Here is a 72,089-nt window from a genome sequence, read left to right as displayed (position 1 = left end):
GGGTATTAATGATGTTAAGCATGTTTTTGTATGTTGGCATTTGTATGTCTTCTTTGGAAAACTTTATTTAGTTTCTCTGTCCATTTTTTTAAGTTGGGGTATTGGTGGTTTTTTTTGTATTGTATTTTGTTTGTTTTTCTTTTTCTTTCTTTCTTTCTTTCTTTCTTTCTTTCTTCTTCTTCTTCTTCTTCTTCTTCTTCTTCTTCTTCTTCTTCTTCTGCTATTGAGTTATATTTGTTCTTTATATATTTTCGATATGAATCCCTAATCAGATATATGATTTACAAATCTCTCATTGAGTAGATTGCCTTTTCATTTTGTTGATTGTTTCTTTGTTGGGTAGAAGCTTTTTAGCTTGATGTATTCCCACTTGTTTATCTTTGGTTTCAACCTCTGTTCTTGAAGACTATAGAATTCCAGATTGGCACTTATTTTCTTTCATATATTTCTTTCCTCTTAATATATTCCTCTCACCTTTGACTTTCTTTGTTGCTGTTAGAAATCAACTCTCAACTGGTCTTTTCTCTCTGGCTACTTCTAGAAGTGTTCTCTTTGTCTTTCTCAATTTCCTTCCTTCCTCCTTTATTTCTTTTGTTGTTTTTATGCTTTCTGTTGTCCTTCCCCCACCCCCTTCTTCTTTTTTTCTTGAACTTCCTTTCTTTCCTTAATTTTGGATGTACTTAAGCATGGATTTCTTCTTGTGTTTCCTACTTGAGATTTGTTAGACTTTTTGAATGTGCAGTTTCATTTCTTTCATTGGTCTTGAAAGATTCTCAGCCAGTACTTTGAAAATTATCGTTCCTTTTGCATGTTCTCTGTCTTACTTGGCTTTGGTTTTCCAAACAAATGTGTGTTAAAATGTTTTATTTCATTTTCTTTAGGATTACACCTAAAGTATGTTAGGCTTTTCATAGCATCCTCTCTCAACATTCTCTCTTCTGTATTATCCTTTCTTTTGACTTTCCATCCTTTCTTCTGGATAATAGCTTCTGATTGACCTTCCATTTCATCAATTCTCTCTTTAAGCTGTTTCTTACTTGTTGTAAAGCCCATTGGTTGAGTTATTTTCTATTTACGATTCTTTCCAAATTTGTCTATAGCACTTCAGTTTCTAGTTATATGTCAACATTTTCCATTTGAACTTTAATTGTATAATAAACGTGGTTGTTTTATGGTCTGTGCCTGATAATTTAGTGTCAGAAGTTGTTTTACGTCTCTTTCTGCTTATTATTTTACTGATTCTTGTTTGCATTCTTTTCTTTTCTCATGAGATTAGTTATTTTTGATTGTGCGATGAATGTTGTATTTGAAAACCAATTAGTAGAAATTATTTTGGACCAAGATGATCTTATCTTTCCCCAGAAAGGATTTTCATTCATTCCTATTAGTCACCGAGAGGCACCCGTCTGGGATCACCTTAATCCAGTTTAAGGATTTAGCATTTTCTCATCTCTTAAAACCTTGCTGTAGACAGTCAGAGAGCTACTTTGCTTCTGATTTATCCTTGTACTGGGAACGCTCAGCCTCTGAGGTCAAAGTGAGTGTGGTAAGTTCCCAACCTTGATGGGCCCTGGACTACAACCAGTTTTATGAGCCAAAAGTTCACCTTGGACTTTCTGTTGACTTTTCTTGACTGACAAATTCGCACAGGGAGAAAGCAGCCTCAAATGTCAGGTTTACTCTCTGAAGTAAGGTAGTAAGGTTCATCTTTTCTAAAATTTTAATCTAGCATGACTTGACTCTTGTTAGATCATGACGATTGATATAAGAAGTGGTATAGCTTGGGGGCACCTGGGTGGCTCAGTCAGTTTAAGCATCAGACTTCAGCTCAGGCCATGATCTCACAGTCCGTGAGTTCGAGCCCTGCGTCAGGCTCTGTGCTGACAGCTCAGAGCCTGGAGCCTGCTTTGGATTCGGTGTCTCCCTCTCTGCCCCTCCCCCACTCACTCTCTCTCTCTGTCAAAAATAAATAAACATCAAAAAAAAAAAAAAAAGACGTGGTGTGGCTTAAAATGAACTCAGTTCTACCTCAGGCTGTGCCCTTATCTATACTTTCATGCTTTCCTCCAAAATTTGAGCCTCATGTAAATTTTTCTATGCATATTTCTAAGACCAATTTCAGGTCATTTTGTCTTAATATCTATTAAAATACCATTAGAGGAGAGTATCTATTCATGGTGGATTTGAGATAAACAGTACTAACCAGAGGCACAATGATGGAGTGGTCGAGTGAGACTGGCATCAGAGAGACATGTATTTTACCTTAGCTTGACCATCTGACTGCTCGTGACCTTGGACAGTTTGCTTATTCTCTCTAAACCATAGTTCGTCTTTCATAAGGGCAAGTGAAGTCCAGTTTGCCAGACTCCTAGATGGTACTCGTGCTGCCGAAGTGCATTTCACTGACTTCAAGACTGGAAGGATGCGTTTGTGCTTCATAATCTTAAGAATATCTCAGAGTAAGAGCCTATTGGTTTAACTATTATTTTACATTCTAAATTTAAGTGACTATTGAATCCTTCACAAGACCCAGATATGGATCTTCTATTGTAGTTTGAAATAGCCTTATTGGTTGGGTGTATAGGTAATGAGTTCCTTAAAAAGAGGTATAAAGGGGCTACACGCAAACAGAAATACCTGGCACTTAAGATGGATTGAATGACTGGGACGCCTGGGTGGCTCAGTCGGTTAAGAATCCCACTTCAGCTCGGGTCACGATCTCACGGTTTGTGAGTTCGAGCCCTGCATTGGGAACTCCAGCTCACTGCTGTCAGCGCAGAGCCCTCTTCGGATCCACTGTTCCCCTCCCTCTGTCCCACCCCTGCTCCCACTCAAGCTCTCTCTCTCAAAAATAAATAAAACATCAAAAAGAGAGAGAGAGATGGATTAAAAGACTTAAAAATTTAACGGGTTTATATTTATTTCAAAAATCAGTCTTCGATTAAGGTCTTCTAGTGAATGTTAAGATGACTTAAGTTGCTCAAATTAACAGAAAATCTGATTCCTGTAATAGAGTAAGTCTTATGATTAAAGGGGGAAAAAAAGAAGAGTAAAAGGGCTACAGTTTCTTCCCTAAGTTTTTTGAGATAGTTAAGATGCAAACATTTATTTGTGCAGAGAAGCCGAAGTTACGAAGTTACGGATAGAGTTAAATGTAAGGGAGGAGTTCCATTTCAGAAGGAAGACTGTTTCTACTTTGTCATCTTTAGTTACAGTCTCTCTACAACAAAAGAACTGCCAAAAATTCTTGGGAACACCATTCCTGACTGAATAACGAGTAGGAAGCAGAGCTCCATCCAAGGGAAGTAGTATCATAGGCTGCTGAGTCAAAGCCTTTCCTTTTAATTTTGTACCTGGGGTATTTTCACACTTAAACCTCCATTCCCGTTATGGTCCCTGACTCCAAGAAGCTCAAAGAGGACGTTCTGCCACACAGGATTTTTAAGATCACTTATTTTCCCTCCCTTGCCCAACACTCGCATACGTTTACAAAGCCACGGAAGCCTTCAGCTAATACACAAATTCTACAAAATTCCCTAAAACACTTTATCAACACGTCCCCTCCCCCCCCCCTTCCTCTCTCTCACACGCACTTCTTTTCCATTTGGCTTGGAACCTCAACCAGGAAGCTAGGACAGTGACAGCATTAGATACCATTTTAGAGTAACTTTGATGGTGAAATTAGTACTGTTGTTTTGGGTGGGAAGAGGCACCACCATGGCTGCAGGTGTGGCTATGACCTGGGAAGTTGTTGTTTCCTCCTGATTATCTGCTCCCAAACACAAGACTCTCCTGGTCCTCTGGCCCTGCTGAGATGTAGACAAGAAGCCTAAGAATCGTGCCCTGTTCGAGGATTCCTTATGCTTAATAATGTTGGTGATAGCCCAGGACTAGGAACCTATGCTATCTATTCCTTAAGTCCTATTTCATGACTCACTTAACGAATTTGCTGAGCAGTTTCTTTGTTACGCGTGCTTTGTTAAGATCTGAAGACGTGGTGTTAAACAGGACAGATTCATATTCTCATGGAATTGAATGTTTAAATACAGGTTGGCAAGCTTTCTCCGTAGAGATCGAGAGGGCAGATATGTTCACCCATGGAGCCCTTACAGTCTCCGTCACAGCTACTCAGCTCCCCTCACGGGGCACAAAGGCGGTTGCAGACAACACAGAAGTGAGTGAGCGAGCTTGTGTTCTGACAACATCGCGTGGACGGGCTCTGAAATTCGAGTCTTACATAACTTCCATGTGTCACAAAGTATCATTCTTGTACAGGGTGGGAGAGCATACCAGGGGCCCACCTGGATTGAGGGGTAGTAGCTGATGTTTGGGCTGAGGTGGAAAGGATGAATGGGAGTCAGTTGACTCATCCACTGCTCTGTGGCTTAGAAGCACTTTCTAAGAAACTTCTGTGGCAGAATGTAGGTTTTCAGTTTCTTGGTCCACCTCTCTACAATCCACTCAGACCTGTTGCCCCCTTTCTGTGCCTCACGGAATCTGGCTTTCTTCTCTTGTGTTGTTTTCTTTGCCAGAAAACGGCATTAATGTGTAAGAATTTGAATCACAGTTGGGACTTGAATAAAACCAGTTATCACGGCCTTTTAGATTTACAACATATTCTGAGGGACCATGAAATAATAAAGCTAGATTAGGAGTTGCACCCTGTAGAATACCAAAGATGCTAAATCTGATAATTTTTCTGTATACTTAGAACACTGGTCTCATGTGTTGTTGTTGTTTTTAATTTTTTTTTTTTTGGTTTTGTTTTGTCAGCTGTTATTTGTCAGGTTATTAGTAGAAACTAATATGTGAAATGGGGAATTACTCTAACGCAGACCAAAGAGACAAAATCCACACTAGACTACCTTTAAACCAATATTCAGGGGGAAATATGCTCATTTATTTTAATTCCCCCAGTGTTAGTGCTATATGCCATAGGCTTTCTGCCCACCTTAAAAACTGAGCATAATTAATCCTGGGGCAGGGAAATGAATCGACTTCATGGTTAGCATGAGTCTCCTAAAGTGCCTCTTGTGTCTACTTTTCATGACAGGGCTAGCTGCTTTTTGGCAATCAGCAAACTGCAGAGACAATTCTATCCAAAGTGAGTCATCGCTCCGGTGACCAGAAACGGGACTCTCCCTTGGGAGTCTCCTTCAGTTGTTGTGTGTGTTTCTTGCTGTTGTTGTGTTGGATCCTTTGAAATCATGCTTTTATGCGAAAATGCCACTGATCATTTTAGTCTTTAGACGATGCAGACGGGGCATGTGTCCTGGAAAGCCTTAGCCACTGTCAGGCTAATCTGAAACTCGGCAACCTCACTGAGCTGATTCTACTCAACACAACCGCTGGGCAGACAGAGTCAGACACCGACCACAAATACCTATTTGCAAACAGTATGTCTTAACTTGTGGCACCTTAACCAGGCACCGTGATAGGCACTTAGGTATATTAGCTAATGAATCTTTACGACAAAATATCAAGGCAGAGGGTTATTGAAATGTAGTCACGAAGAGCAGAGACAGGGTTCGAGACCACCTAGTTGTGTCGGGCGGCAGTTGTGTGACCTTGGGCAGTAATTTAATGCTCTGTGCCTCAGTTTCTTCATCCGTACAGTAGGGGAGCTCAGGTGCGAAGTGTTCCCCTGACTTGCCCACACCCACAAAGGTAGTCAGAGAGCTGAGATTTGAACTCAGTCCGCCTCAAGAGTCCTTGTGCTTCACAGCTATGTTATTTTCTCCCTCACTATCCCCCACGCTATTATTATCTATAATTAATGGTCTCAGCACAAGCCAAAGGAAATCCTTGCCAGGCACACAATGTGGGGTGTGTGCACATGGCCACAGGGAATTATTTTTAGTCACAATCACAGACAGGAAGAAAAACCACTGTGAGGATGAGGAACTTTGGATACAAAGTTATCAAGATCTACAACCTACACATTGGTTACCAAAAATTACCCCTCTCTCCCCTCCACAACCCACACCACATACCAGGGGACTAGGTGATTAAAATAGATTTGTGCCGAATAATTTATTGTTCATGAGAGCTTTTCCCTGAAGTGGAACCACAACAACAAACGCTTCGGATTTTAAGTCAGAACTCTTAATCCGGACCCACTGACACCTAGAATGCATTTGATCGGGTGTAGCGTTCATGAAGTCCTAGAAGATGAGTACCGTGTTTGGAGGTGTATAATTTCGTGTGTTTTTCTCAGGACAGAGGCTATGACCACCATTAGTCCTTCTAGTCCAGCCGCAGCTGTGGTTCCTCAGGAAGCCCGGGTAGCAGCTGGTTCATACGAGGTCCCTCCTTACTTTCTCTGCTTCCTGACTCTACTCCTGTGCCTGCTCATTCAAGAGGGCAGAGACATTTCATTCAGGATAAAAGTATCCAATACATATGCTCCATGTGTTACAAGCAGTTAGGGAGTGTTGGTTAAATCTAGATTGAAATGATGTTAGGATGCAGTTCAGGAGTTGGTCAACTGTCGCTGTTTACAACCTGTTTTTGTAAATAAAGTTTTATTGGAACACAGCCATACTCATACTCACTAATTTACATATTGCTTGTGCCCACTTTCCTACTACAAGGGCACACTTGAGTAGTTTTGACAGAGCTCATGGGCCTCCAGGTCTAAAATATTTACTATCTGGCCCTTTCCAGAAAATGCTTGCCAACCTCTGATGTAGTTGAAAGAATCTTGGCATCATAATCAGGGTGAGCTTGAGGTCTGGCGCTTCTATTATGTGTATGACCTTGCACAAATCATTTAATTTTTAACCTCAGTTTTTCAGGTACAACAGGGGGATAACTCCCAGTCACTTCCTCTGCTTTCTACAGCTCTTATCATCAAGATCAAACACATTAATGAATGCAAGTGTTAAATGTGCATTATTTGTTTTATTAGAAGTAAGATCATCATCCGTAGGTTGTCCACACATGGTGACACATTATTTCTCAGAAAGGGGCAGAGAAAAATAATTTTGAAAAACCAAACACAACAGCAAACACATACGATGCCACACAATTGTTACTCTTTGTGGAATTTCTCCCCAAAGCAACGGATGACTTCGTGTTAAGGTTTAGGGAGGAAAAACAAATGTTTCCTGAATAAATTGCCAAAAACTGAAATACTAAATAGAAATAACAAGCCCTAAATACATTTTCTCATTCAAATGTCTGTTCAGTTGAGATTTTGTCCTTGATTTTAGGCCTTGCTGTTCATGGTCAGAGACAAGGAAAGGCTGAGATAGTGTGGCTTATAAAATACGAGGAGGGTGAAATAGTAGAACTTTTCAGCTTCTGAATTTTAAAAGGCATCTTATATTTGTGACTATCTTTAAAGAATGCTTGAAATTGAAAAAGAAAATGGTGTGGCCTCATGTACCAGTTTTTGTGAAAAAGGAATGAATGGTTTATTCATGATCTCATGTATCCACTCAATAGCTGCTTAAGTTAAAGGAAAGTTTTGAATTTTCCCGAAAAAAAAATTAAATAGTACCCTCTCTCCCCATAACTCAAGGATTACTAGAGAAATTTTAAAAAGTACTTTTTCTCTGTAGTGAATGATAGCAAGATATAGTCTTTTAGTTTCACTGAAACAAATGAGTGGTTGTTATTTCTCAATTATTTAGTTTTATTAATGATATGATATAGTTTTGAACCAAATAATGCTTTAAGTTATCTGCTACTTCCCTGTTAGAAGAGTGGTATAAGAAGACCAAATCAGGGGGAGGGAATTCACCTCCGGGCAGTAAAGAGTTAGTAATCAAGGAGTTGACAGGGTGCTTGCAGATTTAAGCATTGCTTTTTTTTTTTTTTTTTTTTTTTAAGTTTATTTATTTATTTTGAGATAGACAGAGTCAAACAGAGGAGGGGCAGAGAGAGGGGGACAGAGGATCTGAAGCGGGCTCTGTCCTGACAGCAGATAGCCTGATGCTGGGCTTGAACTCACAAACTGTGAGGTCGTGACCTGGGCCGAAGTTGGACGCTTAATGCCGAGCCACCCAGGTGCTCCACGACTTAAGCATTTCTGAAACAAATTCTACAAATATGAGCTAGATAACAACCAGATTGCAACTAAGTTAAAGCTAAATGCAAATACACAAGATAATTTTGATGTGATTACCAATTTCTACTTTCACCTAGAAGAGGGACCAATGTAACATACTGGGAAGAAACTGGGCTTGGCTCTTGTCTCCATCTTGAGAAATTTACCTATTGGAAGATAATAATATGTCATGAAGAACCGAAGGGAGGGGGTGCCCGGGTGGCTCAGTCAGTTAAGCTTCCAACTTCGGCTCAGGTCATGGTCTCACGGTTCACGGCTTCGGGCCCTGCATCTGTCTCTGTGCTAACAGTTTAGAGCCTGGAATCTGCTTTGAATTCTGTGTCTCCTTCTCTCACTGCCCCTCCCCTGCTCGCATTCTCTCTCTCTCTCTCTCTCTCTCTCTCTCAAAAAAATAAAAAATAAAATGTTAAAAAAAAAAAAACAACCCAAGAATCGAAGGGAGGATTGGAGAACTACTCTCACATCTGACAAGTCTGAAGTCAGTACTTGAGGAGCAGAGAGCAGGACTTGACTGACAGCGTCCACGCCCTGCAGTGGGAACAAATTCCAGACGTTTTTCTCTGTCCTCACATTACTTGGTTCAAACGCAAGCCCCCGGAGAATGACTAGATACAGCTTGGCTTGCACGTCTAACCCTTGCACGTCTAACTAGGGGTGAGGCAGAACACTTTGATGGCGGCGCTCTGAGAGACAGCTAGACTCCGAAGGAAATCAGGGGGCTGCTAGCAAAAGAACACGATGTGGAGGTGGGGTCTCCAAAACAGTAACAGACACAGTCCTGCCTGCCTCCTCAGGTTGTTAAAGTATCAAATATGGCAACGTATGTAAACTGTGTATCACAGAGGGTTCTACTGTAAAACAATAGCTGAAAAGTGGCCTCAATCTAGCCTCTTTTAACCAGCAGAAGGTGATCAAACATACCACCAAAGTGGGGAAAGAGACTTACGCTCCCTTCAACTCAAGGCATAGCTAGATTTTGTTGCCTGAAACGGAAGCCACTTGAGCACAGCTAGCAAAGCATTCCTTACCATACTCTGTATCTGTCCCAGTGCCCCAAATCCATGCTGGATTCAACTATGCACGTACACAGCCACCCTCTTCTGCCTGAGTGCTGACTTCACGAAGACCGCAGTCCTGGTTTCCACCACCACTGCCATCTTCCCGCAGTCATTTAGAAATAGGAAGTCCCCCAGAACAACTGTGTGGGACGAAGGGGTCATGGGAACCTGAGACACAACTCTGAGAGACGGTAACCATTTGTTGCATTTTGTTGAGTTAGGAAATCGAGTTTTCCTGTAAGCAAGGCACTGTAAGCAATGGCGGAGGCGGAACACTCATAGTCCCACAAATTAGGAATTGTAGATTTTCTTCCACTCCATCAACTTACAGCATCAGAGAGTCAGGCAGTGGGGATGGAAGAGTGACAATCACCAGAAATCAGGGTGTAGAGAACATTAGCCAGTCTGTACTCCAACTATATAGGTCAGTAACGACGGCTTGACCAGCAGCAGGCAGAAAGCAGGTGGAACCAATAATTATTTGTTTTGCACCTACTGGATCTGGGAAGCTCTCCTTTCATTAACAACACATAAGGGTAAGGAATTGTGACCGTGGCCTGTGAAAACCGTTACAGAACCAGGCAGAGTTGACTTTTAGGACTGGTGAGGCGTTGTACTGAAAGTACTTTATGACTGGGGGGAAACATTGAGTACAAAAAGGGAAGCTAATCCAGAGAAAACAGCGGCAGAGCGGGCGTCTGAAAATGACCTATTGAAGGATCCCGAGGACATTTTAGAACATGGTTTGGCCTGAACGAAAAGCTCTGTATCCTGTATAAATATGCAGTTTGCGCAGCAGGATCGCATACAATGTCGACATTTATAACCGATCTGTCTGCTCTGCTCTCTCTAGCTTTGGTTCCTGGGCAGGTGCTTCAGGACCCCTGCTTCCCCTCTTTCTAGCCATTCTTACCCCAGGCTCTGTGTAGGATTTTATTGGGTTGACTACCAGCACCCTTCAAGTGGTTCCATATGCCAACCCTGGCGTAACTACCCTTTCCGCTGATCCTTCACTGAGGGTTCCAAGTCTTTTCAGACTTTTAATCTGGGTTCCTGTGTCTTTTCCCCCTTGGCTGCTTGTGGCCTAATAGCCTTTCTTCCCCCCGTGGCTCTGTTTCATAGCCCTGCTCGAAAGCAGACGCTCTGGCTCCTTCCGCAGCGAACACTGCCAGTTTCATGGCATTTTCTTGCTGCTTTTGGCTGTAACTCTCAACTTTCCAAGGCCCAATTGTAAGACACCATGTGGGACAGACCCAAGAGGAGGGATGTGGTGGGTGGGGGAAGGGCATGTTGTGTAGAACATGTGAAACGAGACAGAATTTATTCTCAAGGCACAAGTCACATTTTTCTATCAGCTTGGTTTTTGCACAATTCAGATGTCAATTGATTAGAGCGAACACTTTCCCTGTGGGATGGGAAGAGTATTTTTCAGTGGAGATTGTCCTTTTAAGGAATGAAATTCGAGGGGCCCCGCTTTCGGCAAACGCTCTGTCTTTAATCTTTGCTTCTGTTTACCTTCCAGTCGAGAGGCAAGCTGCCACCTCCCCGCACATCACCTTTCAGTTGTTTCCAACGGCCTCTGCAGTGCCCGCACTGTGTCCCTGATTTCCCATTTGGAATGCGGACTATTTAACTGTGAGAACAGGATACCCTTTTAATACACACATTTCCCTTTTTCCCTCTCCCCTCCCCCATAGGCAAAGTCCTCCCCAATGAAAGAGGCCCGGTGGCTGGGTCAGTAATTTGAAAAATGAACATCAACTGACCAGGTCAGCTCTAAGAAGTAAGGGGGAGTACCCGCTGACTCTTTACTGTAAAGCAAAATGGAGTGAGAGTGTAGATCACCGCCGAAAGCACTGAGGAGGGTCAAGACGGAGAGCAGTGGTCAGCCTGTGTGATGTTAGGTACACCCCTTCTCTGGGTTATAGCTTTATACCAGTGGTTCTCAAGTGCAATGATTTTGCCTCTCCAGGGATGTTTGACAATGTCGGGAGGCATTTTTATCTGTCACAGGGGGGTATGGTACTACCATCTAGTGGGTAGAGGGCCAGTGATGTTGCCAAATGCCCTGTAATGCACAGAACAGCCCCCCGTAAAAGAGAATTTTCACCCCAAATGTTCTTAGTGGTGAAGTTGATACACCCTCTTTGCCTACAGCCGTTTGCAACTATGATCAGGTCCTCAGAGACTTTATTGTTAGTCGCTTGGGGAGAATGAATTAGATCATTTATCACTCACCCCTTAAGCCTAGAACAAAGCCAATTCTAAAGAGCAAAAAGTAAGTCATTTAACTTCTCGGTGGCCCAGTATATTTCTGACATTCTGTCATATTACTCCTTGGAGCCTACAGTGTCTCTTCTTGGTTTTCTGGAGTCAAAAGTACCTTCTAAGTTGATCGACTCAGATCCCAACTGGAAAGGAAAGAAAAAGACATAGAGCATCTCAGTTGTGTCTGTAACTCTCAACTTTCCAAGGCCCAATTGTAAGACACCATGTGGGACAGACCCAAGAGGAGGGATGTGGTGGGTGGGGGAAGGGTATGTTGTGTAGAACATGTGAAACGAGACTGAATTTATTCTCAAGGCACAAGTCACATTTTTCTATCAGTTTGGTTTTTGCACAATTCAGATGTCGATTGATTAAAGCGAACACTTTCCCTGTGGGATGGTAAGAATATTTTTCAGTGGATATTGTCCTGCTATAACCCAGTATGTCTATACTATGTCTGATACATACACACACACACATACACACACACACACACACACACACACACACACGTATATGTTATATACTTTCTTCACTTCCCTGCCCCCACCCTGCCCCACAGACCTCATTCTCACCCTTATCTTCACCTCTGGCCATTGTTTTTCAATACTGTGTCCCACAAAGCAGACAGAGCCCCTTTCTGAGGTTGGTTCCAAAAAGAAGAAAACCTTTCGAAGGGACAGCGTGTGACATTTTAAGTCAGTCAGTCATCCCAGGTACAGAAACTCACAGGCTACGTGTTGTTCAGTATTAATGTGATTTCATTGTAATACCATGGCCAGTATTTTACCTTTACCATCTCAGTTCTTAATTAGGCAGACGTACTATAAAAAAATAGGAGAGATGATGTTTATAAATCCTTTTGAGACTTAAAAGGGTATTATTTAGAAATAAATATCCTTTGTAATTATTATTTTTTTTAAAGTTATTTTTTTTTCACATTTCCTTCTTAGTTCTTTTTTTTTTTTTTAACGTTTTTTTTATTTTTGAGACAGAGACACAGCATGAACGGGGGAGGGGCAGAGAGAGAGGGAGACACAGAATCGGAAGTAGGCTCCAGGCTCTGAGCCATTAGCCCAGAGCCCGACGCGGGGCTCGAACTCGCGGACCGCGAGATCGTGACCTGAGCTGAAGTCGGACGCTTAACCGACTGAGCCACCCAGGTGCCCCCTGTAATTATTTTTATGGTTTCTACAACTAGGTCTAGTTTGTGGCTCTCTAACCCAAGGAGGGGATAGTGGGGCATCTGCGCTGAGGAAACAGAAGTTCACTGGATAAGCTACCAAGGTTATTGGTACGTGGTGAGCAAAATCAGTGAATTCCATGACTCAGTGGATGCCATGACTTAGGACAAGATCTGCCTCCAGAGCACACATGTTCCCTGGAATTTGATTTTCCTTTATTTATTTGCCTATATTGAGAATTTCCTACTTTATGAACATAAGGGAAAGGAAGCAAAAATAATATGAAAACAGAGAGGGAGACAAACCATAAGAGAATCTTAAATACAGAGAACAAACTGAGGGTGGAGAGGGGGGGATGGGCTAAATGGGTGATGGGCACTAAGGAGGACACTTGTCCGGATGAGCACTGGGTATTATACGACAGTGATGAATCGCTAAATTCTATTCCTGAAATCATGATTACACCACATGTTAACTAACCTGGATTTAAATTTAAAAAAATTAAAAATTAAAAAAAAACAAAAACGAATTTCCTATTTTAATAATTAAGATACTGATGGTATAGGGCTGATAACTTAAATGTGTATATTTTATCGTGACCTTTTTTATTCAAACTTGAGGCAAAGCACAGTAGCTCTGACCTCAGGATAAACTTGTTGGGGAGTCCCATGCCCTAGGGTAAGTAATACCTCACTTCCTCCTCTCCCCCCGAAACTACATTCACCCCTGCTCCATCATCCTCCCGACCAGGTATTATGTAGGTAGGTGTGTTCAAACTCAACAGTTGCCAAATGAATGAAATCAATCTCTACAAGCCACCCGCCCCCAACAAATATGCAATTAACTTACATCTATAGACTCACTGTAGTTTAGAATTACTGTTTTGCTTTGATTTTATTGCTCACGGTAAGTCTCTTCTTTGATAAGCAATAAGAGCTAAGATGAGACTATGTAGTGTAATGGAAATAACATTGGATGGGGAGATGAAAATCTGTCTCTGGTTGGTTATTCTCTAGCTCTGTGACCTCGGACAAGCCGTTTTACTTTGTGCCTTAGTCTCCTCATCTGTAGCATGGGTGAGATGGCCTTAAAAACTTCTACAGTGTTTCCAGATCCAAAACTCAAAATTCTATGACTTTGAGCAGGAGATGAAATGTAAGTTTCACAGAGATATGACAGATATTTATAACTGTTGTTTCTTATAGAAGAAAACACTGCACAAGCCCTCAGTTATGTAGTATATCTAATTCATAGACACACACACACACACACACACACACACACACACAATCCCAGATCTTGAGACAATTGGTTTCACTTAAATGTTCATCCATTTCTATGCCCTCCCCCAGCTCCACACCCATATTATGTTTATGACATAGTTTGAAGCTATTTGCCATGTGTCCACTAATGAAAATTTACAGAGGAGAGTGCTTTCTAGAATCTTACCCATTATGATTATGAAAATAAATTCTTCGGTTGTATAAAAAGACGCAAAAATAATGTGAGTTTTCCACGAGAAACTTCAAAGTCTGATGGAGGAAGAAGGCAGGATGTGGTTCTATTTGTTTAAAACTGTTTAACTTTTTAGGTCCAAGGAGTGATATGAATACCAAAAGGAATGATTTCCAGGAGGAAGAGAAACTTTTGATGGTTGGCCTAATAAAATAAAACTACACATTAGTGAAACTGAATTCAAAGATGATTCCAACGCTGCTGCACACAGATGAGCCCTGTATCTGGATCGCATCCAAGCCCAACGGCTGCGCGCACTGTAACTACCATGTGTTATCTGCAAACCAGATCGTTTCTGTGCGGTAAAGACCAGCCAGCTTTCTTGGCCAAGCTGCTGCCATAAAACACACTACTGATTTGGTTTCTCGTGTTTTTTAAGGATATTACACTTTAATGCACGGTATACGTTGGGTCTCAAATTGTCCAGAGCGCTGTCGCAAATGACTGGTTGATGAACGTTTTGTCAGAATCGGGTCACATTTTGTCAGGTTGTTTTGTGTCACTGCAAATCATTGCTTTACGATGAGGACATTTTTTTTTTTTAACTTTTAAATCTTATGTAAAAGAATACAAAGCACAGTTAAACATTCTCATTAGGAATAATCTGCCTTTAACAATTTACATGCATCAGCTGCCTTTTGATATCAGCTGTGAAAAGCAAAAGCATCATGGGATCTCTTAAAAGAACCGGAAAACTAAATGTCAGAACCGCATTTTTTGCACTGGGCTAGAGAGATTCCCGCCTTGTATAAAATACCTACGTTCCAACACCTAGTGTTTGCTTTGGAGACTTACAAAGAGTTAATACAGCTTGTTTGGCATCAGATATCGGTATAATGGGCTTTTACTGAAGTAATTAAAATTTGTTTATAATTAATACAGATGAATTGGTTTCTGCACAATAATAGTTAGGAGATTAACAAAGGCCACATTTTGGCAACAAGACTACATTCTTTTCCAAGTGCTGTGGGACCTTATCCAATGAATGTCTGTCCAATCCGGCTGATTCTTCAGAGATGCCATATGGCACGGCTATGCATTATGACTTTTTTTTTCTAAAAGGCAGCCATATGACATAACTGATCTTTAAAACGTTGTCAGAAGGCATTACCTGGGTAGGCTTCGAGCTGCTTTCCAAAAACTTAGCAAGCACAGGGGCTATTAATTATGAGCAAAAGAAATGTGCACGCGCACACTGGAAACTTGGCCTTCTTTCCTCTCTGGTCACAGCTGATCATGTCTCAAGCTGTCCTAACTGGGGAAGTAAGGAGTCTTCTTTTTTTTTCTCTCTCTCTTTTTTTTTTTAAACTTAAAAAAAGTGAAAAAAATTCTTCTTTAAAACACATTTTCATTACAAAATGTCTGTGTACTTGACCCTAACAGGCAAGTACTTGGCCACCTGTATGTCACTATATTTACTGATTTTCAACAACAACAACAACAACAATTCTATTTACAGCTAAAAATTTTAAAACAATGTTTAGGGTACCATGACTGAAAGAGAAAGAATTTTCTAGCTGTGGTGGCAGTTGATTTCTAGCTGACATCTACACCCTCTGTGTTCAATTTTGGATGGCAGAAAATGTAAATAGCTCAAATATTTTCTTTCTGATTTCCTCAGAAAATTAGTTTGTGCAAGGGGGAAACATCCATTTTAAACTTTCCATTTTCGTATGTGTGCTAAGAACAAGTTGATGCATTAATTTCCATTTATAAATACCCTACTGAAATTTGCAGAATAGAGGGGGAGAAACAGGGAATCGAGAGGAAGTCAATTAAATCAGTGGGGTCCACGCAGCTACAGCACCAGTGAGAACGTAAGTAAGTAAGACTGGGTGCTTACTCCCCCTAACCTACTGCTGCCATCTATCTATTCTGATATCATTTACTGGGCTTCTCCATTTGCATCTCAAATTCAAGGTGAATTGAACTTGGACCCCCCTCAGTCTTTCTCTATCTCTATAAACAGCAACTCCATCCTTCTGGCAAATGAGTCCAAAAACCTTGCAGCCACCTCCGATGCCTTCTTCCTTCTCACCCCCGTCCAATCCACCAGCAGATTCTGTGAGCTCTAACCTCAGAACGTATCCTAACTTACCTTATTCCCCGCTACTTCCCCTGCTAGAAGCCTAGTCCTGGGCACTGCCATCTTTTCCCTCTGCCATTGTGCTAGTCTCCTGTTTCTCTGGTTCTGCCCCTCCACGCCTACAGTCTGTTTCTGTGACAGCAGCCCCAGTGACCTTGTCAAAGTAAATGTCAGACCATGTCAGTTCCCTGATCAAACTCCTCCCTCCACTGGCTTCCTAGCTCATTTTGAATAAAAGCCCTCACTAGGGCTTCCCAAACTGAGTCTCTTGTTTCTTTTCTAAACTCACCCCTACACTCTGCCTTGGCTCACCCCTGCTCCACACTCACTGGCCTCCAAAAGAGCATGGCGTAAACATGCACCTTCTGCCTCAGGGCTTCTGCACCTACTATTTATTCTTTCAGTGATGTTTTGGGGTGGGGTCCAGCTGGCTTGTGAGAGTCAATGTTAAATTGTCATAGACTATGACAGCCAGTTGTTAAGCCAGTGGTAGCTGGAAACCAGCCGAGGTGGAAATATTTACACCAAGGAAATCGGCAAACTCTAAAAATCAGATCTCCTCATCCCATGGAGAATCTGTTGTTAAACCCTGACCAGAATCCCACTGTATTCTCTCTTCCTGGAGTGTTGCTCCTTTTCTTCCTCACCTTCTTTAGGTCTCCACGCAAGACCTTGGAAGTGAGCCACTCTCAACTCCCTAGCTTTTATCTCTTCATTATTTTTCTCATTAACTGCTAATTTTGTAGTTTTCATATTTATTTATTTATATTTTATTGTCGGTCTGTGCAATAGATATGGAATGAATGCGCAAATTAATTAATGATCAATATATCTTCTACTCTGCCAATAGCCAGATCATATCCATCAGAGTTCTCCCTTACCATATATTGCCTGAAGTGCTAGTTTTTAAAACTATTTATTTCGACATAATTGATTTTATTTGAACTAATCTTAATCTCACAGAAGAGTTGCAAGAATAGTATTAAAAAAAACCTTGTACATCCTTCACTCAAATTCAATAGCTATTAACATTTTGCCACTTTTGATCTATGTTTCTTTCTAATGATCTATTCATCATCTAATTAAAAAAAATTTTTTTTAATCTTTATTTTTTTATTTTAGAGAGAGAGACAGAGTGTGAACAGGGGAGGAGCAGAGAGAGAGGGAGACACAGAATCCGAAGCAGGCTCCAGGCCCTGAGCTGTCAGCACAGTGCCCGATGCGGGGCTCAAACTCACGAACCGTGAGATCACGACCTGAGCCGAAGTCAGACGCTCAACCGACTGAGCCACCCAGGCGCCCCTAATTTTTTGTTTTTAACCAGAATCACTTGAGGTATTTTTCCCACTTTATGAACATCTACCCATAAATGCTTTAGGTAGAATGTCCTCAGAAAAAGGCATATATATATGTATATATATATATATATACACACACACACACACACACATATATATATATAACCACAGAATTATGGTCAACTTCAGGAAATTTAATACTTACATATTTAATATACACTCCATATTTAAATTTTGCCAATCATTCCCCAAATGTTCTTGTAACAATTTCTTCTCTCCAGTCCAGCAATGGAAGTTGTGTTCAGTTTTGTCTCTTTCTTCTTAAAATGGGACCCACACAAGATAGTCCTGAAACAGCTTCTCAGTTTTTATTTTTTTTTGGTCTTTTGTGACCTTTTGGAAGAGTATAGGTCAGTCATCAATATAGACTGTCCTTCAGTTTAGGTTTGTCTGATACGTCCTCTCGATTAGATTCAGGTTATGCATTTTTAGCAGAAATACTGCATATAAGACATCATGACCTTCTTAGTGCCTCACACCAGGAGGCATACAGTAGCAATTTGTCCCCTTACTGATGACACTTTGATTGATTAGTTAATGTCTTGTCTGCAGGTTTCTTCACTATGAAGTTATCATTTTTCTCTTTGACAAATTTTTTTAACGTTTATTCATTTTAAGGAGACAGAGTGTGAGCAGGGGAGGAGCAGAGAGAGAGGGAGACACAGAATCCAAAGCGGGCTCCAGGCTCTGAGCTGTCAGCAGAGAGCCCAACGTGGAACTCGAACTCACAGACCATGAGATGATGACCTGAGCTGAAGTTGGACGCTTAACCAACGGAGCCACCCAGGTGCCCCATCATTTTTCTCTTTGTAACTAATAACTAACTTATAGAAAGATATTTTAAAACTGTATAAATATCTTACACCTCTTCAAACTCCCATCCAGTTGTTTTACAATCTTTTGATGATTCTTGCCTTAATAAATTATCATTATGATAAATGCAAAATAGTGATGTATGTGTATATATATATATATATATACACACATATATATACATATATAAAGTTTATTTATTTTGAGAGACAGAGAGAAAACTGGGGAGGGGCAGAGGCAGAGGGAGAGAGAGAATCCCAAGCAGACTTCACACTCTCAGTGTGAAGCCCGATGCAGGGCTCAAACTCATGAACCGTGACATTGTGACCCAAGCCGAAACCAAGAGTTGGATGCTTAACTGACTAAGTCACCCAGGTGACCCAAAATAATAATTTTTTAAGTTATTTTTTTCTGGGGCACCTGGCTGACTCGGTTGGTAGAGCACATGACACTTCATCTTGGAGTCATGAGTTTAAGTCCTTGGTTGGGTGTAGAGTTTACTTTAAAAAGAAAGATAAAAATCTCTTTTTTCTTCTGCTTCTATTATTTGGCATTCTACCACAAAGAAGACCTTTCCCTTTTCCTTTATTTATTATCAGTAAGTACGAATGGATTCTTACTTTATTTGATGGGTTCCAATCTATTATTGCCATTATTTATTTTGATCTAAAGTTGTCCTAGATGTGGTTGGTGGGAGCCCCTTAAAATTGGCTCATGTGTCCCTTTGACATGCCCCATCTTTCTTTGGAGCACATTTTAGTATAACAAGATTTTTTAGGCGAATGTTGTACTTTGCTGCCCTCACCCTGGAATCAGCCATTTTCAAAGGAATCTTGGTTCCTTTTATCCAGAGAATGGTACTTATTAACCAAGATAGGAGCCCTGGGTGTTTTCATTGTTACCAAGGTGTCATTTCTTCTAGGTCTTTTTAGCAGACAGAACTTGGGGGAAAAGGAATTGTATATGAATCATATGTGTGTATGTGCATGTAAATATATATATATATATATACACATACACATATATACACACACAATTACCTATATATACACATATATACACACACAATTACATATATATGCATATACACATATGTTATATGTATGTAAATCACCAATATTTTTGGAACACACATTTTATGTGTGTGTGTGTGTGTGTGTGTATGTGTGTGATGTGTGTGTATAAAATCATGAGTTAATGGTCTCTAATTCCAAATTAAGACCAAAGGGTTCTTCTTTATTTTCCATCACTGCGTATTTGTATCTCTCATAGTGAGAACCCTCTCTTCTAAGAATATTAACAATCTTAGTCTTTTGGTCAATCCTACAATACATAATAAAAAGAGTTTCAGAATCCCTACACCCATGCTTGTCTAGAAACAAAAATAAATCTTCTAAGTAGATTCCAAGGTTTGCTTAAAGTTCTGTTTGGCTTTTATAATGAAGATTTATAATTAAAGTACTGTGTTCAAAAGCTACTCAGTTTATGTGTTTTTAAAAACTCCTTCAAGGTGGTTATATTGTTTATTTGAAATATAGTTGGGGTCTCTTGTTTCTGTGTGTATACAGTTTGGCATTGTTACCCTCTCACCGTTGTTGGTTTAATTTTACATATTGAATATGTAAAACATCAATATGGCTCTAAAAGTCAAAACTGTACACAAAGGGTACTTGGAGAACTGGGGGTGTCTTTACTGTCCCTGTCACCCCATTCCCAACCACCCTTTGTGAGAAATCAGTTTCACTAGTTTCTGACTTATCCCTCCTGGGGTTTGGGGGTTTGTCTGCAAAAATAAACAAATGGGTACTTTTTTTTCATTCTTTCTTCTTCCATAAACAAAAGACAGCATACTCCATGTATACATTTTCACATTTTTCATTTTTTTGAAACAACACACACTAGAAATCACTCCAAGTCAGTTCACATAGGTCTTCTTCACTCTTTTTTTTTTTTTTAACAACTGTATGATACTCCATGGTCTGTATGAATGATAGTTTACTCAAGCAATCTATTATTTACAGGTATGTGATTTCTCATATTTTGCAACTATAAGCAATGCTACAATGATGAAGCGCCAGATTTCCAGAGTTTGATTTTCTTATTTTAAGATCATTGATAACATGTGCAGAAGCTAAACCACGACTCCGTCACTTATGTTGTACTGTGAGTGCACGGTAGGATAATGCCCGGTTACACTATGCACTATGAAGACCTTAGAAAACAACAGCATCTACTCCCCGTGCAAGAGAGTGTGCATGGGTGTGTGGGCGTGAGTGGGGGAACAACAGAGGCCGGATTGGGGGGCAGAACTAGGGCAGCTGGAAAGGCAGATTTCTTCTACTTCCGAGCTGAATTTAAGCTTGGTTTACGCTAGGTATTTCATTCATTCAACAAATGCTTATAGGAAACGCGCCTTTTGCTAGGCACTCTTCAAAGCTCTGGAACATGGCAGTGGACAGGAGGGACAAAGGTACTTTGGTTGTGGTTACCAGACTTACGGTTACCACAGGTGGGGGCGGGGCAGGAGTGGGTTCCTGGGTGAAGGTAGTCAAAAGGTACAAACTTCCAGGTATAAGATAAGTAAGGACCAGGAAATAGAATGTACTACATGATGTCTACAGTTAACACAGCTGTATGGTATGTTTGAAAGCTGTTGAAACTAGATCCCAAGAGTTCTCATCAAGGGAAAAAAAATACTTGCCTCTTTCTTCCTTTCTTCCTCCCTCCCTCCTTTCTTTCTTCTTCCCTCTCTTCCTCTTTTTCTCTTTCTTTCTTCTTTCTTTCTTTCTTTCTTTCTTTCTTTCTTTCTTTCTTTCTTTCTTCCTTTCTTATATCTATATGAGATGATGGATGTTAACTAAGCTTACTGTGATAATCATTTTCACAACATATGATGGCCGAATCACTGCACTACACATCTTAAACTTACATAGTGCCGCATGTCAATTGTATCTCAATAAATTGGAGGGGACAAAAAGAGACAAAAACTGTGGCCTAATGGAGTTTGCATTCTGCTGTGGACACAAACAACAAATAAATACACCAACTGATAAACACATAATTTCAGAGCTGATCTATATGAAAAAGACAAAGTGACTCAGAGGAGGGAAGGAAACATTATTTTAGGTGGGGTGTCAGAGAATACCTTCTGTAGAGGTAAACTGAGCAGAGGTAGGAGTGTTGTGAAAAAAAATATAAACAAACAAGCAACTTTGAACAAAAGTTTTGAAAAAGATTATTCCAGGCAGAGAAAACAACCAGAACAAAGGCATTGAGGTGGGAATGCTCTCTGCTCTTAGTGGCTTCTAGGAACCTGAACTCAAATGAACGAGAGGAGGGGTCTATGAGGCAGCAGGTGAATGATCATTTAGGGTAAGGATTTGGGTTTTGTTCTAGAAATATTGGCAAACCGTGTTTTTATTTTTTTTTAATTTTTTTTTTCAACGTTTATTTATTTATTTTTGGGACACAGAGAGACAGAGCATGAACGGGGGAGGGGCAGAGAGAGAGGGAGACACAGAATCGGAAACAGGCTCCAGGCTCTGAGCCATCAGCCCAGAGCCTGACGCGGGGCTCGAACTCACGGACGCGAGATCGTGACCTGGCTGAAGTCGGACGCTCAACCGACTGCGCCACCCAGGCGCCCCCAAACCGTGTTTTTAAATGATCACTCTGGGTGTCACGTGGAGAAATCTGCAAGGGGCAAAAGTGGAAGCAGAGGTGAGGTCACTGCAGCTTAGGTGAAAGATGGTGGCCTGGGGGCGCCTGGGTGGCTGGGTCAGTTAAGCGTCCGACTCCGCCTCGGGTCATGACCTCATGGTTTGTAAGTTCGAGCCTCCAATCGGGCTCTGTGCTGTCAGAGCACAGTCCTCTACGAATCCTCTGTCCCCCTCTCTCTCTGCCCCTACCTTGCTCACATCCTCTCTGTCAAAAACAAGTAAAAACATTAAATTTTTTTTTTTTTTTTAAATACGGTGGCGGGGCGCCTGGGTGGCGCAGTCGGTTAAGCGTCCGACTTCAGCCAGGTCACGATCTCGCGGTCCGTGAGTTCGAGCCCCGCGTCAGGCTCTGGGCTGATGGCTCAGAGCCTGGAGCCTGTTTCCGATTCTGTGTCTCCCTCTCTCTCTGCCCCTCCCCCGTTCATGCTCTGTCTCTCTCTGTCCCAAAAATAAATAAAAACGTTGAAAAAAAAAATTAAAAAAAAATACGGTGGCTGGGACTAGGGTGGGTACTGTGTGGGTAGTGAGAAATAATGATATTTAAGATAAACTTGTAAGGTAGAGCTCATGGAGAACTTGCTAATGGCTGGTGGAGGGGAAGAGAGAGAAATTAAAGATGACTCTTAGATTTTATCTCACCAAGCCTAGGTAGGGAATGATACATACAACTGTGTTCTTTCACAAGCCCTCGGGAGGTACAGCCCAGTCTCATAGATGTAGGTCATCACCGTGCTTGTTCATTAAAGCCTTGTCAATTTATTCCATCCTTGCCAGAGATAAAGAATTTTCTGAAAAGAGAGGCAAATATGTGAGCCATGAGCATCGACAGAAGAAAATTCTTCCCCAAATGAGCTATGCCAAAATCCAGGCCGCTTTGTAATGACTGAGGAATTAATTCATTCACTCTTATTTTTTTTCCCCCTTTAGCCAATGAGTATTGACTGCCTACTACATACCAGGCCCTGTGCTGGGTGCATGTTGGGGGATATACTATCACAGATGTGGACCTGCCCCCAGACAGGTTAAGTCATCCTCCCAGCATAGTGGCGGTCAAACACCGGGAATTACAAACACTGGTTAATTCCAGTATCTGACCTACACTGCTCTCCATCTGTATTAATCTGAGATTTAGCATCTGATGGCAAAGAAATTTAAGGAATCAATTTATACTAAATGAGGGAAAGTATTTTTTTGTGGGTGGTGGTGATATTTGCTGTAAATGAAAACTGTTGCATTTCTAAGCATTATTTTGTGGAACTTACTAAGATTAAGAGTCCTCAAATTGATAAGCATTTTATGAAGGTTGGCCATGCTTTCTTCAGTATTTAACCTAAAAAAAAAAAAAAAAGAGGTGCAAATAAAAAAAAATTTAGGATGAGATTTTTTAAAAAGGACCTAACTGACCAGTAATAACCATTCCTGGTAAAGGCTTAGAAGATATTAAAATTCCTTGCTTTCGCAACAAATATTTAGTGTGGTTACAATAATTGAAAAGGCATGCCAGATTGCCTTCAAATATAAAAAGTTAGTGCTCATTGATATAGATGTTGATTCCACCATATATGTTCCGTTTGGGCTGTATGCAGGGCAGATCCTGGACTAAAGCAGCAGTTCTCAAAGTGTGGTTCTTGGATTAACAACATCAGCCTCACCTAGGAACCTGTTAGAAATGCATACTTTGGGGCCTCACCCTAGAGCTAGTATATCAGAAATTTGGGGAAGGGGGATGTAAGGGGGTGGCAATCTGTGTTATAATAAACCCTCCAGGTAGTTTTGATACTTGATAAAGCTGGAGAATCACCAGACTAAAGGATGCATTTTCCATTCATTCATTCAGCACATTTTCCTCGATTACTTATTATGTACCTGGTACTTTCCTAGGTACTAGGATATGGCAGGAAATAAGGCAAACTAGGTCCCTCCTGTCAAGGAGTAAGCATATTAGAACAGCTGGGACTAAACGGCGAAACACAAACTGCTTTAAATATTCAGAACAGAGGAAATTTAATACAGGAATTGGTTACACAGGAAACGGAAGAACTGTGAAGGCAACAGGCCCTGAGAGCGAGGCAGTCCAGAGATTAGCAACAGCAAGAAGTCGCTGTTACCCCTGGGCTGGAGCACAAAGGGAGATGGTGTTACCAGAGCTCAGGGGTCTAGGTCACCTGGCAGGTCTGTGGATAGGCAGCTGGAGGCACAGCGCAGGCAAGTGTCGCTTCAGACCCCAGCCCACCTGGGCAGAGAGGGATGGGGAAATATATCTTGACTTTTTTCTTCTTTCCACTGTCCCACCGGTTACTACTAATTTTCCGAGCCCCGTAGGAAACCTGCTGGCAAAGGGGGCTGGCCTGTGCAGCCTGCAGGGGACGGCCTGGCAATACTGAGCGGAACAGAGAAGGCTGGAGAGCCAGGAGGACAAACAGCATAGCATTAGGGCACATACGTTCTGGGGGATTTAGAGTATTGCCCCCAATCCTCTGCCTAGGCTGTTCCTTGCACCTGTAATTGGCAGATGAAAGTTGAGAAATATTTTAAACTTGCGCAATATAGGAGAAGTCGGAGCAAATTAAAAACAAGGAGTGCGGCAGGGAAAATAAAAGTTCCAATTTATTTTTTTTCTGTCATTGTAATACATTTGTATTCTCTCCTAAATGAATGAGATATTTAGCATGAAAAGATGTTCATGTGCAAATAGAATAGGTGGATTAATTATACCACATTTCCTATCAATTCATTTTTTAATACTGACTACAGTGATTTAAGCTTTCAAAAAGCTAAGCGCTCACACAAATCATGTCTCCAGAGACTGTGTGCTTTGTGCTGATCAATAATTATTCTGTTAATTATGGAGATATAGGGAAAATTAGGCCATTTATAATTCTGCATGCATAAGAACAACTCTTCAAAGCTGAAAATACCTTTCTGTTTAGGTTGGCTTAATGCTCTGGAAGATGATTAGACCACATCCTCAATTAATCTTTTTGCAAGTACAATTTTCTTATTTTTCTACCAAGCTTATTTTGCTTTGGGAAGACTAAAAACTAAAAATCACTCTCAGCCCAAATATATATTTTTTTTTCTCCTGTTGGGTTTCTACCAACTTTTAAGACCTTTTCTGTGAAGGGATCTTTGATTCATCGAGTATTTAGTGCAGGCATCTCTGGTGCAAAATACTGTAGAGGGTAAAAATACTTTTCATAAGAATGAAGCTTGTACAGAGAGCAGTCTCCAAGCCTGGGTGTGAACAGTCTGCCGGCCAGATAGGCTGTACCTGTTAGATTTGTGACCTGGTTTTAATTAAATTATCTGAGTCCATTTCTTTCTTGGTAAAATGGGACTCATCATATCCGTCTCACAAAAAGCTATGAGAATTTAAAAATAATATATATTTCTATAGGTCTGATGCTGTGTCTGGAATACAGTGAGTGAGTACACTTATAACAATAAGTGTTAGTTTCCTTCCTAAATATTCTGCATACTTTCCCTCTCCCTAGATAATGTCATTCTTTTTTTTTTTTTTAATTTTTTAATGTTTATTTATTTTTGAGAGAGAGAGAGAGAGAGAGGTGAGGGGAGCAGAGAGAGAGGGAGACACAGAATCTGAAGCAGGCTCTAGGCTCTGAGCTGTGAGCACAGAGCCCGACCCGGGGCTCGAACCCAAGAACCGTGAGATCATGACCTGAGCTGAAGTCAGACACTCAACCGACTGAGCCACCCAGGCATCCCTGATAATGTCATTCTTTTATATTTGTTCTTTAATACCACCGAGCTCCCTCTGTACCTTTCTCACGGTCTTCCTATATTTTTCAACATCAGAATAATTGACTGCCATTGGCAGTCATTGTGGAGAGAAAAATCTCTCTAGCTCACTCATATTGTACTTTGACATTGACTTTACTCATTCAAAGTATTTATTGAGGCTCTGTGTTCCAAGCACTCTTCCGATGGGTCCAAAGTTCTCCTAAGACAGGCAAGATGTTTTCTCACTCAATTAGAAAGGTGTTTCAAGAACCAGCTACTAAGTGTATATGACACGCCAAGTTTGTTCTAGCAGTGAGAATACAACAGGGGACAAACAAGTCTTTGCCCTCATGAAGCTGAAAAATTAGCAAAGACCAACCGATCGATTAACAGCCAATGCTAAAATACGCCGTGTAGCGATAAGAACTTGGAAGACAAATAAAGCAGGGTGAGGGCACTAGGGATGGCACGTGAAAACACGACTCTTAGGCAGAAAGCAGAATGAACAGGGGGAGTAAGCACCCGGAGCGTTGGCAAGACGAGAGGCTGTGGGCAGTGGAGAGGCCAAGTGCCATGACGAAATGCCAGGACACGGCTGGTGCGGTGACGGTGGAAAGAAGGGTGAGTAAGGAGCACAGTGAGGACTGAGAGGCAGTGGGGCCAGTTCCCATTGGGCCGTGTGAACCAACATGAGCACTCTTCATCTTGTGAGAGATGAGGGGCGTTTCTGACTTATTTTCTAAGGAGCCCTCCGGCTGCCTGGTGGAAGAAGGTCTGCAAGAGGGAGGCATGGAAGCAGAGAGGTGGCTCTCAGGGAACAGAACTGTGGCTCTGCTTTGGTAGTGTTGAAAGAAATGAGGAGGGGGCAGGTTCTGAATATATTTTCAAGATGGAGCCAATGGGATTTGCTGAAAATTGTAGATGGAGGGTGAGAGGAAGACAGAAGGCAGGGATGCCTTCAAGGGTTTTAATTTGAGCAATTGGAGAAAATCCCTTGCAGAGTGTAAACTCTGGTGGGGGAGGAAGGCACTGAACCAGTAAACCTACTGGAATGGCATTGACTAACCTGATGGGTGGTGGTGAAGGTGGGTCAGGCGGCCAGAGACACTTCTACAGGAAGTAGTATTTAGTCTGGGACCTGGAGGATGAGTGAGAGGTAGCGGGGGGAAGAGGAGAGTCTTCAGGGGGAGGGGAGGCAGTGGAGGGCACAGATGTCAACATATGCGGAGACCCTGACAGAGACAAGAGCTTTATAACCATCTGACTGTAGAGTAGACTCAAGGGGGACCTAGCCTGGTTTGTTCATTTGTATCTCTTCTACCGACGCACAACTTTTGCCCAAGTCCACGTATACCAAAGGTCTTTTGTTTGTTTGTTTCTCATTCAGCAAAATTCCAGTTTTAGCTTCTGGTTGTATAGCTGTCTTATGTTAAAAACCAGTAATTTTTACTTTGAGAAATTAAAAACAAATAAAGTTCAGAAAACAATAAAACACTCGCATGCCCATCATGCAGAATCAATAGCTAGTAACTAAATTGGTTTCCAGTCTGTTTTATTTTTAAGTTGTAATATTTTTTTTTAGGATGTTAAAGATGTAAGTAGAATTAATATATAATGCTATATTCGTTTCAGGCATACAATATAATGATTCAACAAGTCTATAAATTACTCAGTCCTCATCAAGATCCATATACTCTTAATCCCCTTTGTCTATTTTACCCATCCCACCCCTGTCTTCCTGGCAACCACCGGTTTGTTTTCTGTATTTAAGCTTGTTTTTTTTGTTTATCTCCATTTGTTTGTTTTGTTTCTTACATTGATTTCTTGGTTTACTCTTTATTTGTTGACTTCTTAATATAGAATCTGTTTCTTAATATAGAATCGGTTTTCTCTCCTTATGCTTGCCACACTTGGATCCATTCCGTTCCCCCGTGGACATTTGTCATTTAATATTTTTACTGTTATGATTCTATTAATGCTATTCACAACTGACCATAGGGTAAATCATATGTATTTTTCCTTTCCTGTACACTTTTGCTTTCCCTGAAGTTAATAACTACCCTTTTGTTTTGATTGTTTGCCTGATTTTTTTGTATATCTAATCACAAATCTAATCGCAGACTCTCATCCTGTTGCCTGAGCTCATGGTTCAGGCACTTCAGATATTCTATCCATTTAATTTTCTGCTGGAATGACATCGGAGACCTTGGCCTGCTTTAGTCTTGGCTGGGGGTGTCCACGTCTCGTGTAGAAGTGGTCTTCTGGGACCTCCTTCCACCACTATCCTAGGAGTTCCTTTCTCCTCCCTCCTCCTGTGGGTACCTGTCTTCCTGAACCTGATGTCCTCTTTGCTTTTGTTGTTGTTGTTGTTGTTGTTGTTGTTTTACTGCCTCGTTTGGATACTGCTAATCCTTAGTAGCACTGTGAGAAAGAAGGCACGAGCAACACATTTTTGATACCTTCTATGCTTTATTCTAGCCATATGCTTGTTCCAGTTATCTGGGTGCCTCTTGCTATGCTGGAGGCTCTGTGAGGGCAGGGACTCTCCATTCTTCTTAGCGGTCCCCCGGGGCCAAGCCCAGCTCAACAATTAAGTATAAGAACAAATTGGTGAAGTTTATAACATGTATGCTGGGTCCATCAGTACCATATGTTTGAAAACAAGTTGTGAAACTTAAATTATCATAGAGGCATTTCCAAATACTTGTACACATGGCATCGGGTTGACCAACTATACGGATACTTGAGCTTTTTGGCATTTATGTGGATGTTTGATGTTTAATAGTCCTCTAGGCCCATTGTCAGATCTTATTTTGGGGTTGATAATTTCCATTTAGGTGCGTCTAATATATATCAATATATCTACACATATCTATATCTAAAATTAAAAAATAAAAATAGATTATATAAAATAAACACATAAGGGGTGCCTGAGTGGCTCAGTCAGTTAAGCTTCCGACTTCAGCTCAGGTCATGGTTCATGAGTTCAAGCCCTGCGTCGGGCTCTGTGCTGACAGCTCAGTGCCTGGAGCCTGCTTCAGATTTTCTCTCTCTCTCTCTCTCTCTGCCTCTTTTCCACTCATGCTCTCCCTCAAAAATAAGTATTAAAAAGAATAAAAAATAAAATAAAATAAACAAACAAAATGTAATTACATATATGCAATTAATATATAAAAATATAAATACAAAATATGTTACATAAAATTATATCATATAATGTAATTATATAGTATTAATACAATATAAAAAAAATATATGCAATTTTATATATGCAATTTTATATAAATGAATCAATGCCATTTTTGTTACTTTTTTACTGTTTTATTGTGGTAAAAAAATATACATGACAAAATTTGCATCTAATACTATTTTGAAGATCAGTCTTTAATGTAGAAGTTCGTGAATCTATGACTACCTGTGTCTGATAGGACTAATGAAGAACTCAGACTGAAATTCACAGGGCAATAATGGGGAAAAGATCTGCGCTTTTAAGAGTTTAGATAGTTTTTTCCGATGTAAAGTCAGTATAAATCTGTGTTGCATAAAGTAATTGCATATGGTCAGGATGGGATATACTAGATAAGAGTTAAAGCAATTGTATATGTTATATGTTACAAACTGAATAGAATTGTAATAGTAACCAAAAATTATTGGGCTATTAGTATCTGCTGACACAATGCTAAGTGTTTTACATATATTAAGTTTTTGTGCAAAAAAATTAGTTCTCATACAAATAGTGAATTAAATAGTACTGTTTTTCCCCTTTTTTATATATGTGGCATTAGGCAAAAAGTACAAAGTTATGTAATATTAACTGGTCTGGCCAGGAGGTGAACCAAGGCAGTCACTCTAGAAACTGGACTCCTCACTGCTAGGCCCTCCTGTCCGTACTGGAATCAATCCTCGCACTTTTGGAACGAGACCTTGATTTAGATTCAGAGTGTATTCAGTTTATTATTCAATTTAGAGTTGAGTTCCTATCTCAGCTATATCACTTACTAACTTTTTAAACTTGGCTTCAATCCACATGACCTCACGCCAAAGGAACAGGGACAAATAATATCGATTTATGCTGAAAATTACATGTGGCAGTAAAGGATAGCCCGTTGCTTTTTTCCCTTAGGACTTTGAAATTCATCTCAGCATAAAAGATATCGTTCTATACCCAAGCACTAGTATGTCTAGGAAAACAGTATTTGTAATAAGAATTGACCATCAAAATCAGGAGAGCACCCCTGTCCTTTCAAAACTAGCATATATTAACTTTTTGCAGGAGTCGAGAGATATAAGATTCACAGACATCCAATTAACAGTCTAACAGGACAGAAACAGTTACAAAATTAATTACCTATGATTATCACACAAAAGGAGGTGATTACATTACTTGAGTGACAAAAAGGAAAGTGTTCAGTGAAGACAAAAAAGCACCAGTGGTAATAAACTGATAAAAACAAGGTTACCCATGGTTCACATAGAAATAGCACGCTTTAGTTTCTGTTTTCACAGTAACATTAAAATAACGTGTTTTCCATTTTCTTAGGCATCAGTACATCTTTTCAAGGAACATATAGTTATCATTAAACCTTTGTTTTGCTTTTCCCTCGCTACATTTTATAAACATCCATCACTAGAGAAAAGTATAAAAGAAACAATCTGGTGGCAGCTGAATCACATCAGAGGCATAATTAATATCTTCCCAACTCCTGCTAGTTCATTCAGATTCAGCTTAAAACCCTTTTCCTCACAAGCTTTGTTTAGCCTCCTTGATTATTAGGTGCCTCGTAAAATTATGCTCTCGGAGCACCCTGTATTTCCAGAGGAATTAAAATCATATACAGTTGCTCGCTTAATGTTTTGTCATACGGCCTGGAAGCTTGCTCTATAACCATGCGCCATATTGACTTAGTCAATGCCCTGGCCGGTGCCTGGCATTCCGAACACTCTAAAAACTTACTTCTGTACTTGACACTTTACGCTAATTTGATGTACACCTTTTCTTGTCTCAGTCTCCTTTCCCCACTAACCTCCAGACCCTCGCATAGAGCACTTACTCTTAATACTCTTCAAAAAAAACAAAAGGGAGAGAGTAAATCAGGAAAAGCTTTCATCTTTAGACACTGCCTCATCACTGACACAGTACCTTCCTCAAAAACATGTCACCTCCAAGCAAGTTTCTCGTCACTATATCACATTTACCAAGGGTCAGTCACGGTAAGAAGTCTATCATTGCTGTCAGCTTTTTATATTGTATTTTGTAAGTCTAGTACTCCAGAGGTTTCTTCATAGTATTTTCTCTGTAAATAAAGTGCATGGTCACTGGGTGGCCCATGTGACTTGGTTATTTTTTTCATTGGGTCCCTACTGATATTTGAAGGTAAATAAAGATATGGAATTCAGACTTGTGGCAAAGTCATACAGTAAAGAAATAATTAGAAAAAATGTTAAAATTTCTTTGCTCCCTCTTTAGCAAGAGAGAAATTAAAGAGTTGTCTGCCTTTGTTTTTGCCACTTTCTTCCCTCTCATTTTCTCTTGAGCTTGTTTTCATCAGGCTGTTATCCATTTCACTCCAATTCAAGAACTCTTGTCAAATCACTAATGACTTCTGGCATTACCAGATTCTGCGTTCAATTCTCAGTCTTTATTTTACCTGAACTTCTTGGGCTGTGGCAAAAATAATTCCTGAACCACTCTCTTTACCTAGCTTTGGGCCACCCCTAAGATATGGCGAACAGACCCCTTTTGGACCTCATTCTTATGTACAAGATCTATTTGCCCAAGTGCCTAACTTTTCTACTTACAGATTATGTTCAAAACTGAACTCATGGTTTTCTCCCTGAAGTCTGCTCCTCTGTTGTGCTCTCCACCTCAGTTAGTCACAAACCTCAGAGTCACCCTTTGCTCCTCTCTTTTTTATTTAACCTTATCTCAGCAAAGCCTGTTGTTTTTATTTGCAACATCTGTTTTTTGAATGTATTCTTTGATTACTACTTCCAGAATGCTCCTTGGTCCACACCAATGTCCTCTCTTATGCAAGGCTGTAGTCACTTCCTAACCGGTCCTAATCCCCCTTTCTTCACCCACTACCCACCCCCACCTCCCCAGTCTATTCTCACAGCAACCAGAATGATCCTTTAAACGTATAACTCACATTTTACTCCCGACTCAAAAATATTGTCATGGCTTCCTCCGAACAAAATCCAAGTGCTAACAATGACTTAGGAGGCCCTGTGTGATCTGACATCTATCTACCATTCTGACCTAAATTGTACGACTCTCATTGTTCTTGTTTCGGACACATCGGACTCGCTCACATCTCAAAGCCTTCACATTTGTTTTTTCTGCTGGAATGCTCAGCTATTCCGAGGGCCCACTCTCTCACTTCATTTAGATCCCTGCTCAAACATTACTTTTGTATCTAAAATAGCATCTACTTGTCATTCTCTAGCCCCTCAGCAGCTTTAATCATCTTCACAGTATTTATTAATGCTTGACACTATGTTATTCTTTCTAATATGTTTGTTTGATGGTTGCCCATTTCCCCGATTAAATGTCAGCCCCATGACAGCAAAGGTTTTATTTTGTTCCCTGCATCCTCAGTGCCTAGAACAGAGTCTTGCAACAGAGTAGGTACCAAATAGTATTTACTGAATGCATAGATGAAGAAATATATAGAATGCTAGGAGTGGTGGTCATGTAATATACTTAAAGTACCGAAGAAATTGTCAGTGTTTTCATTCAACAGACCTATTCTGAGTGTCTATTATCTGTGACACTGTGCTGAGCAATAAAGCATGAAAAAAGATTCCTGTCCTCTGAGTTCTCATGGAGTCCATAGTGGTAAATATGGAAACATACCAGTCACTTTAGAGACAGGGTCACAGTGTTCCCATTGAGATTTCTTATACTGGCCTTTCAGTTTTGTCCCATTAGTCATACTGGAATTACAGATCTTCAAGATACATTGGTCCCCTCATAGTCAACCAGGATGAAACCAGTCATTTGATTTCATCCCCAGATGAAAGCAATTACACTTGAAGGTCCCCTTGTGATTCCATTCAGGGTGGAGGCCGTGTCTAAAAAAATAAAGCCTTTGGAATATATCTGAGTTGTGTCAATAGTTCAGGTAGTCTTAAAACTTGATTTATTTATAAGCATTTTCTTTAGAAATAGATTTATCCACATCCATTTACTCTGCTATCATAGGGTTAATAGGTGTCAAGATATTTATCTTAAATAGAGATTAAAAAATGGTCAGGCAAATGCTTCCATATAACATCTACGTGAGGATAGTTTATATAATTGTCACACCTGCTGTCTTAGTCATTTTGGGCTGTTCTAACAAAATATCAGTCTGGGTGGCCTACAAATCAGAAATTTGTTTCTCATAGTTCTAGAGGCTGAGAAGTTCAAGATCGAGATGACAGTTGATTTGCTTCCTTGTAAGGACTCTTCCTGCCTTGCAGATGTCTGTCTTCTCGCTGCGTCCTCATATGGCATTTGCTCAATGCATGCCACCTAAGGGATGCGGAAAGGGTAGAGAGAGAGACAGAAAGAGAAAAAGGAAGAGAGAGAGGCAGAAGGAGAGGGAGAGGGAGAGAGGGATCTTCCTCTTCTTGTAAGGCCAATAATCCCATCACAGAGGTCCCAACTTTATGACCTATTCTCATCTAATTACCTTCCAAAGGCCCCATCTCCAAACACCATCACATTGGGGGTTAAGGACTCAACATGCGACTTTTGGAGGGACCCAGGCATTCAGTCCATAACATCATTTAGCACAATAAATAATGTTTATTGTATTAAGTAGAAATTACAGGTGTGCTGGTTGATGGGGAAGAGGCAGGAAGACAGGATCTGGAGACCCAAGAATTGCTGGGAATAGTGAGGGTTGAGGTCTGTCTAGGTTCCATGGGTTCAGAGCCCAGGGAAAGGATTCTAGAGTGGTCAAGCACAGGAAATCATGATAAGGCAGAGGGTAAGAATTCAGAGAGATAGCAGATAGCAGCACAGAAGACAAAAGGAGATGTGTTTTTGAAGCAAAGGTAATTAGTACCTGATGCAGCATAACCTTTATATGCAGCCTGCCTGCAGGCAGGGAAGTCCGTCCTCCAAGTGGCCAGTTGGGTTCCTGAGAGTAGAAGCTACTAAGTCACATAAAGGATGAGTTGTACATTACACTGGCTGGAGTGCAGGTCTGGGAACAGAAGTAAGGGCAAAAATGGACAGTTCTTACCTACGCTATAGCTGACTAGATAGCAGTTTATTTATTATGTTTTCAAGCAACAACCATACTCTCAAATTCCACCAGCATCTCAAACATCCCAGCCATTAACCCCGAGCCTAAAACTATCTCGTAGGGAAAAACACTATGCTCAAGACCCAGGAACCAGGGGAAGGAAAAGATTTATGATGTGTCTCCTCTTTTCTTATTTCTTTTGACTTATTAATAAACTATAGAGAAAATTGGCCTCATCTTTGTCTATTCTACAACTCCTGCAGATTAGGAATGTGGTTTTAAGCAAACTATTAATTTTAACACAATTATATTTCAATAAAGCATTCTTGATTTCCCATGGAGTTTATTACAGTGGGGGGTTTACTTGAATTAAAAATAGTTTTGTGGCACCATTTGTCGCACTTTATAGTAGACTGAATTACACAATAACAAGCAAACAGAGTGAGAGAGATCTGAAAAGTAATTTATCCACTCCGTGTTTGAATTCCTTCTGTAGTATCCTTGTCGCATTCTTCCCCATCCTGTGCTTGAACACCTCCAGTAATAGAGAAGTCACTGTCTTCAAGGGCAGTTCATTTCATTTTTTTGGACAGTCCTGAATTTTACCAAGTTCTTTCTTATCCTGAGCCAAAATTTATCTGGAGCATTGGCCTAAAGTCAGTCCTGCCTCATGGCAGAGGTGCTAACATCACCCTACGTGCTAACTTGGATGTGCTTTTCTCCTACTCAGCTGCTTCCTCAATTTCCCAGTTTTCCTTTATTTTTGCTTCTTATTTTCTTTATTTTTGAGTTAAAGAAAAAAAATGAGATGGAATTTTTGTACTATTTAGAAATGAATGATACTGATAGTATAAGCTGTGCCCTAAGATAATATAAATCATACACTAAGAGTTACTTGGGAAAATAAAAAGCCTTAAATGAATTTATTATTAAAAGGCATAGATCAAAAATACATGGGTTAAGTATTAGACTCAGGAAACTAGATAAATCTAACAAAATATATCTAAGCAAGTAGAAGACAGAAATGAATGAAGATAAAAACAGAACTTAGTGACATAGAAAACAAAATGAATATTAGATTTGATCAATAATATCAGAGATTTTTTTTAGATCAATACAATAGAAAACAAAATCTTTTTGTAGGCGTGTTAAAAGATAATGAGAGTGTGTGTGAGAGAAAACACAAGAGACATTAGTTAAAGACCGATAAGAGTTAGTATATTGTATGATTGGAAGAATGATTATAGAAAAAATGAAATGGTTAATCAAATATCTAATACTTAAATAAATAACAGATCTTTATAAATGTTACCTGGCCATCACATCAAAGATGTGTTATATTATTTAAATTCTAAAGGGGCACCTGAATGACTCTGTCAGTTCAGTATCTGGCTTCAGCTTAGGTCATGACCTCCCATTTTGGGAGTTCAAGCCTCACATCAGGCTGGCTGCTGTCAGCCTGTCCCCCTCTCTTCGTCGCTCCCCCGCACGCACTCTCCCAAAAATAAATATTAAAAAAATTTTTTTAAGTAAAAAAACCCTAAATTCTAAAGACTTAGAAGAGCATTGGAAAATATGGAAAACTGGCTAATAGAGTCCATGTGCATTACATAATCCTAACAAAGTCTAGATAAGGATAGTTCAATTAACGATCAATATCCTTATTATTATAGAGGCAGAAATATTAAATAAAATTAATTAAATGCAGCAGTATATTAAAAGACTTAACATTATGATCAAGTAGAACATATTTCTAGAATATAAGATTGTTGAATATGTGTAATAGACTATCCACATTAACAGAATGAAGAATGATATACATATTAGGTAAAAGGAAACAAAAGGCTAAATCTTAAAAGAAAAACAATAAAACCCTCTAAAAGTATTATTTTTATGAACTTTGCAGAGAAAGGTACAGCTTTGTAAGACACAAAACCCAGGAGATAAAAAAAGAAAATATTCATAGATGTAAGTAAGCACAATTTAAGATCACTAATCATTAGGGAAATGCAAATCAAAGCCACAATGAAATATCACTTTACATGGATCAGACTGGCTTTATCAAAAAAGAGAAATAATGGTGAGATTGTGGAGGAAAGGAAACCCTTGTGCACTGTTGGTGGGAACGTAAATTGGTGAAAAACAGTATGGAGTTTCCTCAAAAAATTAAAAATAGAACTGCCATGTGATTCAGCAACTCTATGTCTGGGTATTTATTCAGAGAAAATGAAAACACCAATTTGAGGAGATTTATGCACCCCTATGTTTATTGCAGCATTATTTATAATAGCCAAGATATGGAAGCAACCTAAGGGTCTATCAGTAGATGAATGGATGAAGAAGATGTGGTGTGTGTGTATACACACACACACACACACACACACACACACTGGAATGTTATTCAGTCACAAAAATAGTGAAATCTTGCCATTTGCCACAACATGAATGGACAAGAGAGTATTATGCGAAGTCAGACAGACAGGAAAAGGCATATTCCATATGGTTGTAATTATATGTGGGATCTAAAAAACAAAACAAACAAGCAAACAAACAAAGCAAAACAGAAACAGACTCATAGATACAGGAAACAAACTGTTGGGTACCAGAGCAGGGACTATTGGGTGGGGGGTGGGGGTGGGGTGGATGAAATAACGGGAGAAGATTAGGAAGAACAGCCTTTCAGTTATAAAATAAATGAGTCATGAGAATGTGAGGTACAAGATAGGGACTATGGTCAATAATATGGTAATAACTTTGTATGATGACAGACAGTAGCTAGACTTATTATGGAGATCATTTCATAATCTGAAAGAGTACTGAATCACTGTGATGTACACCTGAAACCAATAGGATACTGATGTCAATTATACTTTAGTAACAGTAATTAAAAAAAACAACGTTTTATATATGTTGACCTTGGATCCAGTGACTTTGCGAAACTTACTCAATGATTCTGAAATTACCTTTTGGCATTTTTAGATGTTCTGTGATAAAGCAGTATCATTCTTTTCTTCCCCACCACATAAAAATAAATCTTTTGCAAGAGTTGTGTAATAGATCAAGAGAAAACATTTTTCCAACTTATACAAAGGGCAAGGTTAGTGTCCATAATATATAAAGAACATTTATGAATCAATAAGAAAAAATAACCAAAATTGGTTAACTGAGAATTTATGTAGAAATAAACACTACATATGTATTATAAACACATAAAAAGTTGCTCAAGCTCAGTGGAAACCAAGGAAATATAAATTAAAGTAACAATTTTGCAAGTACACTTTCTCATCCTTCGTAGGCATAGAGTTAACTGTTGTCAGAGCCTTAATATAATTGATAATTGTATGTGTTACTGGTAAGAGTATATATTGGAACAACTGTAGATGCTTATATGTTCTTGACCTAGAAATTCCATCTCTAGAAATCTGTTGTGAAAAAATATTTCCACATGTACATAAACATTGCAGCATTGGTTACAGCAGAAAAATATAAGGCACAATACAAAGGTGAACGATTAAATAAATTGTGATTCCTCTATACTATGGAAACTGATGCAATCGTTAAAAGTAATGAAATAGATACATGGAGAGATGGATGGAATTATAACAACAACAAAGGATAGTATGCACATTATGTTCATATTAATGCCGTATATATATGCAAATGTACACAAAATAACTGGAAGGATATCAATTAATGTAGTGAATATTTAGTGAATACTTACATGTACTAGTGATTGTTCTAAGGTACTGGTTTTATGGCAGTGACAAAAGAGGTAGATACCCACTACTTTGTTTATCTCTAGGGTACTGGACTGAGTACTGAAGAGGGACTTCCACTGTTATTCTACATGTTATCGGATTGTTTGAATTTCTTCTCGATTGGTATGTATTCATATGCTACTTTTATTTCTTTTTTTTCAATATATGAAATTTATTGTCAAATTGGTTTCCATACAACACCCAGGGCTCATCCCAAAAGGTGCCCTCCTCTATACCCATCACCCTCCCTCCCACCTCCCATCAACCCTCAGTTTGTTTTCAGTTTTTAAGGAGTCTAACATATAAGATAAAAAAGAGATAAAAACTAAATTCACATGTAGTCCTTATCCATTTGAATCTTATAAGTCCATTGGCATGAAATTGAATAATTTGGTAATTATTGATAATTACATATTTAGATACTTTTGCATTCATATTTGCTGATTTATCTACCAGCAAGGGACTAAAATAGTGTTTATACACATACTAAAATTTTTAGGGTTAATATGTAGATTGCTTTCATCTATACTATGAAGGGAAACAATTGCAGCCACATCTAGAAATCGCTATCTGAAAGGCCGTATGGTGTTAGCAAACTTCAAAGAAACTCTTCATTTCTTTAGCTAGGGCATATATGGGTAATACTTTAATTTGAGGAGGAAGAAAGAGCTTGCACAAGTAATTTGAGATAAATCATTTTAAGCAGATGCATATTCATTCAAAACAAGTAATTATACCTGTGTTTATACAACATTTATAATTTATCTAGTTTCTTTGAGAATGATGTGCTCTGTCTCAGTTTATAGACTTAGTTTTATAGCCAATATTCTGCAGAATATGGTGTAACTTGCACTTCTAAGGCCTTTCTGTTTCCTTGTGTCAGTCATTATTAATCTGAATTGTTGAAGTAGGTATACATAAGTCTAAAGGAAAAGGGAAGTTCTTCTTTGTCCCTATTGAGTTTGAGGTAGTCAGTTCGTAGGCTCTAGAACTCAGAAAAGTGGCTAAGAGGTGATACAACAATTTGGGAGTCTCCGATACCAAAATGGTAGCTGAAGCCTGATCATGAACGCAACACATAGCCGAGGAAGATAGTCCGAGGAAGATAGTGAGCAGAACAAGTTGATGATGAAAGCTGGGGATGTTAGAAGAAGGTGCATCCAGTAAAAGACAGAATGAGGAAAGAGGGGTGTCACCGACAATAGGAAGGAACATTGAAGTTGGTATCTACCTCTATGTATCTTTTAGATTGTTTCCATATCCTCCGAGTCATTACTTAGATATAAAAAGGTTCTGATGCAACTGTGCTAATCATATAACTGAGTCTCAACTCTTGGCTTATGTGTTTTGCTTGGTGGTATTTTATGATTCAATGAACTACTTGGTCAATTTGATAGCAACTGAAAATTAAAGAGGTTTAATTTACCTGTTTATGTAGTCACTTGAGTGTCCTACTTTTCTGTTGTTTTTTTTCTTTTAAGGATACCTGATGACTGTCACCTATCATATCTTCTAACTGAGCTATTCATTGTATATACATATCCTTCTTAGTACAGATTTTGTGCTCTATTTGGCTGATGTCAAATTTTGGTTTGTATCATCTGCTTCCTAAGGAGATTAAAAAAAATCCTAACGTTAAATATATTGCTAACATTGATATAACTAAATCAATAAAAGCACTAATATTTCCTGTATGCTATGCTGGTTTTAAAGGTGAGAAGAATTCAAAATGCTGATATGCTTCAGAGTGGTAATATTAGGGGTGGTGGAATTATTCAGTTAAAATTAATTCAATTAGACACATTTTTTTTTCCAGAAAAGTGGGGTTATATTTTTTTACAAGCTGATTTATGTGGTTTCAACAGAAATGATCAAATTAATCAAATGCTAAGTTTACTCTTTTTTTCATGCTACATAGATTCATTTGGTCTACAAAGGTTGTTTGGTTGAATTTACACAACTTTAGCAATGTGTGCATTAAAGCTGCATTTCCCCCGAATAAAGCGCTGATTTCTCAGGCCCTAAAACACACCAGGAGTTAAATACCACTTATCCAGTCAAATAAGAGGTATTTTTGAAGCATTACAAAAGGAGAGAATAGACAAATATTATGGTCCAATGATTCTGATAAATACAAACGATCCAAAACCTTCAATCCGAGAATCAAGTATAAGCAATGCCCAGTTTTCCTGAACTCCCTGGAGAAGAAATATGGAAATAATTGTAATGCTGGAGAAAAGCTAGCAAAAAGAGTCTAGCTAGGCTTCCCTGTGCAAACTCTTGCAAAGACAAAAAAAAAAAAAAAAAAAAAAAAAAAAATCGCCGAATCTCACACATGGTGAATGCTGGAAGTTCTGATTGCTTATCTGAGCTCTCCAACCTTTGGCTACCTGCCCACCTTCAGGGCAGACCCTGTCATCCTTGGCATGAAACAGAATGAGGTGATCTGAACCTAGGAGTCTATTTCTTCCCTAGATGCATGTGTACGATTCCTATTAATTTTAATGAGAATTATGTTTGCACATCGAGGCAGGATAAATCCCTTTGGGAGGAATCTTGCCCTTGGATGCGACACGCGTAATTTCCATTAAAGGGACAAAAACCCCAGGGGAACCATACATGGGCGCCCGAGGGCAAGCTTTGACCCTCTGCATAAAAAACACTGCACAAATCACCGGGTCATCTTAAACTTGTAGATGCCAAAAACATAAGAGGTAAGTGAGCATTTATTTAAGCCTGAATTTTCTATTCGGTTGCTGTGGATTTGTCAGAGAACTACCTTTAACGTGTGATAATATAAAGAGGAGAGGCCACCAAACAACAGACTCTAGTCAGAATCAGGATATTATTAAAGAACAGTAACCAACATAAGGTGAATAGTATTTTTTTCTTTTTAAGAAATAATACGATTGGAACGAAAGAGCGAATGAAAACTGTGTTCATGAAGAAAGTAACCTACTTCACATACTCTTGCTTCTAAAAGAGATGTTGAAGATTATGGACAATTTAAATCTTTTCATCAGTGAATCTGGTATGAAAACTTTTTAAGTGGCCCTAATATATAATGAATAATCTCAGGGCAGAGATCTGTTTGAAGGAGATATGATTGATGGTCTATCATTCCTAATTCACTGTTTATACTGGTAGCGAGCCTACTGGGAAAATACCTCATTCATCAGGGTATTAGTGAATTCAACCAACGTATGGCACCTTCATTTTAACAAACTAAAGGAGAAAAGCTAAATGGGGGAAATTGACAACCATCTCTGATTCTATGATAATGCAATTAGGCTGCTCCTCTCCAGAGCTTTTGCTAATTCACAAAACAGCTTCAGTCGGCAGGTCATAAATATATGATCATTTTTCACACTTTGAAAAGTAATGATGCCTTGACATGAATCAATAAATCTTGGTGAAGTCCTTTATACTTTTTATGTTCAGCATGCAAGTCAGTTTTAAAACTCATGTGTATTAAATCTGACTTGCTATCCAGCCTGTGTTTACATAATCTAATTTAACAAAGTCTCAAATAAACGTGTAAATGAAGTGTTTATAGTAAGCACAAGGAAAGTTTCCCTTTCATTGAGAAAGTGTGATATGGTGCATCAAACTATTTTAATTTGCACCCTGAAATACCCATATTTGCAAATGTGCCACATACAGAGAGCTGTTGCTCTTAAAATTTGGTAGTTTCTATATTGAGCTTTGCATGTTATGCTCAATAGATGAATAAAAAAAATTCTACTGCATATGACACAGTGTGTAATACATTATTTATCTAAAATGGATCCATTGCAAAACATCCAGAAAGCATTAATAACCATCTTCCAGGCCCCCCCCCCCAAAAAAAAAATGTTTGTTCATCTTTCTAAAACAATTGCATAAAAATGTGTGGCAAACATATATACATGTATTAAGTAGGAAACACTCACAGCAGCACAACATTTTTCTAACAATCATAGTTCTGCACGCTCTATGGGGAATAGGAAGATGGACAGGCTAATGAATACAGCAGGTAGCAAGCAGTTGAGGTTTGCTTAAGAATGAATTATCAAACAGCTACAAATTGCCAATTTAAAGAGGTTATACCATACAGTACATAGCATTTTATTTTTTATTCCTGGAATGGTTGACAATTTTCCTGGATGAAAACTGAAATGATACTAAATCATAAATGTACCTGCTGTGCTGTCATTCCCATTAAACTCCCCCTTTGTTTTGTTTATTCACTGTTCATGGTTGCAAAAAATGATGTGCTTTATCACTGGGGTGGACAAAGCAGCACTTTCATCAAAGACCTGGGTGACAATATATTTTTAAATTAAAAAGAAAACAATCGGCGCTTGGCTCGTGAGTCTTTCACAGTCATTTGGAATTGCTGATGAAAATAAATATTACGTAGAAAATTGTTTTTGAAGTGTTCATGCATTCTGCTTCATCTTCATTATTTGATATTTGCTATGATGAGTAATTGATATGATAGACTATCTATAAATAGACTGTGTCTTCACAAGACAACATGGAGGGGGTGATGTGACTTCAATCCCACTAATGGAAATTTCCATTTTGTCTTGTGCTTGGTAAGTCTAGCCTTAAGCATACATATTCCCCACAGGCACTGTCGTACTGAGCGAAAGCGGGCAACGGTTAACACACATTATAGGTTCTTAAAAACGTGACTTTTTGAAAACCAGATCATCAAATCACAAACCCTGTCATTGGGATACTTTGGCACTGGGTGTGAAGTGTAAGTGATGAATCACTGAACTCTACTTCTGAAGCCCAGATTACACTATATGTTCACTAACTGGGATTTAAATGACAACTTGAAACAAACAAACAAAAAGGACACTTTGGGAAAGCCATCCTGAGAACTCCCTTCAAACGTTCATAGACACCACCTGGCACTTGACTACTAATATCAGGGAAAGATTTACATCCTTCAGATCCGCGCACAACACGTTGAGCTCTCTTGCATCGCTCGTTATAGCGGATCCTGGTTTGATGTGGGGTGAAATGGGCTGTTTCCTCCAAAATAACCACCTTTACTTCAAAACAGGCCGTGAAAAGGGATGCAAAACCACCTCAAAAATTATTGGACCGGATCCTGTGTCTCGCCCTCTAATTCTGACCGTGAGTCTGCTGGAGGCCTGGCATCCACTTTATGAAGGTTCTTGCGAGGAAAATATTTGGATTAATGATATAATTTAGTGACAATTTAGTGACAGTAGGTCTGACCTCAGCTGAGTGACAATAGAATTGAAAAAGTCAACCAGTGGGGGAGAAGCCACTGTGGCTGTTGGGGCAGCAGCAGGGAGGCTGCGGGGGTCACTCTGATTGGCATTGTCACTTTCCCCATTCATCAAGCAAGGCCAGACTTCTCGAATCATTTACCAGATGGGGCAGCTCGTCAGTTTAAACACCTGATATGAAGCCATCCGTCATCTGATAACACGATCGTTGGGCTGCAGCTGGCTGGGTGCTCTGCAGCCCGAGCGCACATGTGATGGACTGAAGCCAGGGAGGCAGGCTTAGCCGGGTTGCCCTCCCTTGATAGGATTTGCAGTCCTCCACTGGACCATGGAACAGGTGGAGGCTGAGAGAGAATGAAAAAATTACCATGTGTTGCAGGGATTAGAGCCTTACACACTCACCACTCCACTTGAATACCAATCAAAGCCAGACACCCCAACTGGAGTCAGGCTAACTTCAGGCCCGGCCATACAACAGAGAGTGAGAAGAGACGCAGAAAAACCTGGAAACCCTGGTTTCCTGCAGTGAAGAACAACTTTTCACATGGGTAACCTGCCTCATTTTTTTTTTCCCCAAACCCAATGGCCAGAGATGAGATTTGTCGCTAAAATTCAACTTTTTCTTTTCCTTCCTCAAAAATAAATAAACAAATAAACAAACAAACAAAACAAGCATCTTGAGCATTTTTAAAAGGGGGGGGGAAGAAAGAGTAATCTCTAGGGAATCATCACAGATCCTGTTATTTTGTGCTCACCATGGAGAGAACTAATGGAACAAAGAAATCAGACAAAGGGACAAATTACGCGCACTTACGCTGAGAGTGTTTATTGCCATGTGAAATATAATTACGCTGATTTAAAACGTTCACTGCTTAAATGGGCTAGAGCTTGCTGGAGTAAGGGCCAACCCCTCAATGGAGAACGGGGCGTGTGCTAAATTCCAAGGTGGCACGGGAAATCGGGCCGTGCACAAGGGTGGCCTCATTTTCTCACCCTGGTGGACCACTCTGTTGAAGCCGTCCTTTTTTGGTGAAAATCAAAATCCCTCAATTGGAGAGTCTATCACTGAGATAACAAGTTAACTAGCGAAGACTTAATCCTCTTATGGCTGTAGGGGAATAATATAAAGAAGTTTATTCTGCTTAGCATATGACACCCCTCATTGTCATAATTCCTAGTGAGGGTCTCTTCCAGCTTATTTCCTGTTCTTCAGCAGCAGTGAACAAGTTAGCTCGCTCTCTCTGTCTCAGATGACCGACTTGGCGTGTCCGCCCGAAGCGACTTTGTGCGTCCAAGCAACCTCTCCACGGACATGATTTTGCAGCTGTGAGGGGGTGGGGCCGTTTCTGAGGCCCAGTCTCCATGTAGTTTTCACTTCCTTGTTTCACATTTGCTGTTCAATGGTACGTAGTCTCTTTGCCCTGAGACGCACCATGGAAGCGCCTGTCTGCTCCGACTTGGATGGGACCTTTAGACGATTATTTAAACATATATGAAGACAGAAAAAACACGAAACCCACAGGACAGCCAATCTCCTAAAGCCGTGTGAGAAGTTTTACTTTCTTCTTTCTTCACTCATATTTATAGTTAAGTTTTATGCCCAAATAGTGAACGGAGAATGTCACAAAGATGTTACTGAGCAGAAATAGGGAGCGACGAGTAAGAATTTAAGGAGCATATGTGGTTCAGAGAGAGAATGTGGAGAGGAAAGAGCGGAGGTTGGAAGTCAGACCGACCTGTGTGCAGACCTTAGTATTGCTGGGATTTGCTAGGTAGCTTCAGACGAATTATCTTCTTTGAACTAGAACGTTTTGATCTGTGAAAAGTGGTTATTTAATATGCTTTTTGTATCGCTCATGTTTAGCCATTGCAGTCTCTGTACAGTGTTATATCACCGTGCTTTTAATTCTCATGCGTATGGTTTTTTACTTGTTTTCATTAATGGTTTCCATTATTAAATATCTTTCTCAGTTATTTTAACAGTTAAACACAGTACTGAATTTAAATAGTTAACGGTGCTCCGCACGCAGGGGGATCTCTATTAATAATAGCTGCTATTTTGCTCTATACACATCGTATGAATAACAATGAGACAATTTATCCGTAATAGGCAGCAAAACTTTTGCAGTTTTAGTTCAGTAACACTCATTAAGGGTTTACTTTGTGCCACTTGCCATGCCTGGGATTAGAAACATAAAAAGACAACTTATGGGCGCCTGGGTGGCTCAGTCTGTTAAGCGTCCATGCTGGATTTCGGCTCAGGTCGTGATCTCATGGTCGTGAGACTGAACCCCACGTCAGGCTCCACGCTGAGCATGGAGCCTGCTTAAGATTCTGTCTCCGTCTGTCCTTCTTTCTCGCTGGTGGACTCTCTCTCTCTCTCTTTAAAAAAAAAAAAAAAAAAAGACACTTAAGACATAGTGCTTCTCCTTCAGGCATCTAAGCCAAGGAGGTTAAAGTTACACAAGGAAAACTTTTTTTCACGGTACACTTTTATTGCTTTTAAAGGTCCGATCAGCCCTTGTAGAACTTAAATCACAAATTCTTCCCCACATATTGGTGTAACACATAAAATGGGCCTAACACTGCTTGGGTCAACATAAAAAATTTTCACATCTTGAGCATATATTAGGAAAAGAGACAGTTTAATGATTAAAATAGTATATTCTTTTGGTCTGCGGTTCATAACGATTCACTTTACAAACACTTGAAAACGTAAAAATGCAGTCTACTGTGCGAGGCACAAAGAATGCGGAGTTAAATAAGGTGGAGTTTTGCAATTAGCTGAGGTGACAGACATAAAGATGATTGTTATATGATATGAAATATGCTATAAAAGATTTGTAATAAATGCAAGGAGAAGCAGAGTGAAAATAATTAATTTTGTGTAGGGCATATGGTCATCAGGGAAATCTTTGTAGGGGAAATAATATTTGAATAATGAGTAGGATTGAAAAGAGGCAAAGTTCATTCTAGGCTGAGAGACTAGCACAAAGGCCCTGGGGGACTTCTAACAATGCAAAGAGCATTTCGTTTATTCATTCAACAAATGTTTCAAAACAAATATTTATCGACTTTTATACAATGGCCCTGTGAATTACGCTTTGAAGCACTCCTTAGTTCCAAATACACAGCGATGATAGATAAAATTTTTAAAGTAAAATTTAAAAAGATACAGCTGTGCTAAAACAATAAAGTAAAGCAAGTGTCTCTGTGGAACAGATACAACATAGAAACGATTGGTGGTCGGCAGAGGCCAGATGAGGGAACAGGCCTGACTCTCTCTGGGCACAAAGCCTGGTAGTTGATGCTTGTGGAGTAAATTGCTCCCTGTGAGGTGGTAGAAAGAAGAACCAAGCTCACTAATTGAAATCAGGGCTGGGTGAGAAGCCACTCTCTTGTGAAAGGGGGAAAAAAAATCTGGGCTCATATGAAACTGTGGAAGACAGAAGAAAAAAAACACAGGCTTGTGACCAGAAAAGGAATTGAGCCCCAAGATGACTTTGTGACAGCAACTGCTTTATAGTATCTAGTCTTCAATGTAAGTTGTGGCCTTCGGGCATCTTGGTGGCTTGGGCGGTTAAGTGCCTGACTCCTGGTTTCGGCTTGAGTTGTGATCTCATGGTTTGTGAGTCGGAGCCCCGCGTTGGGCTCCAGGCTGACAGCTCAGAGCCTGCTTAGATTCTCTTTCTCTCTCTGCCCCTCCCCTGCTCATTCTCTCTGTCAAAATAAATAAATAAAAACTCAAAAAAATAAAAAAGATGTGGCTTTGATATGAGGGATTTGGGGGACAGAGTAAAAGCACCACAAAACTAGACATAGAGGAATAAACAGAGAAAGGAATCCTGGAGACCATTGATGGCTCCTGAAACCCCAGGGAGAAGGAAAAAAAAACCCTATTATTAAAAAAGTAGTCAAGAAAATAAAAACCTTGTATATTAATTCAGTACATCATAGTTAATGTAGTAGGACAACCTGATAAGTAGCTTAAAATAAATATGCTTAGGATGTTCAGGGAGATGACTAAAGGAATAACATCCATAAAGAACAAAGAAATAATTAAATAAAACCCAGGATAAAAGGAAACAAAAAAAAAAGAGCTGGATATGAAAAAGAGTTAGTTAAAAATTCTGAAAATGAATACGATAGGCAGTGAAATTAAAAACTCTAACAGGTGGAAAACACTCTGAAGTTTTTTTTTTTTAAATGTTTATTTATTTTTGAGAGAGAGAGAGAGACAGAGTGTGAGCAGAGGAAGGCGGAGAGAGAGGGAGACACAGAATCTGAAGCAGGCTCCAGGCTCTGAGCTGTCAGCACACAGCCCGACGTGGGGCTCGAACTCACGAACTATGAGATCATGACCTCAGCTAAAGTCAGATGCTTAAAGACCAAGCTACCCAGATGCCCCTGAATACACTCTAGGTTAGACACAGGCAAGGAAGAATTAGTAAATTGGAAGAGAGTAATAAATAATTCACCCAGAAAGCAGTGGTGTTAGAGATGAGAAGTATGTATATGAAAGAATATTTAAGAACCTGGAGGATACAAGGACAGGCTCCTGTATACATCTAACAACAGTTGCAGAAAGAAAAGAATACATTGCAGCAAATGCAAAGGAAGAATAACTTCTCAGAAACAGTATATGTCAGAGATGCACCAATATAATCAGTTTAGGAAAAATAACTACCAACATAGAATTTTATACCTAATTGAATTATCATTAATATTGAGGTCAAAATGAAGACATTTCAGGCATACAAAGACTAAGAGAGATTGCAAAATCAGACACCAAAACAACCACTAAGCAGGAGGGATAATTTTGAGCCAAAATTTGAGCAAATGAGTAAATTCAATAACATACTAATTGGAAAATACAATGTATGTGTGTACAAAATATGAAATAGGGGTGGTTAATGTGTAGCCAGAATAGGTTAAGGGCTTTGTGATCTGAGCAAAAATAATTTTGAATAATTTCAGACTTAAAAAAATTTTATTTTATTTTTAAAAAATGTTTATGTATTTTGAGAAAGAGAGAGAGAGAGAGCACAAGAGGGGTGAGGGGCAGAAAGATAGAGAATCTTTATTTGAGAGAACGCATGCTGAATGTGGAAGCTTACATGGGGCTCAATCCCATGATGGCGAGATCATGACCTGAGCCGCTACCAAGAGTTGGATGCTTAGGGGCGCCTGGGTGGCTTAGTCGGTTAAGCTTCCGACTTCCACTCAGGTCACGATCTTGTGGTCCATGAGTTCGAGCCCCGCGTCGGGCTCTGGGCTGATGGCTCAGAGCCTGGAGCCTGCTTCCGATTCTGTGTCTCCCTCTCTCTCTGCCCCTCCCCTGTTCATATTCTGTCTCTCTCTGTCTCAAAAATAAATAAACGTTAAAAAAAAAAAAAAGAGTTGGATGCTTAACTGACTGAGCCACCCAGGCACCCCAATTTTAGACTTACAAGAAAAAAATTCCATTGCTGCTCAGAGTGAGTAGGCCCTTTTTCAGAAGTAGCCTATATTCAATAAACTGGTTGATGTGGGAATACAAAAGTCTGGTTTATTTGCCCCAGAATTGGACAACTCTGAAGTGTCATCCAACTTCATAACACTTCATGGGATCTGCTGAGGTCTCTGCTACAAATGCATCTCACTTCAACTTTCCTCCTGCCCGTGCTGCTTTCCTTTCTACTTATAGAACTTCTCAAAACTCTTCGGCATGCAAATCTCTGTCTGAGTCTGTTTCCAGGGAGCCTGACATAGGACCATTGGGGATGGGGAGTGGTCCCAGGAAGCAGACTCTACAATGGGAAATTAAAGCTGGATTACTTCCTGACCAGCTGACAGTGAGAACTCCATCACTGCCAGTCCTTGGAGTCCTGATATCTCCAGGTTGATGTAGCAGTGAAAGAATTAAATTTCTTTCCAGTGATGACCCTGGATTTGATACTAGTAGAAAAGAACACACTGGCAAGAATAATATCTCAGGAATTAAGAGATTTAAGGGAAGTAGTAAGTAACTATCTGGACCATGGAACTGATGGCTTTTGCCATCAGCGAGAAGAAGCACAGTGCTTGGTAGGCCTTCTTGCATTCTGGAGGAAGCGTATTTCACACTTGAGGAAAATTGCTGTGATTTATTTACCAAGTCTGGCCCAGGAAAGAAATGTTCTGCAGCAGGTCTAGGCTGTGGGCAAGCGGTCTGTCCACATGGACCACTTAACCTTCATATAACCTTGCAAGTCCCAATGGTATTAAAGCTGTCTGTGGTATGAAAAGTCTCTCAAATTTAAGGCAAGCCCCAATAGGAAAATCACAACCAAGATTCCTAAGTTTTCAGAGGGAGGCCATGACCTCTGCCGAAGTGAAACTATACTCCACTTAAAAATAGCCCCTGGAGTGTTCCTGAGTCCTGATGAGAAGAAGCATCTGATCATGGAAACTCAAATAACCAAGTGATCAGAGCTGACTCTTGTGAGCTGTGTTCTGTCAGAGCCATCATGATATAATGTCAGGAAGGCTCGGTGCAATCCATTAATAATGTGGAAGGGGGATCAGACAAGATTGGGGCCAGAACTACAGGAAGCCTTCGGACAGCACGGGCCCAGGACTCCATATCATCCGCTATGTATGGCTACACAGGGGGGGAAGGAGAAGAAGGTGAGGAAGAAGGAGAAAGGTCAAGCATAAGTTAGGGATGAATTGACTTTCTTTGTGGGTTAAAGTTAAAAGTGGACTATTCAGGAGTGGCCCTAAAAGAGAGTTGTGTGAGGAGATCCTCCCAATGGGAAGAGCTTTGAGTGGAACATCTGTTTCGTGTGGAAAGTGAAGTAACACAACAAAGAGTATACATGGACTTATGAACAGTGATGAATGGTTTGGCTAGTTGCCCAGGAACCTGGGAGGACAGAGACTGGAGGGTTGAGGAGAAGGATTCGGGAGAAGAAGCATGTGCCTGGACTTAGGGAAACTGGCATGAGTATCTTTACATGACAATTAGTATGGAACAGAGAATATCCAACATGAAAGAGGAACCAGCCAAGCAGCCAGAATGACTCAGCGATTTTGTTTTGGCCAGAAGCTGTCGTCATTAGCTAATCCACTGATGCAACAGTGGGCTTCTGAATGGAGCAGCCATGCAAATGGACTCCCACCCGCCAAACTTGATCCCACTACTGCTATGGCCAAGGTGTAATCTGCCACCACAGCGACCAAAGCTGAGCCCGTTTTTTGCGCTATGTCTTAAAGAGACCAACTTGCTTTTTGATTACATGGGTCCCTATCTTGCCTAGGAGGGGCAGCATTTCATTTTGGCTAGAATTGACGTATCTTCTGGGTAGAGTTTATCCTTCCTGTCCTTAGATTCTCAGATGATATAGATTGTCTAATTCGGTGAAACAGTGTCACACAAATCACCTCACAACAATGCATCCATTTTGTAGCAAGTGTGGGTGTAGCACAAGGGATCCCTGGGATCCATGATCCTATCGCATTCTGCCCCTCCCAAAAGCTGGTAAAGCAATGAACAGTATCGCCAAATATTTTTCCTTGTATGGATATGTATTATAACTTGTGATATCTCTGTTTATTGCCATTTGTAGCAACTCTTCTATGAACATTCGTGTACAGGTCTTTATGTAGACATTTGTTTTTGTTCTCAAGGGTAAAGGCCTAGAAGTGTAATCGCTGGGTTTTAGGGTAGGTAAATATTTAACTTTATATGGAACTACCAAATTGTTTTCCGAAGCAACTGTACTATTTACATTCCTAAGAACAATGTACAAAAGTTCCAGTTACTCATACTTTTCTAGGATTGGTCTGGTCTGTTTTTGTTTTTGTTTTTAATTGTCATTCTAGTAGAGATACAGTGCCTTTTCATTGTGTTTTAATTTGTACTTCGTAATGAATGATGGTGTTGAGCATCATTTTATGTGCATATTTGCTATCCACACTTCTTCTTAATGAACTGTCTGTTCAAATCTTTTGACTATTAAAGACGTTTTTTGGTCTACTTATCAGTGAATTGTAGGAGTTCTTTATATATTCTAGATTTAAGTCGTTGATCAGATATTTATTTTTCAAATATTTTCTCAGTTTGTGTCTTCTATTTTCTTTTCTTTTTAAAAAATTATTTATTTTTTGAGAGACAGAGAGAGAGAGCATGAGCAAGAGAGGGGCAGAGAGAGAGGGAGAAAGAGAATCCCAAGTAGGCTTTACACTGTCATCATAGAGCTCAAGGTGGGGCTTGATCCCATGAACTGTGAGATCATGACCTGAGCCCAAATCAAGAGTCTAATGTTAGCTGACTGAGCCCAACCAGGCACCCCAATCTTCTAATTTTCTTAGCAGTGTATTTTGAAAAGTAGTTTTAAATTTGAGGAATTCTAATTTATCCATTTTTTTTTGTGATTTGCATTTTTTTGTGCAAACTAAGAAATTATTGCCTTAACCTAAATACCTTTTCTCCTGTGTTTTCTTCCAGAAGTTTTATGGTTTTAGGTTATACATTTAGGTCTATAATCCTTTTTTAAGCTAAATATTTGTATGGTATTAAGTAAGGGTTTTAAGTTCACTTTTTTGGCATATAGATGTTCTATTACCATTTGTTAAAAACAATGTTATTTCTCCATAAAGAGATTAACTTATGTATATAGATAATTTTATGTATCTTATTATACATCTTATGTATATAGATGACCTAAAACAATTAAAAAATAAAAAATAAACTGTGTTATTTTAGTCCAGTTTTAGATTTTACAGAATAATTGAACAGATTGTACATAGATTTCCATATACCTACCTACTCCTACCCGTTGTGTACATGCAGAGTTTGGTTTATTATTAACATTTTGCTTTAATGTGGTATATTTCTTATAATGAATGAACCAATATTGATTTTTTTTTTATCTTGAGAGAGTATGCATGAGCAGGGGAGAGGCAGAGAGAGAGGGAGAGAGCATCTTAAGCAGGTTCCATACCCAGCACAGAGCCTGACATAAGTCTTGATGGCACAACCATGAGATCATGACCTGAGCCAAAATCAGGAGTCAGACTGAGCCACCTAGGCACCCAATGTATTATTATTAAGTATAGTTGATAGTTATGTTAAGATCCTCTCTTTGTGTTGTACAGTTCTCTGGGATTTGAATTAATAAATAACTTTAAGTAATTATTAATTATTTAAAAACAATTTGCATAATGACATATATTCATCACTATAGTTTCATTTATGTCATCTGTATATCTTCTTTGGTGAAGTGTCTATTCTGATCACTTACCCATCTTTTAAACTGGGTGGGTTTGTTTTCTAATTATTGTTCAGTTTAGAAAGTTCTCTGTATATCTGAATACAAGTCCTTTTCTGGATAAATGTTTTACAAATATTTTCTCTAATATCTTCACCATTTCTTAGCTGAAGTTTTTAACTAAGTTCTTAAAGCTCTTAAACTAAGTTTTTCTGTCAAAAATTAAAGTAACTACTAAAAGAAATGAAATCAATAGCTTCCAAATCATATAGAAACTAAACAGCATTAGAAAGTATTAATGATCCATAGTGGAAGAATGTTAGAGAAAAAATGCAAATATAAAATATTAATTGGAAAGCAAAAAATGGAAAAAATAGAAATACAGCCAAGTATGTCAATCACAAGAATAAACATATTCAACTCTCTTATTAAAAGAGTCTAGTCTAGTATCAAAATCTAGTCTCAAACTAGACTAAAAATATGTTACTGAGAACATATAGAAGAATTAATAATCAAGAAATGGAACAAATAGTTGAGTATGTACTCTGAAAATCATAACCAAAATAAAGTTATTCTAGAAATATAATATCAGACCAAAGAGAATATAGCATGCATTCCTGAAATGCAAAAATGATTTCCCACCAGAAACAAGTGCATTCACACAACACATCATATTTCCAGATTAAAGAGGAAAAAAATGTAAATATATGAATGGACACATAAGCATTTGACAAAATTCAACATTTAAGTATAGTCAAATAATGTTACTAGGCCGTAGTTAAAATCAATTAACTAGAGAGAAAAGCATTCCAACATGGATATATTTTGAAAATGTGATGTTGAACAAAAATGTTATAAAATAACATCTATTATCTGATACCATTTATATAAGGTGTAATTACTTATTAAATCAGTATCATCCTGTATACGGATATATGATCTATTATATTAAAAAAGTATAAAAATATCTTCAGGAAAAATAAACATTATATTCATAATAGCTTTTACCTCTGGAAGGGGGAAAGTATTCAGAAGGTTTGAGCTTTATTTGTGATATATGCAATCAAAAGCAGAAGGAAAACAACAAGTAGTATTTATTGAATTCCCAATTTTGAAGACATTTTCTAGGCACTGAAGATACTGGGATGAGTGGGTCATGACCTCTGTTTTCAAAATACTTTCATTTCAGGAGAGGGACATAGTTGCACCTAAAATGGAGACTCTAAGGAAGGCCCTCGTTGATTTTCATCTGAATTACCCCAACAATAATTCTGTTAAAAGCTCCACATATGTCCGCTTGAGAGATCTGGATAGCATATAGGGACATTCCTAATACAACTGCACATAAAGCATCCACTTGTTGTTCGTGTTAGGAAAAAAATATAAATCTTAAGTCTACTTCCTAGTAAAAGATAGTACATTGTGTATAGTGCTTTATGAGACCATCAGTCCAGCGATAACAGACCAGATCATTCCTTCCCTGTCCCCTCTTCGAATCCAGGCAAACGCCCTGGTATTCAGTACAAAAAGTTTCCCTAGTGAAGTTAGCCTATAACTGGCTTGTAACTGTAAGAGAATTAAGTTGAGAACCAGAGAAGAAGGCAGGACGGATAGGAGCTGGGAACAGAATCCAGGAGGCAGAAATGGAGACAGGATCAATGATACTCAGCACTGGGAGAGATTCCCATTCACAGGACTGTAAGGTAAAAAAAGAGAAAAAGAAAAAGAAAAAGAAAAAAAGAGAAAAAAAATCATTGTAAACCTTCTCTTCATGCCACATATAAAGAAAATCTTCCTCTTTATCTAGTGAAACATCGATTCTTTCTCATAGTTAATTGCTCTAAATTAAATAAAATGTTTCTCAGAAACAGATGAAATACATTTAGATATTTCCTATACATTTGGAATGCTCTAAAAGCCATTTACAGCCCTTAAAATGATTGGCTCCATTTCTACTTCCTGTTCTGTAAATGAACCAGAATCAATAAAATATTTTATGGTTCTGAATATATTTAGTAAAATGGTTCCTCCCAAACAACACACACTTATGCCTAATATTCAAATTTATTTTATGTTCAACCTACTTAAAATGAAATGTAAGCTGCAATGAAGACCCAGGTAGTGATATAAATACAAAGAGTAGATGGGCCATCTCTAATATATTTCAGAACAGGTTTTCTAGTATTGACTCAACATTCAACATACATGAACAAAGAAGTTATGCGTAACTTCCTTTTGCAAGATAATTAAGAATTAAAGTACAAGTGAAAGTATGTTTAGTCCAATTACCTCCGGAATTTTCAAAAAAGGTATATGTTGTTTATAATGATAAACAGAAAAATTCTGAAGCCAAATATTTTACTTTTGGTAGTCCAAAGTTATGCTTTTTAATCTTAGAAGATGATTATGCCTTTTAATCATGGAAGAAATTTCAAGAAAGCTGGTGGTGGGGGGTAATATAGATGAAAAAATAGCAAATGGCTTGCGATCCATGGTAAAAAAAAGTCTTTCAACAAGCATACAATATTTTAAGAAGTCTAAGTGAAATTTTTGTGTGTTTTTCTTTTTAATGTAGAGTAACATAGGTAATAGAGGGCAGTGTAATTAGTTACCTTTTAAATAAAATTTATCAGATAATATTTCTAGGTATTGGTGGGTCTTAAAAATCCATGTATGGACTCAAATGAAAGGTTACAGAATTTGGGATTGTTTGGCCTGGATATTAGAAGGATAACGGATTATTATCAGAAGAACATTCTCTATCTCCACAGAGGACAAAGCAAGAGGAAATGAGCTTAAACTGTTTTAAAAGAAGGTGAGTCAACATGGCTATACCTTCAAGATCATTCTGACTGAGTTCACCAGTTAACAGAGTTCCACCTAAATGACTGATTGGATCAATTCAGCAAACAATCCATCAGCTAGTTATCTTGGCAAAGAATGCAATGCAAAGCCTTTGATTAGAAGGAAGTACTCCTTTAATTAAACATTAGGACATAAATTCAAGTAAGATTATAGACTCTATCCCTAAGGTCTTTCAAATTAAAGTAGACAGCTCTATAGATTGAATGGTTAATCAGTCAATGAATATTTATTTAGTACCTACTTCATTCTTAACATTGAACTATTGAAAACAAGGGACTAGATAAGAGAATCAATTGGAATAACGGACAGTCTGTTACAGAATGAGTTTTGTCCCCCCAAAAGATATGTCAAAGTTTTCATCCCCATTACCTGTGAATGTGACCTTCTTTGGAAAGAGGGTCTTTGCAGCTGTAATTAGACTAAGATGACATCTTAAGGCTAGGCCCCAATCCAATATAACTGGTGTCTTTATAAGAAGAGAAGACAGAGACAAAGAAGGAAGGTGGCCATATAAAGACAAGAAGGAGAAGGCCATATAAATATGAAGACAGAACTGGAGGCATGCACGTATAAGACAGAATGCCAAAGATGATTGGCATCTCCCAGGAGCTAGGAATAGGCAAGGAAAAGATTCTTTCTCAGAAAAAAACCAATCTGGCTGACATTGGAGTTTGAACTTCTAGCCTTCCAGAACTGTGGGATAATAAATTGCTGTTGTTTTAAGCCACCCGGTTTGTGGTACTTTGCTATGGCGGCTCTAGGAAATGAATACACAGGGTTTTTTTTTTGCTTTTTGTTTTTTGTTTTTAAGTTTCGTCATTTGTCTGTAAATGTGGCTAGTAATTTTTGGGATTTTTTTGTTTTTACAGCTATTTATTATTTTAGAGAGGGAGAGAGAACGCAAGTGGGGAAGGGGCAGAGAGAGAGAGAGAGAGAGAGAGAGAGGGAGACAGACATGTGGGGCTCAAACTCATGAACCATGAGTATTGACCTGAGTCGAAGTCAGACACACTTAACCAACTGAACCACCCAGGCATCCCAGTGAATACACAGTTTTAAATTATTTTTTCTGTTACATTAAAATACAGTATAATCTTTTATTTTATTTTAAAAAATGTTTAATGTTTATTGATTTTTGAGAGAGAGAGAGAGAGAGAGAGAGAGGGAGAGAATGAGCAGGGGAATGGCAGAGAGAGAGGGAGACACAGAATCTGAAGCAGCCTCTGGGCTCTGAGCTGTCAGCACAACTCATGAGCCATGAGATCATGACCTGAGCCAAAGTCAGATGCTTAACCGACTGAGCCACCCAGGCACCCCCAAGTATAATCTTTTATAAGTCATTGACTTATTCTTTTTTGAACTGATTTTTAAAAACCAGCTTTATTGGCATATAGTTCACATATGATACCATTTACCCATTTAATAATATTAATAATAATATTGTTTAATAAATATTGGTCTGGAAACTAAAACTACTGGAAGAAAACATAGGTGAAAATCTTTTTGATATCGTTCTGGCAATGGTTTTTTTGAATATGGCAACAAAACACCAACCACAAAAGCAAAAATAAATAAGGTTGCATCAAACTAAAAAGCTTTTGCACAAGAAAGGAAACAATCGACAGAGTAAAGAGACAATGCATGGAATGGGAGAAAATATTTGCAAACCATACATCTGATAAGGAGTTCATATACAAATATATAAGGAGCTGAAACAATGCAGTAGCAAGGAAATAAATAACCCATGAAAAAAATGGGCGAAGGACCTGAATAGACAGTTTTCAAAAGAATATATACTAATGGCCAAGAGGTATATAAAAAGGCATTCAATATCACTGATCACAAGGAAAGGCAAATCCAAATCACAATGAGTGATCACCCCATGCCTCTTCAAATGGCTTTTTCAAAAATATAAACAACAACAACAACAACAAAACAAAAAACCAAGTGTTGGTGACAATGTGGGGGAGAAAAAGAATCCTTGTGCACTGTTAGTAGGAATTGGTACTTTCATTTTGGAAAACAGTATGGAGGTTCCTCAGAAGATTAAAAATATAGCTATCGCATGATCTGGCAACCCAACCTCCCAGTATATTCTAAAGGGAATGAAATTGGTATCTGGAAGAGATATGTTCACTGCAGCATTATTCCTAATAGACGTGAAATGTAGTCTACCTAAGCATTGACATATGAATGGATCAAGAAAATGTGGTATGTATAGAGATGGAATATTATTCAGCCTTAAAAAACAAAGAAAGCTTGCCATTTATGACAACAAGGATGAGACCAGAGAGCATTATGCTAAAGGGAAATAAGCTGGACACAGAAATACAAATACTGCATGATCTCACTTACTTGTGGAATCTGAAAAAGTCGAATTCATCCAAACAGAGAACAGAATGGTGGTAATCAGGGATGGGGGGGGGGTGGGGAGAAATGGAGAAAAGTTCATCAGAGAATATAAAGTTTCAGGTTTGCAAAATGAATACATTCTGGAGATCTAACATACAGTGTGATGGCTGTACTTAATTATACTGTTTTGTTTACTTAAAATTTGCTAAGAGAGTAGATTTTAACTTTTCTCTCACACTCACAGAAAGCTCTGTGATGTGATGAACATGTTAATTATTTCGATTGTGGTAATCATTTTATAATGTATATGTATTTTATTTTATTTTTTTAATTTTTTTTAACGTTTATTTATTTTTGAGACAGAGAGAGACAGAGCATGAACAGGGGAGGGTCAGAGAGAGAGGGGAGACACAGAATCGGAAACAGGCTCCAGGCTCTGAGCTGTCAGCACAGAGCCCGACTCGGGCTCGAACTCACATACCGCGAGATCGTGACCTCAGCCGAAATCGGACGCTTAACGACTGAGCCACCAGGTGCCCCTGTATGTGTATTTTAAAACATCACACTGTACACCTTAAAAAAAGTATACAGCTAAGTAGATTTTAGTATATTGACAAAATTGTGCAACTATCACCACAATCTAAGTTTAAACATTTAAAAATCATTTTTTATTTATTTATTTTCAGAGAGAGAGAGAGAGAGGAGAGAGAGAGAGAGACCAAGCATGGGGGAGGGACAGAGAGGAAGAATTCCAAGCAGGCTCTGCACTGTGCAGAGTTGCTTAACCCACTGAGCCACCCGGCCGGGTCCCTAAATTTAGAATATTTTTAATATCCCTGTGCTTCCTCATTCCTCTCTCCAGTCACTGGAAAACAAGTCTACTTTCTGTCTCTATGGCTTTTACCTATTCTGGAAATTTTCACGTAAATGGAATCATATTTGGTTTTTCGTTACTGGCTTCTTTCAATTAGCCAAACGTGTTCCAGACTTACCCGTATTGTCACATGTATCAGCACTTTAGTTTTTATTTCCAAACGACATTCTCCTGTATGGAAACACAACTTTTGTTTCCTCATTCATCAATTAATGAACACTGAATTTGTTTCACCCTTTTGGCTGTTGTGAATAATGCCGGTACGAACATTTGTGCGAGCGTTTGCGGGGACGTGGGTTTCATTTCTCTTGGGTATAGGCCTAGAAGTAGATTGCCAGGTCCTGTGGTAACTCTTTGTTGAGCCTTTTGAAGAAGTGCCAAACTGTTTTTCTAAAGTGGCATTTCATATTTTCACCAGCAAATACGAGAATTCTAAATATGTCCTGAGTATTATCTAAATATGTCCTGCACATTCCTTATAGCAACCCACGAGGTGGGTACTGTTTATTGCCACCTCGTAGGGCAGAGTACACGGAGGTATAGACCGGTTGAGTAAATCGTCCAGCCTCACAATTTCCTCAGACCCCTTCTGAATGAGTAGGTTTCTGAAACTCCCTCTCTACGTCCCCCCACCCGTTCTCCAGGACAAAACAGCATCTTCTTCTCAATACATACTTTTGAAGGCATCTCGGCTGTTCGTTCTCTGAACACTATGTCGTAAAGAGGATTCTGGGTGAGAGGGTACCACTGTCCACGGCAGTGTTCGAGGCAGGAAGATGGGGAAGTGTTCCAGGGCAGACATGGAAATATGAGATCCCAAAATTGCTTTTTATTTTTTCTTCTTGACTTTGTTTCATTTGGACATTTTCTAAGACTCAGAAGATAATGTATTTCTTGAAGACATTAAGGGTGACTTCTCACTGGATCTAGGAGGAAACCATGCCCCCAGACCAGCATGAGCAAGATCCATGATACTTACCTGACCAAACTATGAATTAAGTAGTATTCCTTAGGGGTTTGTGTGGGTTGGAATAGCAAGGAAAGCAATTCATTTCTAACATTATGAAAAGAAAGAGTAAACAGATACCGTGTCTATCGTCAAAGGCTAGTGAAAATGGAAGCAACGGTGATTTCCATCCTGATGTGAATGACCATGTAGCTTGAAGTAAGGTGAAGTCTCTTAGGATTCCTTTAGCAGTACGCGTTTATAGTTTTTCTAAGAATGCTGTAGCAAATTACCGCTAACTCCAGTAGCTTAGAGTAACGGAAATATATTCTCTCACAAGAGACTAGAAGTCCAGAAATAAGGTGTCACCAGGATATGTTGTCTCTCTTCTCACTTCTGATGGTTGTGGGTCATCCCAGCCATGCCTTAGCTTGCAGCAGCATGACTTTACTCTCTGCCTCCATCATGACAAGGAACCTTCTTCCTTATGTGTATCTGTGTCTTCACGTGATGTTTCTTCTCCTGCACGACTCTTTCTGTATCTCTTTTTTTCTCTTCTCTCTCTCTCTCTTTTGAGAGAGAGAGAGGGAGCAAACACGGGGAGGGGCAGAGGAAGAAGGAGAGGGAGTCTTAAGCAGGCTGCACGTCTAGCACGGAGCTCAACGCTAACTACCGTGAGATCATGACCTGAGCCAAAATCAAGAGTTTCTGACTTAGCCACCCAGGCACCCCTGTGTCTCTTCTTTTCTAATATGGACACCAGTCAGATTGGAATAAGGGTCCATCCTACTCCAGAGTGACCTCATCTGAATATGTATCTTAATTACATCTGCAAGGATTTGGACCTATTTCCAAATAAGGTCACACTCACAGGTACCAGGAGTTGGATTTTCAACCTATCTTTTAGGGAGGACACAATTCAACCCACAACACAGTAGATTAGTGTCAATAATATGACTCCACTGGGACTAGTACTCCAGTAGTATATTCCACTAGTATTTGTTTCTGATGATCTTTTGGACTTAGGTATTTGTAGTATGATTAAAAGGCACTGCTAAGGTATTATGGCAAATATTGATCATTATACATTCCAATCGCTATAAATTCCTATCTCCTTTGAATTTTTTTAATGTTTATTTCTGAGAGAGAGAGACAGAGCGTGAGCAGGGGAGGGCCAGAGAGAGAGGGAGACACAGAGTCGGAAGCAGGCTCCAGGCTCTGAGCTGTCAGCACAGAGCCCCACGCAGGGCTCGAACCCACGAACCGTGAGATCATGACCTGAGCCGAAGTCGGACGCTCAACCGACTGAGCCACCCACGCAACCCCCCCCCACTATCTCCTTTGAACTAGAGGCAACCAATTTTTAAAATTCTGATTCTGATAATTCTGCCTTCACTCAGTGTATTTGTGGGAACTTCTATTTCAAAAGTGACGTAAGGGATAGTAAATTATTCCAAATCATGGCATGTGTTTATTCTTTGAAGAGGTAGTATGCTGTGGTGAAGAAAGTAGCTAGACCTAGTTGGCTAAAAACTGGGTTTTAAACTTACTGGTGAAGTGACATTGTTCAGCTATAGCTATTTGCTCCAAGCAGAGGAGAACTGGAAAATCTTGTCTGCAGAGTCATGCTCAGTAAGTCTCAACAATAAAGTTTCACTGTTAAAATGCAGAAAGCTGGTCTGTCTTCATCTCCTGGTCCGTCCACTGACCGGCAGTGGCCAGGACACATCACCATTTGAATCCGGTGACCCTGTATGAAGAGAAGTGTTTGATCTAAGAGTCCCTGAGAGGTAGTGCCTGACAGAATTTCTCGGGTCTCCGGGTCCAAGAGGAAGTCTCCCTTCCTTGGTGTCTCTCAATTCTCATAGATCCTTTTGCCACCACGGTGTGTTTTCGGTCAATCAAATCTCTTTACCTGTATGCACAGCCATTATTTCCAAAGTTGCCATGGCAGGGGTGCTCTGACACACACCGGGCCCAGGAACACCTATCCTTCTGATCTCTCTATGCCTTCTGGAGAGTAGAGCAAGCATTGCCTCCATTGCCTTTTGCAGATGGTTCGGGGAGTGTGTTAGAATGTGGGGCTGGTGGCCAACCTCCCAGATGTGAATTGTCTCCGTCCCATCCTGCAAGGAGGTCGGACAGTTTACTTACCCACCCCGTGCTTCAGTGTGCTCAGCTGTACAAGGTGGTAATAATAGTACCTACCTCATGCGTTGCCATAAGGAATGTGCAAGATAATACTCAGAACATTTCCTGGCTCTGCTCCGCAAATGCTTACAAATACAGCAATTTATAGTAATTGTTGTAATAATAATCACTCCGGAGTAATAATAATCACTCCGCTCTTCCCTATTTTTCTTCTCTTACCCCCAGATCTCCATTCTTTGGTCCTTCTGTGTTTGACCCTCAACTTGAGATTGGAGAACCACAGGAGTGGATTCTGGGTACCCAAGTCCAGCCAGCATTATCGTTGCCTGTTTTACCACAGTTGGCTCCTAACCCACCTCCTTACCTATCTTGACCTCCTGTGATTCTTTTTCCACAAAGGAGAGTCATTTTCTAAAACATGAAGCACATCATACTATATCTCTGCTTAAAATCCTCCAGTGGCTTCCCAACATATTTTGTTTGTTTTGTTTGTTTTTGGTTTCAGGAGTAGAGTTCAGTGATTTGTCACTTGCATATGGCACCAAGTGCTCATCACAAGTGCCCTCCTTAATACCTATCACCCATCTAGCCTATCTGCCACCCACTTCCCTCCAGCAACCTTCAGTTTGTTCTCTATGGTTAAGAGTCTCTTGTGGTTTGTTTCCCTCTCTTCTCCCTGCCCCCTTCCCATATGTTCATCTGTTTTGTTTCTTAAATTCTACATGTGAGTGAAATCATACGGTATTTGTCTTTCTGATTGACTTATTTCACTCAGCATAATACATTCTAGCGCCACCCACGTCATTGCAAATGGCAAGATTTCATTTTTTTTGATGGCTGAGTAATATTTCACTATCGATATCGATAATGATATAGATATATACAACATCTTCTTTATCCATTCATCACCCGATAGACACTGAACTGTTTCCGTAGTTTGGCTATTGTAGATAATGCTGCTATAAACATTGGGGTGCATGTACCCCACTGAATCTTTATTTTTGTATTCTTTGGGTAAATACCTAAATGTGCAATTGCTGGATCATAGCAATTTAGTTTTTTTAGGAACCTCCATAGTGTTTCCCACAGTGGTCGCCTCAGTTTGCATTCCCACCGACAGTACAAGAGCGTTTCCCTTTCTCCCCATCCTCCCCGACACCTGTTGTTTCTTGTGTTGTTAATTTTAGCCATTCTGACAGGTGTGAGGTGGTATCTCATCCAATGCATTTAAACTCTCAACTTCTCACCTTTGTTTACAGATCCTTATGCATCTGGCCTCTTCAGTCATTGGGACCTCATGTCACCTGAGCGTTCCAAGCTCACTGTATCTAAGTACACTTGTGACAGCTCTCCTGTCTGCCTAGAAGGCTCACCCTCATGCCACTTCCTGTCACCTCATCTTAAGAGGCCTTTCGTGGCCTACTAATTCAAAATTCACATCCTGTCAAATCAACCTACTGAAATTCTCTTCATTGCACATATCACCTTCAGTGCTTTCCTTCCGCTTATTTATTTGTACTGCTTACCTCTCCTCATTTGAATGTAAGCTCAGTTAGAATAGTAGCTTTCCTTGTCCTGTTTAGTGTTCTATTTCCTTCACCCAGAACAGTTCCTGGAACATAGTAGTTACTCAGTAAAGCTGGTTGTTAGATTAATACTAATACTAACATTACTTTCTGTCTCAGTAGATGCACATTCTTTCCAAAAGAAACTCCATCTTTTTATGGGAATGGTGACATCTACTTACCACACACCTTATTATTTAGATTAGATACAAAAAACAGTCTTGCCCTTAGTATAAGGACAGGTTTTTTTGTTAATGAATAGCCCCTACAGGTGGAGAACAATCATGGTAAATGGGCAAGGGTGATGAGGCATGTAAGGTCACATACCCAAATGTCCCATACTGAAGAAATTTTCCTAAAGCACCATTACATCATCTTTTTAAGCAATGAATATTTCGTATTCTATTCCATACTACCTAATTTTTGTTTTAATTTATAATTTCTCTAAAAAAATTCAGGTAAAAATAACATTCTGGGATGATAAACTAAATTGTTAGTAGCACAAAGTAATTATTCAATTAATATTAATTTTCTTTTATTATCTTCCATTCCAGAGACCATGCCTTTGAGAAACAGTGAAACATCAGTCAACGTGGTACATTTGTACATGGATAGAGAAAGTCTGGAATAAATTAGTAGCATCAATAACTTCTGGCAAAGGGATGAGATAAGCACATGAAGAGATACTTCAAATTTTTGTTCTACTTACTTCTGTGTAGTTTGGATTTTTTTTTTTTTTTAAATTTTTTTTTCAACGTTTATTTATTTTTGGGACAGAGAGAGACAGAGCATGAACGGGGGAGGGGCAGAGAGAGGGAGACACAGAATTGGAAACAGGCTCCAGGCTCCGACCCATCAGCCCAGAGCCTGACGCGGGGCTCGAACTCACGGACCGCGAGATCGTGACCTGGCTGAAGTCGGACGCTTAACCGACTGCGCCACCCAGGCGCCCCATGTGTAGTTTGGATTTTTAAAAAAACTTAAAAAAAATCTCCATGCAGTCCTTATGTTATTAAAAACAAACTAACGGAAGCAAGGAAATAAAAGGATGAAAATTCCACACTTTTTCATTAAAGTAAACATGAGGAAATTTGGAGAAATTTTAGAGTGATACAAGACAATAGTTTAAAAAATGACTATGTTTTGAATTGGCACCGACATCAGTTTTTTGTTTCTAAAGTGCAGCTCTGAGGATTAAAAAAATAAACAACTTGCTGTTCATAGCAGCCGCAGTTTATTTGGAAAAAAAGATCTAAAAATATAGCTAATTAGTAAGTTATTTATAGCATATTAAGATGAGTAGAAGAAATGATTAATTTCTGTAATAATATTTTGGTTGTGACTATCAGAACATCAAGTGGCTTAACTGAAACGGCAAAAGAAAAATTCCACAAATGAGAACATTTTAGAACTAAAGGAAATTAGTTGCAAGTAAAGGTTTGACTGTGTTCAGACAGTTGTATGTTTTCCAGTGTGTGCTTGGATAAAGTAATGCACGTGAAAACCAACAACATGACAGTGGGATTGTATCATTTTCTTAACAGTTTTATCTAATGTTGTCACGTTTTAGCATTTTAATTTTATTATTTAATTATTTTTAAATTTTTAATCTTTATTTTTGAGAGAGACAGAGCGAGAGAGAGGGAGAGGCAGTGTGAGCGGGGGAGAAACAGAGAGAGGGAAACACAGAATCTGAAGCAGGCTCCAGGCTCTGAGCTGTCAGCACAGAGTCCGACACCGAGCTCGAACTCGCAAACCGCGAGTTCATGACCTGAGTCAAAGTCCAACGTTTAACCGACTGAGCCACCCAGGAGCCCCTGGAATTTAGCTTTTTTTTTTTATTTTTTTTTTTTATTTTTTTTTTTAACGTTTATTTATTTTTGAGACAGAGAGAGACAGAGCATGAACGGGGGAGGGTCAGAGAGAGGGAGACACAGAATCTGAAACAGGCTCCAGGCTCTGAGCTGTCAGCACAGAGCCCGATGTGGGGCTTGAACTCACGGACCGCGAGATCATGACCTGAGCCGAAGTCAGCCGCTTAACCGACTGAGCCGCCCAGGCGCCCCTGGAATTTAGCATTTTTTAAATACATGAAAAATTTAAGAATTTGCATTTATTTTTATGTTGCTTATTTTTTTTTTTTAAATTTTTTTAACGTTTATTTATTTTTGAGACATAGAGAGACAGAGCTTGAGTGGAGGAGGGACAGAGAGAGAGGGAGACACAGAATCGGAAACAGGCTCCAGGCTCCGAGGCATCAGCCCAGAGCCTGACGCGGGGCTCGAACTCACGGACCGCGAGATCGTGACCTGAGCTGAAGTCGGACGCTTAACCGACTGAGCCACCCAGGCGCCCCTATGTTGCTTATTTTTGTCTTACTTTTGTAATCAAATAACTTATATTAAAATTAACACATAAGAATTGAGGATAAAATTATCTATCTCACATGCTTTGTCTTTATTCTTTTTCTTTTATTGTCTTAATTTTTGTTTTAATTTTTCACTTTATTTATGTTTTCAAGCCACGCTTTTCTCTTTTTTTTTTTTTTTTCAACGTTTATTTTATTTTTGGGACAGAGAGAGACAGAGCATGAACGGGGGAGGGCCAGAGAGAGAGGGAGACACAGAATCCGAAACAGGCTCCAGGCTCTGAGCCATCAGCCCAGAGCCTGACGCGGGGCTCGAACTCCCGGACTGCGAGATCGTGACCTGGCTGAAGTCGGACGCTCAACCGACTGCGCCACCCAGGCGCCCCCACGCTTTTCTCTTTTTGTCCTTTTCTTTATGCTACTTCTAGTAATTATACTTTTTAAAAAGTGAGATGGATCATTTTGGGGATGAGTAAAACATTCCAATTTGGGATTCGATTCCAAATATCCAATGAACGTGTGTAGAAAAATATTCAGGTTATTTTTTCAATTTGAATACAGTAATCTATGTGGAAACCTAATGGGGACAGATGCTCTGAAAAATGGTTACATTTACAATCAAGATTAGAGTCTCCAAGGGGCGCCTGGGTGGCGCAGTCGGTTGAGCGTCCGACTTCAGCCAGGTCACGATCTCGCGGTCCGGGAGTTCGAGCCCCGCGTCAGGCTCTGGGCTGATGGCTCAGAGCCTGGAGCCTGTTTCTGATTCTGTGTCTCCCTCTCTCTCTGCCCCTCCCCTGTTCATGCTCTGTCTCTCTCTGTCCCAAAAATAAATAAACGTTGAAAAAAAAAAATTAAAAAAAAAAAAAAAAAAGATTAGAGTCTCCTGAAGAATAGGAAATAAAAGATCTTTGTGAAGCATTTCAAAATCAAAGACAAAGCAGAAATCATGCAATTAGATATAGGAAAGCATATGAAGATGTTCAAGTTCAATAATACAGTCTGGTTAAAATTAAAGAGAAGGAAAGTATGATCAATAAAGCTTAAGTATATAATTCAGCCATCAATTTCTATCTTGTTTCCAAATTTCAAATTGCTAATAAAATTATTATGATATCATTATCACAATGTTAAGTAATTACAAAACCCACAAATTATATATAAAAATGATTATTAAAATATGTAATAATAAAGTCATTATTCTTGTGTATAGGTAAAATATAATGATTGCTTTTTAAATTCAGGGTATAATAAATGTCATGGTGTGATCAATGATAGTACAGGATCAAAGTTTGAGATGAGGTCAATAAAACCACAAACAACCTTACATTATTTTCAGTGGATTTCTACACATGATGACAAAACAGCTGTGCTTCAAGCCTGCCTTTACAACAAATTATGAATAGGCATGAAAACAATGACAATTACTGTAGCTATAAAAGGATCCATTGCCCATAGATGTTTAAATTGTTCCATATCACTTAGGTTGATATATAAAATCTCGTGTTATCAAGAGGGCAGTAAAATTAGCCCTGCTATCATAGATGAGTTAATACTTGGAATGTTTAAATGATGTGCCCAAGTCAAATAACCAGCTATTAAATAAAGAAGAAAGGGCATGTAAGTCTACTCCATGAGGCAACTGAGGAGATAAGATGTTGCATAAACCATAAAGTTTGGAGGCATCTCTAATTTTTAATAAATGTTAAATAAAAGAAATATATGCAAAACGGTTAATAACCAAATGAGATTGAAAGGCTTATAATGAAAACCAGCTACTCTGTTTTCTACCTTCCCCATCCCTTTTGACACCCCTTCCCTGACCACTTCCTGCTCCAGGTACCGTTCCCCCAAAGCAACTACTTTTAATTATTTAGCTGTTTCTTCTGTTAGTTACACTAAGGCTCAACAGTATAAAAAAACCAAGTAACCGAAATAATGCATATAGCAACCAACTCTATTACCAAGTCTTAAATGTTTCAGAAACACAGAAACTTAGTGCCATCAGTGAGAATATCAACGGTCATTTTATAGAAGTGCTAATCAATAGATTTTTGTGAGAGGAAATGATGGACAACAGACCTTTTTTGTATATAGGATTTTGTGGTCAGCTCTTTTTATTTTCACTGAAGACAAAAGTCATCTCTATAATATCATGGTATTCAGAGAGAATTATGTTGGCGTATGCTTTGAGTAGGATGGTCTCAACAGCAAAGTAGCATCTGCCCAATAAAATGTTCCCTTGAAGCATCCTTTGGCAATCTTTGTCTTGGCAAAGGCAGTCCTCTGGTCATGTTACCTGGCGTTGGTCTTTTGAGGACAACAGAGTTAGTGGATGCAGGCTCTGAACCCAGCCTTTGTACATGCCTCATGATGGGCAGGGACTGGATGAAATCTGTTCACAGACAGCTGTCAGTTGTCGGGTGGGTACCTATGGGATCTATCAAGCATCACAGCAAATTCTGCCTTATACTGTCAATGCTTTATGTTATCTCCAAAACTGCATCTTTCTTTAACTAGTATCTGGTGGGATAGAGATAGCCTTTCAGAGGCTAGGTGTTATCTCCTATAAGCTGTCGTATTTTTATTGCTTGCCTTGAAATCTTAAGGGGCAAGAAGTATGAAGAAGCCGTCATTTATTATTTTTATGACAATATATTAAACTGGATTATTAATGCCCATCTTATTTTCATAATCGTATGCTAAAAAATGGATTGTCAAGGTGTAGATACACCCAGAGATCATGGAATTTAAAAAAAGGAGATTCCTTCATCTCAGATGCTACTATTGAAGTGTCCAACTATTTCCTTCCCTGTACTGAAGTGGAACAAGGAAAGCTAGACCTGCTTAAATGATGCTATAAAGACTGCTTAAGTAATTGGATACATTGTCAGTGGCTGTCAGGAAGAAGGTCGTAGAATACCACACTCAGTGGCTCTTTATCTGGGTTCAGCGATAAATGCCAGCTCAGTTCACTCAGTCAGCTTGCCTCCCTAATGATATGCTGAAGCATTAAAAATGGATTTCTTCTTTGTCAATAGTACATCATGTATATCTAAAATGAGTGGCAGTTTTCCACTCTAATTTGGTCCTTAGAATTTTCTTTTTCTTTTTCTTTCTCTCTCTCTCTCTCTCTCTTTTTTTTTTAGGAAGTTGGTACATGAACTTGGTTTGTGACACAGCTATAGCTCTACAGATTTTCAGTTTTGAAAAGTAGAGGGGTATCACAGAAAGATGAGGAGCCAGAATCTTTGGGTGAGGACTTGCTATTAACAACTGTGGAAACCAGTTAATTAGTCATTTCTCTGCAGCTCAGTTTCCTCAGCTGTACGTGTGCAATTAAAATATCTTCCTGATGGTGCTGTGAGGATTAAATAGAAAAACGTAGGTACAAAACACAGTAGGTCCTCAGAATATGCTTATCTGATTCTAGATAATAATGCCTTTAAAAATAAAAAAAAATGATTCTCTGATGTTCAGTTGACATTTTCCTGGTTGAAAATGATCTAAGTAAATTAGATCTAAACAATAACAATGGTTGGAGGCTATGGACCAACAGGAACACTCATTTAATGCTGATGAGAGTGAAAATCGGTTCAATCACTTTGGAAATATTCTGCTGTTACCTAAAGAATGTGACTAGCACGGAGTCCAGTAGTTCTAATCTTAGTTATACTTCCTCAGCCAGAGATATTCTTGTTATATGTACCTGGAGACATAATTCAAACATGATTTTAGGAGCACTGTTTGTAGCAGAAAGAAAACTATAAACAATCCACATATCTCTCAACAACAGATTGACAAACAGTAGAATGAATAAGCTTTATAAAGGGGAACTTCATCTGTTTAAAGCAACATGAAAGGATCTCACAAACATAATATTAATCCAAAAGGCAAGTTAGAAAGATATGCAGTGTATACAGTGTTCCATTTTATGTAAAGTGCAACAACAAACAAAACCAAAACAGCATAGTTTAGACAATCTATCTATCTATCTATCTATCTATCTAATCATCTATCATGTATCTATGCATCTATGATGAAACCGTACAGCAAAACAAGGGAATGCTTAGTATAAGGTTTAGGATAGTGATTACTTTTGGTAGGGAAGGAAGGTGATGCAACTGGGAAGAGATACCAAGGTCACTTCTTAACTAACTGGTTTCAGTCCTTTTTTTAAAAATCTGCAATTGCCTCTCTTTTACTTTCATTTTTAAAAAAGCCTTAATTTTTTAGAGCAGTTTTAGGTTCACAGTAAAATTGAAAGGAAGTTTCAGAGATTCCCTAGGTAGTTTTTGCTTCCACACATGGGTAGCCTCTTCGTTATCAACATCTCTCACCAAAATGGTACATTGGCTACAATTGTTAAATCTATATCAACACATCATAATCATCGAAAGTCCATAGTTTACATTGTGGTTCATTTTTGATGTTGCACATTCTATGGATTTGGGCAAATGTACAATGACATGTATTCACCATTACTGTATCATACAGAGTACTTTTCCTTCCCTAAAAATTTTCTGTGCCTTTCTTGCTTATCCCTTTCTGTCCCTCACTCCCCCAAATCCTGGCAAACACTGATCATTTCACTGTCTTCATAGTTTTTCTGACCTTTTCCAGAATGTCATACAGTTGGGACCATACTGTATGTAGCCTTTCCAGCTTGGCTTTTTTTTAATCTATGTAATATGCATTTAAGTTTCTTCTGTGTCTTTTTATGGTTTCAGAGCTCATTTTTTTCTAGTATTGAATAATATTCCATTGTCTGGTTGTACCACCTTTTATTTATTCACTTACCTACTGAAAAATATCTTGGTTGCTTCTAAGTGTTGGCAGTTATGAGCGAAACTGTTACAAACATCTATACCTTTGTATGGACTTAAGTTTTCATTTCCTTTGAGTAAATGCCAAGGACTATGATGGCTGGATTGTATAGTAAGTGTATGATTGCTTTTGTAAGAAACTAGCAAACTGTCTTCCAAAGTGGTTGTGCTGTTTTGCATTTCTACCAGTGGTGAATGAGAGTTACTCCACATCCCCGCCAGCATGTGGTGTTGTCAATTTAATCTATTTTAGTTTTTCTGTTAACAAATTAGCACAAAGTGGAAGGTTTAAGACAATTGAAATTTATTCTCTCTCCATTCTGGCAGTCAGAAGTCCAAAATCTATGTATCAGCAGAGTTCTTTCCTTCTGGACACTTAAAAAAAAATTTTTTTTTAATGTTTATCTATTTTTGAGAGAGAGAGAGAAACCCCGAGCATGAGCGGGGGGAGGGGCAGAGAGAGAGGAGAGTGGGAGGGGGGAAAGAGAGAGGAGAGTGGGGGGGCAGAGAGAAGGAGAGTGGGGGAACAAAGAGAGAGGAGGGTGGGAGGGAGGGGCAGAGAGAGAGAGGAGAGTGGGGGGGAGGGGTAGAGAGAGAATTGGAATCAGGTTCCAGGCTCTGAGCTGTCAGCACAGAACCCAGTGCAGGGCTCGAACCCACAAACTGGGAGATCATGACCTGAGCCAAAGTTTGATGCCTAACCGACTGAGCCACCCAGGCACCCCATCCTACTGGAGGCTTTAAGAGAGATCTGTCCCATGCCTCTCTTTTAGCGCTGGTGGTAATTCTTGGCATTGCTTAGCTGGTGTGTGCCTCAACCCAATCTCTGTCTCCATTTTCACATGGTCTTCTCTGAAAGTCTATATTCTCCTTTTCTGTCTTTCACGAAGACATATGTCATTGAATTTAGGGTCCACTCAACTCCAGGATGATCTCCTCTCAAGATCCTTAGCTTAATTAATCACATTTGCCAAGACCCTTTCTAAAATAGTCCCATTTACAGGTTCTAGGTAAATGTATCTCTTTGAGCGTCCATTATTCAACCCACTACAGTAGTTGTACATTTTATTGTTATTCCGTGAGTATAACAGACATGTTGATTCCTTTGGGTGTTTGATATATTTTTCAACAAAAGTAAATATGCTTAAATAAAAAAGCGAAAAAAAAGAAAATAGAGAAAAAATGTTCTAATGCCAATTGTGTGATTACGTTGTCTTCCCAAGTTGACAGCATAAAATAGAATTTTCTCAGTAAAGAAGTATTTTCCTAACATTTTGAAGTAAAATATGTTGTTTATATATTCATATTTATATACATGTATATACATATTACATATTGAATTCTCAATAGAGTCAATTTCGAAATGTACTGAAGCGGAGTTTTCTATTCCTACATGTATCCTATTAGAAATAACATTAAGCCTGATGTTATGCTTGAGATTCTTTTTAATTTTGACGGTTAAAGTTCTGGATTCAAAGAATAAAGCATTAAAGAAAAATTTTAAGTTGATTTATGAGTAGTTTCTTCTGATACCATTGGGCACTTCTTGAAAGAGGAAAAAGAAAGGATCATTTGAAAGGAAAAGGTTCATCCTGACTGATAGCATAAGAAATACATGGCTATCATATTGACCACTAATTTCTAAAATATTAATAACCCATGTTGGAAGCGATGTGAATACACAGTCGCCTTTTTCATTACTGGGAGGAGTGTGGTTTATCATCATCTTTCCAGAATGAAACTTGGCAGTATATATCAGGAAGCTTACAAGTATTTTTATGCCCTTTGACCTAGTAATCTACTTATAGGAGTTTCTATTGAAGAAATAAGCAAATATTCGTCTAGATTT

At 39.1% G+C, this 72,089-nt stretch overlaps 2 long non-coding RNA genes across 2 annotated transcripts; both read left to right on the top strand.

The window, feature by feature from the left end:
* Positions 1–26,331: 26,331 nt before the first annotated feature.
* LOC115506469 lies at positions 26,332–41,171 on the top strand. Its single transcript, XR_003966397.1, has 3 exons — positions 26,332–26,437; positions 37,856–37,934; positions 40,710–41,171. It is a non-coding gene; the product is annotated as an uncharacterized LOC115506469 (long non-coding RNA).
* A 3,305-nt stretch (positions 41,172–44,476) lies between these two features.
* Positions 44,477–63,779, top strand: LOC115506407. The gene is made up of 2 exons (XR_003966367.1): positions 44,477–44,608; positions 63,604–63,779. It is a non-coding gene; the product is annotated as an uncharacterized LOC115506407 (long non-coding RNA).
* Positions 63,780–72,089: the final 8,310 nt, after the last annotated feature.

The sequence above is a fragment of the Lynx canadensis genome, chromosome F2 (assembly GCF_007474595.2).
Source record: "Lynx canadensis isolate LIC74 chromosome F2, mLynCan4.pri.v2, whole genome shotgun sequence".
NCBI classification, from domain to species: Eukaryota; Metazoa; Chordata; class Mammalia; order Carnivora; family Felidae; genus Lynx; species Lynx canadensis.
The sequence above is the reverse complement of the archived record's forward strand: the minus strand, read 5'-3'. Positions and strand labels throughout refer to the sequence as shown.